Here is a 72,089-nt window from a genome sequence, read left to right as displayed (position 1 = left end):
TAACCCTGACACTAACGCTAACCCTCACCCTAACCCTAACCCTCACAGTAACCCTAACACTAACCCTCACACTTACGCTAAACCTCATCCAAACACTAACACTAACCCTAACCTCACCCTCACCCTCACCCTAAACCTAAACCTAACCCTAACCCTCACCATAACCCTAACCCTAACCCTAATGCTAACCCTAAACTTCACCAGCACCCTAACCCTCCACCTAACCCTTACCCTCACCCTAACCCTAACCCTGACCCTCACACTAAACCTAATCCTAAACCTAACCCTAAACCTACTCCTCAGCCTAACACTCACACTAACCCTAACCCTAACCCTAATCCTCACCCTATCCGTAAGCCTAACTCTAACCTTCACCCTCAACCTAGACCTCACCCTAACCCTAACCCTAACCCTCACCCTCAACCTAACCCTAATCCTAACCATAACCCTCACCCTCAACCTAAACCTAATGCTAACCCTAACCCGCACCCTAACCCTAACCCTCACCATAAACCTCACCCTTACCCTCACCCTCACCCTAACCCTAACCCTTACCCAACCTAACCCTAACCTTAACACTATCCCTCACCCTAAAATTCACCCTCACCCTAACCCTAAACCTAAACCTGACCCTCACCCTCACCCTCACCCTAATCCTTACCCTCACCCAAACCATAACCCTAAACATAAAGCTAACCCGCAACCTACCCCTAACTCTCAACCTAACCCTCAACTGAACCCTAAACCCAACCCCAACCCTCACCCTAAATCTCACCCTCACCCTAACCCTAAACATTACCCTCACTCTAACCCTCAACCCAATCCTTACCCTAACCCTAATTCGAACCCTAACCCTCATCCTCACCCTCACCCTGAACCTCACCCTAAGCTGAACCCTCACACTCACCCTCAACCTCAATATAACCCTAACCCTAACAATAACCCTAAACCTAAGCATAAATCTAAACCTCAACCTAACTTTAACCCTAACACTAAACCTCACCCTCACCCTCACCCTCACCCTAACTCTCACCACAAGCCTTACCCTCAACCTAAACCTAACCCTAACACTAACCCTAACCCTCACACTAACGCTAACACTCACCCTAACCATAACCCTCACCCTAACCCTAACACTATCCCTCACCCTCCCTCTAAACCTAACCCTAAACCTAACCCTCACCCTCACCCTAAACCTAAACCTAACGCTAATCCTCATCATAACCCTAACACTCACCCTCACCCTAACCATAATCCTAAACATAACCCTAACCCTCAACCTAACCCTTACCTCACCCTCACGCTCACCCTAACCCTAACCTTAACCCTCACACTAAACCTAAACCTAAACCTAACCCTAACCCTACCCCTCAGCATAACACTCACACTAACCCTAACCCTAAACCTAATCCTCACCCTATCCCTAACCCTAACCCTCACCCTCACCCTAGCCCTCACCCTAACCCTAACCCTAACCCTCACCTTCACCCTCACCCTAATCCTCAACATAACCCTAACCCTCAACCTAACCCTTACCCTCAGCCTAAACCTCACCATAACCCTCACACTAAACCTAATCCTAAACCTAAACCTAACCCTAACTCTCAGCCTAACCCTCACAATAACCCTAACCCTAACCCTAGTCCTCACCCTATCCCGAAACCTAAACCTAACCCTCACCCTCACCCAAGCCCTCACCCTAACCCTAACCCGCATCCTAACCCTAACCCTCACCATAACCCTCACTGTAACCCTCACCCTCAACCTAACCCTAACCCTCAGCCTAAACCTAACCCTAACCTTAACACTAACTCTCACCCTAAATCTCACACTAGCCCTAACCCTAACCCTAAACCTCAACCACACCCTAACCCACACCCTAACCCTTACCCTCACGCGAACTATATCCCTAACCCTAAACCTAATCCTAACCCTCACCCTCACCCTTAACCGAACCCTAAACCTAAACCCAACCCTCATCCTAAATCTCACCCTAAACCCTAACCCTAAAACTTACCCTCACTCTAACCCTCAACCCAATCCTTACCCTCACCCTAACACTAACCCTAAGAATCACGCTCAGCCTAACCCTAACCCTAATCCTAAAACTTACCCTCACCCTCACCCTAAAACTCACCCTAACCCTAACCCTCAACCTCACATTCAACCTCACTCTAACCCTAACCCTAACCCTAACAATAACCTTAACCCTAAGCCTAACCATAACTCTAAACTTCACCATAACACTAACACTATCCCTAAACCTCACCCTTATCCCAACCCTAACCCTCACCCTCATCCTCCACCTTAACATCAACCTAACCCTAACCCTCACCCTAAGCCTAACCCTGACCCTGACCCTCACCCTCAGCTTAACCCTAAACCTAACCCTATAACTGACCCTCACCCTAACCCTCACCCTAAAACTCAGCCTAACCCTCACCCTAACGATAACCCTAACCCTAACCCTAACCCTAAGCCTCACCCTCAGCCTAACTGTAACCCTAACCCTAATCCTAACGCTAAACCTCACCCTCACACTAACCCTAACCCTCAACCTAACCCTTAACCTCAACCAAACCTTAACCCTAACCCTCACCCTCACCCTAACCCTAACGCTTACCTTACACTAACCCTAACCCACACCCTCACCCTATCCCTAACCCTAACCCTCAACCTAACCCTCACCCTAACACTCACAATAACCCTAAACCTTACTCTCACCCTAACCCTCACCCTAACCCTTACCCTCACCCTAAACCTAACACTCACCTTAACCCTAACCCTAAACCTCAACCTAAACCTAACCCTAAACCTAAACCTCACCCTAACCCTTACCCTAACACTAACCCTAACCTTAACCCTCACCCTCACCCTAAACCTCACCCTAACCCTAACCCTCAGCCTAACCCTACACTTAACCCTAACCTTCACCCGAACCCTCACCCAACCCTCCCCCTAGCCCTAATATTCACACTAACCCTCACCCGCACCCTAACCCTCACCGTCACTCTAACCCTCACCCTAAACCCAACCCTCACCCACACCCTCAGGCTAATCCTAACCCAAACCCTAATCCTAAACCTAACCCTCACCCTCACCCTTACAATAAACCTCACCCTAACCCCAACCCTCACCCTTACCCTCAACCTAACGGTAAACTTAAACCTAATCCTCACCCGCACCCTACCCTAACCCTCACCCTAACCCTAACCCTAACCCTAACCTTCACCAGCACCCTAACACTCACCGTCACCCTCTCACCCTAAACTTAAACCTCACCCACACAGTCTCACCCGAACCCTCAACCTCACCCTAAGACTCACCCTAACCCTAAGCCTAACCCTAACATCACCCTCACCCCAGCTCTCTCCCTAAACCTAATCTTAACCCAAACCTGCACCCTAAACCTAGCCCTCACCCTAACCGTAAACCTAACTCTATCTCGGACCCTAACCCTAACCCTCACCCTCACCCTAAGTCTAACGCTAAACCTAAAACTCACCCTCACGCTAAACCTTACCTCACCCTCACCCTAACCCTCATCCTAACCCTTACCCTCAATCTAACCCTCACCCTAACCCTAACCCTAACCCTCACCCTCCCCCTAACCCTCACATAACCCTAACCCTCACCCTAACCCTAACCCTAACCCTCACCATCCCCCTCACACTGAACCTAACACTACCCCTAACCCTCACCCTCACACTCAACATAGCCCTCCCCCTACCCCTAATCCTAACCCTCACACTCACCACAGCCCTCCCCCTCCCCCTAACCCTCAAACTCAACCTCAACCTAACCCTCACCCTAACCCTAACCTTAACCCTAACCCTCACCCTAAACCTCAGCCTAACCCTACCCTAAACCTAACCCTCACCCAAACCCTCACCCTAACACTAAACCTAACCCTAACCCTAACCCTCAACCTAACCCTCATCCTAACCCTTACCCTCAAACTAACTCTCACCCTCACCCTAACCCTAACACTCACCCTAACATTAACCCTAACCCTAACCCTCACACTAACCCTAAACCTAAACCTAAACCTCACCCTAACCCTAACCCTAACCCTAACCCTAATGCTAACCCTAACCCTAACCTCACCCTAACCCTCACCCTAACCCTAACCCTCACCCAAACCATTACCCTAACCCTAACACTCAACCTATGCCTAACACTCACCCTAACCCTAAACCTCACCCTCAACCTTACCATCACCCTCAGCCTAACCCTAACCCTAACCCTAACCCTAAGCCTAACCCGCACCCTAACCCTCACCCTCACCCTCAACCTCACCCTCAGCCAAACCCTAACCCTAAACCTAACCCTAACCCTTACCCTCACCTTCACCCACCCCCTCACCCTGACCCTAACCCTCACCAGAACTCTCACCCTCACCCTTAGCCTAACGCTCATCCTCACACTAAATATCACCCTAACACTAACCCTCACCCTAACCTTAACCCTAACCCTCACCCTAACCCTAATTCTCACCCTAACCCTCACACTCATCCTGATCCTCACCCTAAACCTAACCCTAACCCTTACCCTAACCCTAACCCTCATCCTCACACTCACCCTCCCCCTAACCCTCACCCGCACACTAACCCTCAACCCAACCCTTACCCTAACCGTAACCCTAAACCTCACCCTCACCCTCACCCTCACCCTAAGCCTAACTCTAAACCTCACCCTAAACCTAACCTCCACCCTAAACTTAACCCTCACCCCAACCCTAACCCTAATCCTCACCCTCACTCTAACCCTCACTTTAACTCTTACCCTCACCGTAACCCTAACACTAATCGTAACCCTAACCTTAACCCTAAACTTCACCCTCACTCTCACCCTCACCCTCATCCTAACCCTAACCCTAATCCTCACCCTAACCCTCACCCTAAGCCTAACCCAAACCTTAACTCTCAACCTAAGCCTCACCATAACCCTAACCCTAAACCTCACCCTCACCCTAACCCTCACCCTAACCCTTAACTTCACCCTAACCTTAAACCTAACCCTAATCCTAACCCTGACAATAACGCTAAACCTTACCCTAACCCTATCCCTACCACTCACCCTAACCCTCACCCTAACCCTAAACTCCAAATCCTATCCGTAAACCTAACCCTCACCTCACCCTCAGTCTAACCCTAAACCTATTCCTAACACTAACCCTCACCCTCACCCTAACACTCACCCTAAATCTAACCCTATCCCTCACCTGACCCCAATCCTAAACCTAACAATAACCCTAACCCTAACCCTAACCCTAAACCTAACCCTCACCCTAACCCTAACCCTAAACCTAACCCTCAGCCTAACCCTAACCCTAAACCTAACCCTCATCCTAACCCTCACCCTAAACCTAACCCTCACCCTAACCCTCACCCTAACACTCATGCTTACCCTAAACCTCACTCTCAAACTAACCCTCACCCTAGCAGTTATGCTCACACTAACCCCTACCCTAACCCTAACCCTCACACTAAACCAAACCCTCACCCTAACCCTAACCCTAATACTCACCGTAACCCTAACCCTCACCCTAAACCTCACCCTAACCCTAACACTAACCTTCACTCTCACCCTAAAAACAATCCTCACCCTAACCCTCATCCTGACTCTAACCCCAACCCTCACCCTAACCCTCACTCTCACCCTAAACCTCACCTTAACCCTAACCCTAACCCTTACCCTCACCCTTACCCTCACCTTAACCCTAACACTTAGCCTAACCCTCATCCTAAACCTGATCCTTACGTACACACTAACCCTAACCCTCACACTAACCCTAACCCTTATCCTCATCCTCAACCTCACTCTAACCCAAAACCTAAACCTAACCCTCACCCTAACCCTAAGCATATAGCTAATGCTAACCCTAACCCTTAACCTCAAACTAACCCTAACGCTAACCCTTACCCTCACACTGACCCTAAGCCTACCCCTCACCCTAACCCTCACCCTAACCCTCACCCTAACCTTCCCTTCACCCTAACCCTCACCCTAACCCTAACTCTCACCCTAACCCTCGCATTCACCCTGATCCTCACCATAACCCTAACCTTTACCCTGACCCTAACCCTAACCCTCATCCTCACCCTACCCTCACCCTAACCCTTACCCTCACCCTAGCCCTCACCCTCACTCTAACGCTAACCCTAAACCACACCCTCACTCTCAACCTCAGCCTAACCCTAACCCTAATCCTAATCCTAACCCTAACCCTCACCTTCAGTCTAACCCTAAACCTAACCCTCACCCTAAACCTAACCCTCAATCTAAACCTCACCCTAAACCCAAATCTCACCCTAACACTTACCCTCACACTAACCCTAACCCTAACCCTCACCCTAACACTAATCCTAACCCTAACCCTGATCCTAAACTTAACCCTTACCCTAACACTAACCATCATCCTCTACCTAACCCTCACCCTAACCCTAAACCTAACCCTCACCCTAAACTTCACCCTCACCCTAAACCTAACCCTAAACCTAACCCTCACAGTAATCCTCTTCCTAACCCTAACCCTAACCCTAACCCTCCCCCTCAACCTAACCCTTACCCTCACCCTCACCCTAACCCTCACATAACCTAAACCTCACAGTAACCCTTAACCTAACCCTCACCCTCATCCTCACCCTCATCCTAAACCTAACCGAACCCTAACCCTAACACTAATCCTCACCCTAAACATCACCCTTATCCTAACCCTCACCATTAACCTCACCCTCACCCAAAGCCTAACCCTAACGCTAACCCTAATCCTAAACCTAACCCTCTCCCTCACATTCACCCTAAGCATCGCCCTAACCCTAATCCTAACCCTAACCCTCACCCTACACCTAACCTTAACCCGAACCCTCACCCTAACACTATTCCTCACCCTCACCCTAAGCCTAACACTCACTCTCACACTAACCCTCACCCTAAAACTTATCTTCACCCTAACCCTAGCCCTCACACTAACCCTACGACTCATCCTAACCCTAACACTACCCCTCACCCTAACCCTCGTCAAGAACCCTAACTATAAACCTAACCCTCACCCTAACCCTAACGCTAACCATCACCCTCACCCAAACACTTACCCTCACCCTCACCCTAACCCTAAACATCACCCTAAACCTAACCCTCACACTAACCCTAACCCTACTCCTCACCCTAAACCTAAACCTCACCCTAAACCTCACCCTCACTCTCATCCTAACACTTACCCTAACCCTTACCCTAACCATAACCCAAACCCTAACCCTCACACTAACCCTAATCCTCACCCGAACCCTAACCCTACCCCTCATCCTAGACCTCAGCCTAACCCTCACCCTAACCCTAAACCTAACCCTCGCTCACACCCTAACTCTAACCCTAATTCTTACCCTGACCCTAATCCTAACCCTAACCCTCACCCTCACCCGAAACCTAACCCTAAACCTACCCCTGTCCCTCACCCTCACACTCACCATAACACTAACAATAACCCTAACCCTAACCCTAACCGTAACTCTAACCCTCACCCTCACCCTCACCCTAACCCTAACCCTAACACTCATCCTAACCCTAACTCTAACCCTAAACCTCAACCTCCCTATCCTAACGCTAACCCTAGGGCGAAACCTCACCCTAAATCTCACCCTAAAACTCACGATAACACTAATCCTCACTCTCACACTAACCCTCACCCTAAACCTTACACTGTCCCAAACACTAGCACTCAACCTAACCCTAACTCTAACCCTAATCCTAACCCTAACCCTCACCCTCACCCTAACCCTAACCCTCGCATTAAACCTAATCCTCTCCATAACCCTAACCCTATGCCTCACCCTCACCCTTGCCCTAACCCTCACCCTAACCCTAAACCAACCACTCAGCCTAACACTCATCTTAACCCCAAACCCAAACCTCACCCTAAACCTAACCCTCACCCTAAACGTAACCCTAACCCTAATCCTAACCCTAACCCTCACCCTCACCCTAACCCTAAACCTAACCCGAACCCTAGCCCTCACCATCACCCTAACCCTCACCCTCACCCTAAACCACCCCTAACCCGCCCCTAACCCCCACCCTAACACTAACCCTAACCCTAACCTTCACCATAAACCTCACCATCATACTAACCCTAACCCTAACCCTAACCCTTAGCCTCACCCTAACCCTCACCCTAACCCTAACTATAATCCTAACCCTCACCCTCACCCTCACCCTCACCCTAACCCTAACCTTCACCCAAAAACTCACCCTAACCCTAGCCCTAACCATAAACCTCACACTAATCCTAACCCTCACCCTAACCCTAACCCTACCCCTCATACTAACCCTCATCCTAACCCTAAAGCTAACCCTCACCCTAACAGTAACCCTAAACCTCACTTGCACCCTAACCTTCAGAGTTACTATAACCCTCATGCTAACCCTAATCCTCACCCTCACGCTCAATCTAACCCTAACCCTAATCCTAACCCTAACCCTCACCATCACCTTCACCTTTACTCTAACCCTAACCCTAACCCTCACCCTCACCCTCACCCTAACCCTAACCCTATCCCTAACCCTCACCCTAATCCTATCCCTCGCCCTAAACCTAACCCAAAGCTTCACCCTCAAGCTAACCATAACCTAACGGAAACCCTAACCCTCACCCTAAACCTAAACCTCACCCTAACTCTCACCCTCACCCTACAAATCACCCTAACCCTAACCCTCAGCCCAACCCAAAACCTAACCCTCATTCTAACCCTCACCCTCACCCTAACCCTCAAATTCACCCTCACCCTCAACCTAACCCTAACCGTAACCCACACACTAAGCCTGAGCCTCACCCTAACCTTAAACCTTACCCTAAACCTCACCCTAAACCTAAACCTCACCCTAACCCTAACCCTAATGTTCACCCTAACTCTAACTCTCACCCTAACCCTAATCATTACCCTATCCTTAACACTAAACCTAAACCTCACCCTCACCCTAGTTCTAAACCTAACCCTCACCCTAACCCTCACCCTAACCCTAATCCTAAACCTAACCCGCACACAACCCTCACCGTAACACTAACTCTAACACTCAACCTCACCCTCACCCTAACCCTAACCTTCACACTAAAGCTAATCCTCACAATCACCCTCACCTTCACCCTCACCCTCACCCTAACCCTAACCTAAACCTAACCCTCACACTAAACCTAATCCTAAACCTAACCCTAACCCTACTCCTCAGCCTAACACTCACACTAACCCTAATCCTCACCCTAACCCTAACCCTAAGCCTAACCCTCACCCTAACCCTCACCCTAACCCAAAACCTAACCCTAACCCAACCCCTCAGCCTAACCCTCATCTTAACCCTAAACCTACACCAAACCCTCCCCCTAACCCCCATCCTAACCCTAACCCTCACCCTAATCCTCACCCTATCCCTAACCCTAAACCTAAACCTCACCCTCACCCTAGTCCTAAACCTAACCCTCACCCTAACCCTCACCCTAACCCTAATCCTAACCCTAACCCGCACACAAACCCTCACCCTAACCCACACTCTGACCCTAACCCTCACCCTAACCCTAACACAATCCCTCATCCTAACCCTCATCATAACCCTAAACCTAACGCAAATCCTCACCCTAACCCCCACCCTAACCCTAACCCTGACACTAAACCTAATCCTCACACTAACCCTCACCCTCACCCTCAATGTAACCCTAACCCTAACCCTAACCCTCAACCTCACCCTCACCTAAGCCTATCCCTAACCCTCACCCTAACCCTAACCCTCACCGTAACCCTAACCCAAACACTCACCCTCACCCTAACCTAACCCTAATCCTGACCCTCAACCTAACCCTCACCCTAACCCTCACCCTAACCCTAACCCAACCCCTCAGACTAACCCTCATCTTAACCCTAAACCAAACCCAAACCCTCACCCTAACCCTCATCCTAACCCTAACCCTCACCCTAACATGAAACCACACCCTCACCCTCACCCTCAACCTAACCCTAAACCTAACCCTAATCCTAACCCTCAACCTCACTCTCAACCTAGCTCTAACCCCAACCCTAACCCTAACCCCCACACTCACCCTCACACTAATCCTATCCCTAAACCTCACCCTATCCCTAACTTAAACCCTCACCCTCACCCTCAACCTGGTCCTTACCCTCACCCTTGCCCTAAACATCACCCTAAACCTAACCCTCACCCAAACCCTAAACCGAACCCTAAACTTCACCCTAACCCTAACCCTAACCCTAATGTTAACCCTAACCCTAACCCTCACCCTAAACCTCACCCTATCCCTCACCCTATACCTCACCCTTACCCTAACTCTAAACCTAACCCTCACTCTAAACCTAACCCTCACCCTCACCGAAACCCTCAGTGACAGCCTAACACTCAGCCTAAACCTAACCTCAACCATACCCTAACCCTCACCCTCACCCTCACCCTAACCCTATCCCTAAACGTAACCCTCACCCTAACCCTCACCCTCACCCTAACCCTCACCCTACCCATTACCCACACCCTAAACTTAAACCTAACCCTAACACTCACCCTAACCCTAACCATCACCTTAATTTTTACCCTCACCCTAATCCTAACCATAATCCTCACACTCACCCTAAACCTACACCTAACCCTAGCCCTGTCCCTCACCCTCACCCTCACCATAACACTAACAATAACCCTTAACCTAACCGTAACCGTAACGCTAACCCTCACCCTAACCTAACCCTAACGGTAACCCTCATCCTAACCCTAACCCAAACCCTAAACCTCCACCTCCTTAATCCTAACCCTAACCCTAAACCTAAAACTCACCCTAATTCTCACCATACAACTCACGATAAACCTAAGCCTCACTGTCACACTAACCCTCACCCTAAACCTTACCCTCACCCAAACCCTAACCCTAACACTAACCCTCACACAAAACCTAACCCTCACGCTAACTCTAACCCTACCAATCACCCTAACCTACACCCTTACCCTATCCCTAACCCTCACCCTCACCCTAGCCCTAACCTTACCCCTTATCCTAACACTCACCCTCACCCTAACCCTTAACCTAACCCTATAACTCACCCTCACCCTAACCCTCACCCTAACCCTAACCCTTACCCTAACCCTCACCCTAACCCTCACCTGAACCCTCACCCTAACCCTAACCCTCACCCTAACCCTCACCCGAACCCTAACCCTAACCCTAACCCTATCACTCACGCTCACTCTAACCCTCAACCTAACCCTAACCCTTACCCTAACCATCACCTTAAACCTCACCCTAAACCTAACCCTAACCCTAACCCTCACCCTAACCCTCACTCTCACCCTAACCCTAACCCTAACCCTAAACGTCACCCAAACCCGAACCCTAACCCTAACCCAACCCCTCACCCTAATCCTCATCTTAAACCTAAACCTAAGCCAAACCCTCACCCTAAACCTCATCCTAACCTTATCCCTCACCCTCACCCTCACCCTCACCGACAACCTAACCTAAACCTAACCCTAATCCTAACCTTAAGGTTCACCCTCAACCTCACCCTTACTCTAACCCTAACCCTAACCCTAACCCTCACCCTCACCCTCACTCTAACCCTACCCCTATCCCTAACTCTCACCCTAACCCTAACCCTCACCCTAAACCAAACCCAAACTTTCACCCTAACCCTAATCCTAACCCTCACCCTAAGCCTAACCGACACCGTGACTCTCACCCTCACCCTACACATCAACCTAACACTTACCCTAACCCTAATCCTAACACTCACCCTCACCCTCACCCTCAACCTCACCCTCACCCTAACAATCACCCTAACTCTAACAGTAACCATAACCCTCACACTAACCCTCACCCTAACCCTAACTCTAACCCTAAATCTCACCCTCACCCTAACCATCACCCTAACACTCAACCTCACCCTAACCCTAATCCTAACCCTAACCCACACTCTAAAACTAACCCTCACCCTAACCCCAACCCAACCCCCCAGCCTAACCCTCATCCTATCCCTAAACCTAACCCAAATCCTCACCCTAACCCTCACCCTGACCCTAACCCTCACCCTAAAACTAATCCTCACACTCACCCTCACCTCACCCTCAAACTAACCCTAACACTAACCCTATACCTCACCCTCACCCTCACCTTCACCCTAACTGTAACCCTAAAACTAACCATAACCCTCACCCTCATGCTAACCCTATCCCTAACACTAACCCTCACGTTAACTCTAACCCAAACACTCACCCTCACCCTAAACCTAATCCTAACCCTCACCCTCATCCTAACTCTCACCGTAACCCTCACCCTAACCCTAACCCTACCCTTCAGCCTAACCCTCAACGTAACCCTAAACATAACCCAAACCCTCACCCTAACCCTCATCCTAACCCTAACTCTCAACCTAACCGAAACCTCAGCCTCACCCTCACCCTCAAATTAACACTTACCCTAACCCTAATCCTAACACTCACCCTCACCGTCACCCTGACTCAAACACCAACCCGAACCCGAACCCGAACCTGAACCCTCACTCTAACCCTATCCCTAACCCTCACCCTAACCCTAACCCTAACCCTCACCCTCACCCTAACCCAAGCCCTCAACCTAAACGTAACCCTAACCCTCACTCTAACACTCACCCTTACCCTAACTCTCACCCTCAGCCTAAACCTCACTGTAACTCTTAACCTCACACTAACCCTAAACATAAACCTAATCCTCACCCTAACCCTAACCCTAACCCTAACCTCCACCATAACCCTAACGCTAACCCTCATCCTAATGCTAACCTTAACCCTCACCCTCACCCTCACCTTAACCATCACTGTCACCCTAACCCTCACCCACACACTAACCCTTACCGTCACCTGAACCCTAACCCGAACCCTAACCCTCACACTCACCCACACCCCCCATCCTAAGCCTAACCCCAATCCTAACCCTAAACCTTATGCTAAACATCACCCTAACCCTAACCCTCACCCTAACCCTAACCCTACCCTCACACCAATCCTCACCCTCAGCATAAGCCTAACCCTAAACCTAATCCTAAACCTAACCCTCTCCCTCACCCTAACCCTATCCCTAACCCTAACACTCACCCTCACCCTAAACCTCACCCTAACCGTTACCCTCAACTTAACCCTAACCCTAACCCTAATCCTAGCCCTAAACTTCATGCTCACCCTCACCCTAAACCTCACCCTAACCCTCAACCTCACATTCACCCTCACCCTCAACCTAACCCTAAACCTAAACCACACCCTATCCCTCACCTTCACCCTAACCCTCATACTAACCCACACCCTATCTCTAACCCTCACCGTAACCCTAAACCTTGCCCTCACCCTCACCCTCAGCCTAACCCTAACCCTAACCCTAATCCTAACCGTAACCCTCACCCTCACCCTAACTCTAAACCTAAAACTACCCTAACCCTCACCCTCACCCTCATTCTAAATCTATTCCTAAACTTCACCTAAACCTAATCCTAACCCTCACCCTAACCCTAACCCAAACCTCAGCCTAAACCTCACCCTAACTCTCACCCTCACCCTCACCCTACCTCTAACCCTAACCCACACCCTATCCCTAATCCTCACCCTAACCCTAAACCTCACCCTCACCCTCAACCTCAGTCTAACCCTAACCCTAACCCTAATCCTAACCCTAACCCTCACTTTCACCCTCAACCTAATCCTAAGCCTAACCCTAATCCTATACCTCACCCTGACACTCTCCCTCAACCTAACCCCAACCCTAACACTCACTGTAACCCTAACACTCACAATAAACCTAACCCTCACCCAAACCCTAACCCTAATCCTCATACTAACCCTAACTCTCACCATATCCCTTACTCTCACCCTAACCCTAAACATAACCCTTATACTAAGCCGAACCCTTAACCTCACACTCACACACATACTCCCACTAACCCTAACCCTCACCCTAAGCCTGACTCTCACCCTAACCCTCACCCTCACCTTGACCCTCACCCTAACCCTAAACCTCACCCTAAACATCACCCTAACCCTAACCCTCACACTAAACCTAACACTCACACTGAACCTAACCCTCACCCTCACCCTAAACCTCACACAAACCCTAACCCTCACCCTAACCCTAACCTTAAACCTCACCCTAATCCTCACATTGACACTAAACTTAAACCAAACCCTAACCCTCAAACTAAACCTCACCATAACCCTAACCATCACCCTCATCCTAAACCTCACCATAAACCTTACTCTCAGCCTAACCCTAACCCTAACCTTCACACTAACCCTAACCCTTACTCTAACCCTAACCCTACACCTCACCCTAACCCTCATCCTAACTCTAACCCTAATCCTAACCCTAACCCTAACCTTAACGCTCACCTTCACTCTCACCCTCACCGTCACCCTCAGCTCAGCCCTAACCCTAATCCTAACCCTAAACTTTACTCTCACCCTTACCCTAACCCTAAACTTAACCATATCCCTCACCCTCACCCTAACCCTAATCCTAAACTCAGCTCACCCTAACGCTAACCCTAACCCTAACCCTAACTATCACCCTCACCCTAACCCTAACCCTATCCTTAACCTAAACCTCACCCTAACCCTCCCACTAAACCTAACCCTCACCTTAACCCTAACCCTAACCCTCACCCTTACCCTAACCATAAACCTAGACCTCACCATACCCTAACCCTAACGCTCACCCTCACCCTAGCCCTCACCCTAACCACAATCCTAACCCTAACCGTAACCCTAACCATAACCCGAACCCTCACTCTAACCCTCACTCTCACCCTAAACGTAACGCTAACCCTAACCCTAACACTAACCCTCACCCTAAACCTAATCCTAACCCTAACAGTCAACCGAACCCGAACCCTAACCCTAACATTAATCTAAACCTCACACTTATCCTAACCCTCACCGTAAAACGAACCCTCACCCTCACCATCAGCCAAATCCTAACACTAACAATAATCCTAACCCTAACCCTCACACTCACCCTAACCACAACCCTAACCTTCACCCTTACCCTCACCCTCACCCTAACCCTCACCCTCACCCTAACCCTAACCATAATTCGAACCCTAACCCTCAACCAAACCCTAACCCTAACCCTAATGCTAATGCTAACCCTCACCCTCAACCAAAACCTCAACCTAACCCTTACCCTCACCCTAACCATAACCCTAACCCTAATCCTAACACTCACACTAAACCTAACCCTCAACATAACCCTAACCCTAACCCTCACCCTAACCCTCACCATAACCCTAAACCTAACCCTACCCCACACCCACACCCTCACCCTCACCCTAGCCCTCACTTTAACACTAAACCTAATCCTAAACCTCATCCTCACCCTCACCTTCAGCCTAACCCTAACCCTAACCTTAATCCTAACTCAAACAATTACCCTTCACCTCAACCTAAACCTTACCCAAACCCTAACCCTATACCTCACCCTCACCCTCACCCTCACTTCACCCTAAATCTAACCCTAAACCTAACTCTTACCATAACCCTAACTCTCACACTAAACCTCAAACTCACCCTATCCCTAACCCAAAACCTCATCCTAATCCTAAATCTCACCATAACCCTTACCCTCACCCTAACCCTAAACCTAATCCTTACACTAACCCTAACCCTAACCTCACCCTCACCCTCAGCTTAACACTAACCCTAACCCTAAACATCACCCTAACCCTAACCCTCACAATAAACCTAACCCTCACCCTGACCCTCACCCTGACCCTCACCCTAACACTCACACTAATCCTAACCCTCACCCTAACCCTAACCTTAACCCTCACCCTAATCCTCACCTTCACCCTAACCCTAACCCAAACACTAATCCTCATCCTAATCCTTACCCTCACCCTAACCCTAACCCTAACCCTCACACTAACCCTAAACTTTACCCTAACCCTAACCCTACCCCTCACCCTAACCCTAATCCTAACCCTAACCCTAATCCTAACACTAACCCTCACCTTCACTCTCACCCTCACCCTCAGCCTCAGCCTAATCCTAATCCTAATCCTAACCCTAACCCTAACCCTCACCCTCACCCTAACACTAACCCTAAACCTAACCCTATCCCTCCCCCTTGCCCTCACCCAGACCCTAACCCTTGCCCTAACAATAACTGTAACCCTAACCGTAACCCTAACCCCAATGCTAACCCTCACTTCACCCTAAATCTAACCCTAACCCTAACCCTCACCCTAACCCTAAAACTAATGCTCAACCTCACCCTAACCCTATACCTAATACTAACCCTAACCCTCACCTGAGCACTCACAGTAACACTTACCCTCACCCTCACCCTTACCCTAACCCTCACACTAAACCTAACCCTCACACTAACCTTAAACCTAACCCTCACCCTCACCCTAACCATAAACCTAAACCTCACCATACCCTAATCCTAAACCTCACCCTCATCCTAGCCCTCATCCTAACCCTTACCCTAACCCTAACCCTAACCCTAACCCTCACCCTAACCCTAACCCTAATACTAATCCTCACCCTAACAATCACACTAACCCTAATCCTAACCCTGACCCTCAACCGAACCCTCACCCTAGCCCTAAGATTAACCCTAAACCTCACCCTCACCCTAACCCTAACTCTAACCCTCACCCTCACCCTCAGCCAAATTCTAAGGCTAACACTAATCCTAACCCTAACCCACACCATCACCCTAACACTAAACCTAACCCTAACCCTCACCCTCACCCTAACTCTCACCCTATTAGCCTCACCCTAAACCTCACCCTAAACCTAGCACTAACCCTAACCCTCACCCTAACCCTAACCTTACCCCTCATCCTAACCCTCATACTAACAATAACCGTAACCCTCACCCTAACCCTAATTTTAACCCTCACCTTAATCCTCACCTTCCCCCTAACCCTAACCCAAACCCTAACCCTCAAACTAAGCCTCACAATAACCCTAACCCTAACCCTAACCCTAATCCTCAGCCTAACCCTAAGCCTAACCTCCAACCTAACCCTAACCCTCAACCTCAACCTCACGCTCACCCACACCCTAACACTCAGTCTCACCCAAACCCGAACCCATACCCTAACCCTCACCCTCACCCTCAACCTCACCCTCAGAATAACCCTAACCCTAACCCTAACCGTAACCCTAACCCTCACCCTCACCCACACCCTCACCCTAACCTTAACCTTCACCCAAACTCTCACCCTCACACTTACCCTAACACTCATCCTCACCATAAACGTCACCCTAACACTAACCCTCACCCTAACCCTAACCCTAATCCTCACCCTAACCCTAACTCTCACCGTAACCCACACACTCACACTGATCCTGACACTAACCCTAACCCTAACCCTTACACTAACCCTAACCGTCATCCTCACCCTCACCCTCACCCTAACCCTCACCCTCACCCTAGCCTTCACCCTAACTCTAACCCTAACCCTAAACTACACCCTCACTCTCACCCGCACCCTAACCCTAACTCTAAACCTCACCCTAACCCTAACCTCCACCCTAAACCTAACCCTCACCCCAACCCTAACCCTAGTCCTCACCCTAACCCTAACTCTCACCCTAACTCTTACCCTCACCCTAACCCTAACCCTAATCCTAACACTAACCCTAACCGTAAACCTCACCCTCACCCTCACCCTCAGCCTAACCCTAATCCTCACCCTAACCCTCAACTTAACCCTAACTGAAACCTTAACTCTCAACCTAACCCTCATCATAACCGTAACCCTAAACCTCACCCTCACCCTAACCTTCACCCTAACCCTTACCCTTCCCCTAAACCTAAACCTAATCCTAATCCTAACCCTCACAATAAACCTAACCCTTACCCTCACCCTATCCCTACTACTCACCCTAACCCTCATCCTAACCTTAACCCAAATCCTAACCATATCCCTAAACCTAACCCTCACCTCACCCTCAGCCTAACCCTAACCCTATTTCTAACACCAACCCTCACCCTCAGCCTAACCCTCACCCTAAATCTAACCCTATCCCTCACCCTCACGCTTATCCTAACCCTAACAATAAACCTAACACTAAACCTAACCCCAACCCTAACCCTAACGCTAAGCCTAACCCTAACCCTAAACCTCACCCTCACCCTAAACCTCACCCTCACCCTAAACCTCAATGAAAAACTAACCCTTACCCTAAGACTCACCGTAACACTCACACTAACCCTAACCCACTTTCTCACCCTAACCCTCACCCTAACACTTACCCTCACCCTAACCCATACCCTAACTCTAACCCTCACACTAAACCAAACCCTCACCCTAACCCTAACCCTAATGCTCACCCTAACCCTAACCCTAACCCTAAACCTCACCCTAACCCTAACCCTAACCCTCACCCTCACCCTAACCCTAACCCTAAACCTAACCCTCACCATAACCCTCACCCTAACACTCACGCTAACCCTAACCCTCAGTCTCACACTAACCCTCAACCTAGCACTTACCCTCACACTAACCCATACCCTAACTCTAACCCTCACACTAAACCAAACCCTCACCCTAACCCAAACCCTAACACTCACCCTAACCCCAAACCTAACCCTAAACCTCACCCTAACCCTAACCCTAACCCTCACACTCACTCTAGCCCTCACCCTAACCACAATCCTAAACCTAACCCTCACCCTAACCCTAACTACAACCCTCACCCTAACTCTCACCCTCACACTAAACCTCACCCTAACACTAACCCTAACCCTTACTCTCACCCTAACCCTCACCTTAACCCTAACCTTAAGAATAACCCTCATCTTGTGAAGGTTCCGGGAAGATGGCGGAGGAGAAGCTGGAATCTGAACAAGCTCTCTCATAGAAAGCAGTTTTAGAGTTCCAGTGAACAGTCCTAAGCCAGAGAATCACACCAAGTGTGCCTTCACAGGACAGAGAGTTAGACAAGAGAGGGGAAGCCAAGGCAAAAAGACACATCTGAGCGCCTGCAAGCTGCCGCGGTGGCGGGGGCGGCAGGGTAGCGGCGCAGTCTGCAGCCCGGGCCATAACTGAGCGCTCACACAGACAGTCCGGGACGAAGGAGCCAGACGCAGCAGGCGAGCGGATTCTACTCAACACCAGCAAGAACCGACAAGGAATGGACATCTTCATCCTGCAGTTCGCAGACCAGAGACAACCCAGGATCCAAGACTCAACGTGAGTAGAAGCCCGACGTCCTCACTCCTTCTCAGGGAGCAGAGGAGGGAAGGCCACCCCTCCCCCCCCCCAGCACTGGTGATCTCCATCTTGGATACCGACAAAGCTCGGAGGAGCTGCCAGCTCCAACCCAGGCCTTGGAATAAAACGAGTCATTTAGCAGGTCACAAGAACTTAACGGCGAAGTGATCTGCCAGACTCGGCTCCATCCAGGGAAAAGTCACCCAGCTCAGGCACCAGCCATTGGAGTGACTTTCCTCACTGGGTAACCAGAGCTAGAGGCTGCCCCTCCCTCTAGCAGCCTCCACAATCAATTGAAAAACAGAAAACCTGAGAACGGCTCCAGGCTGGGCTCTGTGTTAGCCCCAGGAAAAAGCATCTGATTGTTGAAAGGCCTCAACCCTACCCAGAACCTAGCCTCACCACTGCATCCCCCTCTTTTGTGATTCTCAAAGCAGATCACCCTCCCAGTAAACTAATCTGGGAGGGGGATCTCAAAATCTTGGGTAAAGCAGAGCATTTTTCTGCCTGTTCGAACAAACTGACTTAAGAAACCAATCAAGCCACAGGACCTCAAGCTGACCAGAGACTCCAACAAGAGGCTGGTTACAGACAAAAGGGAGATACAGGATTCTTCCCACCCCTCCCAAAAAAAATAAAAAAAAAAATCAAAGAACTTTTTTTTTTCTTCCTCTTCTTTTCTTTTTTTTTCTTTTTTGTTTTTTTTTGGTACCTTATATATATATAATTTTTTTTCCTTTTCTAAAAATTTTATTAATCTTTAATTTTTGCCTTTTTTGAAAAAATAATTGTTTTCCAGAAACTTTTTTTCCTCTTATAATTTTTATTTTAGGAACACATGAATGTGCATTTTCCTTTCATTTCTTCTCTTCTTTCTCTTTTTCTTTCTTTCTTAACTATCTTTATGTTTTTTTGTCTAGCTCTACTGAACTTCTGATCTTTTTTCTCCCTTTCTAATCCTTTTCACCTTTTCTTCTCTTTTGATCTTCTGTATGTGATTTAACTCTTGTCCTGCACATCCTCAAATAAACCCGTAGTTAACTAGTAGACCCTATCCCCCATTGTGTACACACTTAATCCACAAATTTATTACTCAATTCAAAACCTCTGAGACTTAAATTCCTTAATAGCAGTACTACCTCTTTATACCTATATAATATTTTAAGCATTTTGTAAGTTTTTCACTTCTCCTCTATGTCCCTACCCTTCTCTTAATATACTCACATTCCTCTCTAAATAGATGGTCTTTTAATCTCCATAATAATATTAATTTTTACGTTTCTATTTTTTTCTGGTCATTTTCATTTCCCTTTCCCATTCTTCTTTTCGTCTCTCTCTCTACATGCATCCTACCCAACCTATTTCCTGCATTGGGATTAGGACATAGTTAACTCTCCCTGTGCTTCCCCACACCAATCTATTCCTATTTTCTACCCACATCTCTCCCTAACCCTAATAATTTCTGATTTTCCAAATTCTTCTCTGCGGTTCGAAGCCCATTAACATATAGTTGTTTGATGTTGAATAGATGTATCTGTTGAACTAGATTGTATCTGTAGTCTATTGACTGTACAAATGCAAACTTTGATTGATGGTTGCCTTAAGATAGTGTTCTAGCACAAAACTGGTGCTATTTTCATCTCAAATGGCCAGAGTAAGCCGAAAAAACACTAGAAAAATGGCAAATCCGGATATCTCAAGTTCCAATCTTGATAATCAGGGGTCAGAACAGATAATGAATAATCCAGAGGAGAGTTCCCAAATAGCTCTACAAACACTGCTGGCAAACATGATAACTGAGAAGTTTGACAACTTACAAAGGACTCTGTATGAGCGTGAAAGGGAGAGAGAGGAGGCATCCCAAAAGCTTATACAGGAATATCATAAGCGTGAGGAAGCTACTCAAAAACTGATACAGGATTTGCGTGAACAACTTGAGAATACTCAAAGAGAAAGGGAGGAATGGCGTGAGCAGGCTGAGAACACTCAAAGAGAACTGCAGGAATCCCACGAACGAGAGGAAAGAGAACTACAGGAATCCCATGAACGGGAAGAAGCTAATCAAAGAGTAATACAGAAATTGAGAGACCACAAATTAAGGAAGTAAAGAAATTCATACAAGACCTAAAACAGAGCTTCAACAAAGAACTTGAAGCCATCAAAGCTGACCAACTAGAAGGAAAAGAGATAAAAAACAAAGTAGAGAGTCTTGACAGCAGGTTAGACCATGCAGAAGATCGAATCTCAGGGATTGAAGACAGCCTAGATAATATAGAGAAAGAACATACAACCATCCAAGACAAGTCCAAGAAATATGATAGATCTATCCAACACCTGGAAGACACCATGAGAAGGCCTAATCTAAGGATAATGGGTGTAGAGGAGCACCTAGAAACAGAAGTTAATGGTCTAGGAAATTTGTTTAACAGGATCCTAGCAGAGAACTTCCCAAACTTACAAAAAGATAGGCCTATTCAGATACAAGAAGCTTTTAGAACCCCAAATAGACCAGACCAGAATAGGACATCCCACCGTCACATTATAATCCACACAGGATCAACTCAGACCAAGGAAAAGATCCTTAAAGCTGTCAAGGAGAAAAGGGTAATCACCTATAAAGGGAAACCAAGCCAAATAGAATCACCTCAGATTTCTCAGCAGAGACAATCAAAGCAAGAAGAGCGTGGAATGATGTATGCCATGCCCTAAAAACAAACAACTATCAACCAAGAATACTGTAGCCAGCTAAACACTCCTTCATAACTGAAGGCCAAATAAAAACCTTCCATAGCAAAGAAAAATGGAAACAATACATCTCCACCAAACCAGCCCTACAAAAGATTCTTAAAGATGTCCTACACATAGAAAACCAACAAGACCGCAACAAAGGCCAAGAAACTGCACCCAATCTGAGAATCCAAGAACCATAGGAAGAACCCAGTTTTTGCAGTCCCCAAGAAGGTGGATAACATGGCAGGAACTCCCAAATACCTCTCAGTCCTATCTCTTAACGTTAACGGACTGAACTCTCCAATTAAGCGACATAGACTGTCTAGTTGGATTAAAAAACAAGACCCTTCTATCTGCTGCCTGCAGGAGTCACATCTTGCCCATAAAAACAAACACATTTTCAAAGTTAAAGGCTGGAACAAAATCTACCAAGCAAACGGCCCCCATAAACAGGCGGGAGTTGCAATCCTAATATCAGATAAAATAGACTTCAAATTAAAATTCGTGAGAAGAGATAAAGAAGGTCACTACATACTAATTAAAGGATCTCTCCTTCAGGAGGATATTACAATTCTAAATATCTATTCGCCAAACAATGGAGCACCCAAATTTATCAAAGAAACACTACTTTCCCTCAAATCCTATATAGATCCAAAGACATTAATTGTTGGGGATTTTAATACACCACTCTCCTCACTACATATATCAACTCGGCAAAAACTCAACAGAGAAACGGCAGATCTAAACAAATGCATAGATCAACTAGACTTAACAGACATCTACCGAACATTTCACCCAGCAGCATCAGAATACACGTTTTTCTCAGCAGCACATGGAACATTTTCTAAAATAGACCACATTTTAGGCCACAAAGCAAACTTGTCTAAATTCAGAAACATTGAAGTTATACCTTGCATTCTCTCTGACCACAAGGGAATAAAATTAGGACTCAACACCAAAAGCCACCAAAGAAAGTCCAGTATCACATGGAGGCTGAACAACACACTGCTGAACCAAGAGTGGGTCATGGAAGGGATTAGAAAGGAAATTCAAATGTTCATGCTATTCAACAAAAATGAACACACAAATTACCAGCTCCTCTGTGACACAGCAAAGGCAGTACTCAGAGGCAATCTTATAGCTCTGAGCTCATACATCAACAAATTGGAGAGATCTGAAACTAGCAATTTAATGACACATCTAAACCTCCTTGAAAAAGAGCAGCAAGAAAAACCCCAATCCAGTAGATGGAAAGAAATAATCAAAATTAAATCAGAATTAAATGAATTAGAATCCAAAAAAACTATACAAAGAATCAACAAAACAAAGAGTTGGTTCTTCGAAAAACTTAACAAAATTGACAGACCCTTAGCAAATCTTATCAGAAAAAGAAGAGAACACACCCAAATTAATAAACTCAGAGATGAGAATGGAAACATCACCACGGAAACAACCAAGATTTAGAACATTATAAGGGAATACTTCTCAAAACTTTATGCTAATAAGTTTGAGAACTTGACAGAAATGGACCTCTTCCTAGCAAATATTGACATGTCAAAACTAAACCAAGATGAGTTAAACTATCTTAACAGGCCCATATCAAGCACTGAAATAGAAAAAGCAATAAGAGACCTCCCAGCTAAGAAAAGTCCAGGACCAGATGGTTTTACAGCGGAATTTTACAAGGCCTTCAAAGCAGAGCTCACACCAATTCTCCTCCAACTCTTCAATGAAATTGAAAGAGAAAGCTCACTACCGAACACATTCTATGAAGCCATCATAACCCTCATCCCAAAACCAGGCAGGGACTCATCAAAGAAAGAGAACTATAGACCCATTTCTTTGATGAATATTGATGCAAAACTTCTCAACAAAATTTTGGCCAATCGACTTCAACAATTCATCCAAAAAATCATACACCACGATCAAACAGGTTTCATTTCAGGGATGCAAAGCTGGTTCAATATACACAAATCAATTAATATTATTCATCACATCAACAGGAGCAAGAATAAGAACCACATGGTTATCTCAATAGATGCAGAAAAAGCATTCGACAAGATCCAACACCCCTTCATGATGAAGGTTTTGGAAAAATTAGGAATCCATGGAACATTCCTCAATACAATAAAGGCTGTATATGACAAACCTACAGCCAGCATTATACTCAATGGTGAAAAACTAAAGCCATTTCCTCTTAACTCAGGAACAAGACAAGGATGCCCACTCTCTCCACTTCTCTTCAATCTAGTATTAGAATGCCTAGCTACAGCAATAAGACAAGATGCAGACATAAAGGGGATCCAAATAGGGAAAGAAGAAATAAAACTCTCCCTCTTTGCAGATGACATGATCTTGTACTTAAAGAATCCCATAGACTCCACTCCCAAAATACTCAAACTGATTCAAAACTTTGGCAAAGTAGCATGTTATAAAATTAACCCCCAAAAATCAATGGCTTTTCTGTATGCCAACAATGAGAAAAGTGTGGCTGAAATTAGGAAAGCAACTCCATTTGTAATAGCCCCACAAAAAATAAAATACCTAGGAATTAATTTAACTAAAGAAGTGAAGGACCTCTATGATGAAAACTTTAAAATCTTGAAAAAGGAAATCAACACAGTACTAAATAAAATGGCAAAGCCTCCCTTGCTCCTGGATTGGAAAGATTAACATCGTGAAAATGGCAATACTTCCCAAGGCTATCTACAAATTTAACGCAATACCTATCAAAATTCCAACCTCATTCTTCAAGGAAATAGAAGAGGCAATCCAAAAATTCATATGGAACAATAAAAGACCCCGAATAGCAAAAACGCTCCTCAATGGAAAGAACACTGCTGGAGGAATATCAATACCAAATTTCAAACTCTACTATAAAGCCATAGTAATCAAAACAGCTTGGTATTGGCATAAGAACAGACCTCAGGAACAATGGAATAGAATTGAAAACCCAGAAATGAACCTACAGACCTATAGCCATCTAATCTTCGATAAGGGACCTAAAACAATAGAATGGAAGAAAGACAGCCTCTTCAGTAAATGGTGCTGGCAAAATTGTTTAACTACATGTAGAAAACTAAAGCTAGATCCTTATATATCACCCTGCACCAGCATCAACTCCAAATGGATCAAAGACCTTGAAGTCAAAGCAGACACTGTGAAAACATTACAGGATAGAATAGGAGAAACCCTAGGTCTCCTTGGCTCAGGCTAAAATTTTTTGAATAGAGACCTGGAAACACAACAAATCAAAGAAAGGTTGGACAAATGGGATTGCATAAATTTGCAGAGCTTCTGCAGGGCAAATGACATAGCTTGCAAGATCAATAGAAAGCCCACGGATTGGGAGAAGATCTTTACTAGCCATACAACGGACAAGGGTCTCATATCTAAGATATACTTGGAACTCAAAAAATTAAACCCCCCAACAACAAATCCTCAAAGAAACAACTGCCCAATAAATAAGTGGGCAAAAGACTTCAAGAGAAACTTCTCTGAAGAAGAAAGAAGGATGGCCAATAGACACATGAAGAAATGTTCAACATCCCTAGCCATAAAAGAAATGCAAATCAAAACAACATTGAGATATCACCTCACCCCAGTTAGAACGGCAAAAATCAAGAACTCTAACAACAACAGATGCTGGAGGGGATGTGGACAGAAAGGAACCTTACTTCATTGTTGGTGCAATGTAAACTTGTTCAACCACTTTGGAAAGCAGTATGGAGGTTCCTCATAAGACTTCACATAGAACTCCCCTATGACCCAGCAATCCCACTTTTGGGCATTTACCCAAATGTTTACAAACAAGAGCACACTAAAGCTACCAGCACAACAATATTTATGGCAGCATTATTTACCATAGCTAAGATCTAGAACCAACCCAGATGCCCCTCAGTAGATGAATGGATCAAGAAAATGTGGTATATATACACAATGGAATTCTACGCCTCCATCAGAAAGAATGACATTGCCCCACTTTTCAGGAAATTTAAAAACTTGGAAAAAATTATATTAAGTGAAGTAAGCCAGGCCCAAAGAAACATAGGTCCCATGGTTTCCCTTATTTGCAGTATCTAGTATATGCATGAGTCAAGCGGAAAAGGTCAGATAATGTGATGTCAGGAAAATGAACACTTAGATATGTATTTCAATGTTTTATTTCTTTCATGCATGTGTTTCTAACGCATTTATAAGATTATCTCTTTGTTGCTTTGTATGTCCCTCCCCCACAGTATAACCCCTGCTTTCACTATATTTGATGTCAGTATAACTTGAGGAGGAGATGGGAAAAACCAGTTGTTTAAGGATACAGGTGGACCTGTTGCAACGATGAAAAGTACAAGTTGTCATGTCCAAAACGAGCTTTACAACGTCGGTGCGGGGGGAGGGGAATGGGGGGGACGGAGAAGGATTCGGATTGGGGGGGAGGGTGGAGGCTGGGAAGGCACGTGAAGGATAAACAAAAGGAGGAGGCTGCAATGCTTGGTAAGAAATGTACACATTATCCTGCCCATGTAACTGTAACCCCTCTGTACAGTATGTTTACAAATAAAATAAAATTTTTTTTAAAAAAAGAATAACCCTCATCTTAACCCTGATCTTAACCCACACAATAACCCTAACCCTCACACTAACCCGAACCCTAATCCTCACCCTCAACCTCACTCTAACCCAAAACCTAACCCTAACCCTCACCCTAACCCTAACCCTTACACTAACCCTAACCCTCACAATAAACCTAACCCTCAACCTAAACCTAACCCTGCCCCTCAGTCTAACGCTCACACTAACCTTAACCCTAACCCTAATCCTAAACCTAACCCCCACCATCACGTTAACCTTTACTTTAACCCTAACCTTAACCCTCACCCTCACCCTCACCATCACCCTAACCCTACCCCTACCCCTAAACCTCACCCTAACCTATCCCTCACCCTAAATCTAACCCAAACTTTAACCCTCAAGTTAACCCTAACCTAACCCTCACCATAACACTCATCCTAACCCTACACCTCACCCTAACCCTCACACTCATCCTCACCCTCAACCTAACCCTAACCGTAACCCACACCCTAAGCCTAACCCTCACCCTAATCCTAAACCTAACCCTAAACCTCACCCTAACCCTAAACCTCACCCTCACCCTCACCCTAACCCTAAACCTAAACCTCACACTCACCCTAGTCCTAATCATAACACTCACCCTAACCCTAATCCTAACCCTAACCCGCACACTAACCCTCACCCTAACCATAACTCTAACCTTAAACCTCACCCTCACCCTAACCCTCACTCTAATCTTTAAACTCACCCTTACCCTAAACCTAACCCTAACCGACACTCTAAACCTAACCCTAAACCTAACCCAAACCCAACCCTCAGCCTAACCCTCATCCTAACCCTAAACCTAACGAAAATCCTCACCCTAACCCTCACCCTAAACCTAACCCTCACCCTCACCCTCACCCTCACCCTAACTCTAACCATAAACCTAACCCTCACCCTCACCCTCACCCTAACCCTATCCCTAAACCTAAACATCACCCTAACCCTAACCATCACCTTAATCCTCACCCTAAACATTACATTCACCCTAACCCTAAACCTAACCCTAACACTCACCCTAATCCTAACCCTCACCCTAATCCTAAACCTAACCCTCACACTCACCCTAAACCTACACCTAACCCTAAGCCTGTCCCTCACCCTCAAACTCACCATAACGCTAACAATAACCCTAACCCTAACCCTATCTCTAACCCTCACCCTAACCCTAACCCTAACAGTAACCCTCATCCGAACCCTTACCCAAACACTAAACCTCAACCTCCTCAACCCTAACCCTAACCCTAACCCTAAACCTCACCATAACCCTCACCCTAAAATTCAAGATAAACCTAACCCTAACCCTAATCCTATCCCTCACCCTAACCCTCACCCTAACCCTAACTGTAACCCTAACCCTAACGCTAATCCTAAACCTAACCCTCACCATCACCTTCACCTAACACTCATCCTAACCCTAAACCTAATGCAAATCCTCACCCTAACCCTCACCCTAACCCTAACCCTGAACCTCACCCTCAGCCTAACCCTATACCTAACCCTCACCCTAACCCTAACACTCACTGTAACTGTAACCCAAACACTCACCCTCACCCTAAAACTAACCAGAATCCTAACCCTCACCCTAACCCTCACACTAACCCTAACCCAATCCCTCAGCCTAACCCTCAACTTAACCCTAAACCTAACCCAAACGCTCACCCTAACCCACATCCTAAACCTAACCCTCACCCTAATGCGAAACCTCACCCTCAGCCTCACCCTCAACCTAACCGTAAACCTAACCCTAATCCTAACCCTCAATCACACCCTCACCCTAATTCTAACCCCAACCCTAACCCTAACCCTCACCCTCACCCTCACTCTAACCCTATCCCTAACCCTCACCCTAACCCTAACCAAAACCCTCACCCTCACCCTGACCCTCGCCCTAACCCTCACCATCAACCGAAACATCACCCTAACCCTAACCCTCACCCAAACCTTAAACCTAACCCTAAACCTCACCCTAACCCTAACCCTAACCCTAATGTTAACCCTAACCCTCAACCTAACCCTCACCCTACACCTCACCCTATCCCTCACCCTTACCCTAACTCTAAACCTAACCCTCACCCTAACCCTAACACTCACCCTCAACGAAACCCTCATCAACACCCTAACATTCAGCCTAACCCTAACCCTCACCCACACCCTAAACCTCACCCTCACCCTCACCCTAACTCTAACCATAACACTAACCCTAACCCTCACAGTCACCCTAAACCTATCACTCACCCTAACCCTCACCCTAACGATTACCCTCACCCTAACCCTAAAACTAACCCTAACACTCACCCTAATCCTAAACCTCACCCTAATTTTTACCCTCACCATAATCCTAACCGTAACCCTCACACTCACCCTATCTCTAAACCTCACCCTAACCCTAACCCTAAATGTAACCCTCATCCTAACCCTAACCCAAACACTAAACCTCAACCTCCTTACCCCTAACCCTAACCCTAAACCAAACCCTAACCCTCATCAGACAACTCACGATAACCCTAACCCTCACTCTCACACTAAGCCTCACCCTAAACCTTACCCTCAGCCAAAGCATAACCTAACCCTAACCCTCACACTAAACCTAAGCTTCACCCTAACTCTAACCCTACCCCTCACCCTAACCAGCACCCTGATCCTAACACTAACCCTCACACTCACCCTAGCCCTAAACTTACCCCTTATCCTAACACTCACCCTCACACTAACCCTAACACTAACCCGAACCCTAGCACTCACCCTCACCCTAAACCTCACCCTAACACTCACCCTTACCCTAACCCTCACCTTAACCCTCACCCAAAACCTAACCCTAACCCTAAACCTCACCCTAACCCTAACCCTTAACCTTACCCTAACCCTGACCCTAAACCTCACATTAACCCTAACACTAACCCTAACCCTCACACTAACCCTAACCCTCACCCTAACCCTAACCCTAACCATAACCATAACCCTTCCCTCACCCTAACCCTCACCCTAACCATGACCCAACCCCTAAGCCTAACCCTCATCTTAAACCTAAACCTAAGCCAAACCGTTACCCTAAACTTCATCCTAACCCTAACCCTCACCCTCACCCTCAACCTCACCCTCAACCTAACCCTAACCCTAACCCTAATCCTAACCTTAACCCTCACCCTCAACCTCACCCTTACTCTAACCCTAACCCTAACCCTAACCCTCACCCTAAACCTAACCCAAACCTTCACCCTAACCCTAATTCTGACCCTCACCCTAACCCAACCCTCACCGGAAATCGCACCCTCACCCAACACATCACCCTACCCCTAACCCTCAATCTAACCAAAAGCCTAACCCTCACTCTAACCCTCAACCTCACCCTCATCCTCACGCTCAACCTCACCCTCACCCTAACACTCACCCTAACCCTAACCGTAACTCTAACCCTCACATTAACCCTCACCATAACTCTAACTCTAACCATAAACCTAATACTCACACTAACCCTAAACGTAACCCGAACCCTAACATTCACCCTAACCTCCACCCTAACCCTAACGCTAACCCTCACCCTAATGCTAACCCTAACCCTCACCCTCACCCTCACCTTAACGCTCACTGTCACCCTAATCCTCACCCTAATCCTAGCCCTCACACACACCCTCAACCTCATCCTAAGCCTAACCCCAACCATAACCCTAAACCTCACCCTACACATCAACCTAACCCTAACCCTCACCCTAACCCTAACCCTAACCCTCACCCTAATAACCACCCTCACCCTCACCCTCACCCTAAGCCTAACGCTAACCCTAACACTAATCCTAAACCTAACCCTATCCCTCACCCTAAACCTATCCCTGACCCTAACCCTAACCCTCAACCTAACTCTAACCCTAAACCTAATCCTCACCCTAACCCTCACACTAACACTAATCCTCACCCTCACCCTAACCCTAACACTCACCCTCACCGTGACCCTCACCCTAAACCTTATACTCAACCTAACCCTAACACTAACTCTAACCCTAACCCTCACATTAACCCTAACCCTCACCATAACCCTAAACCAATCCCTCACCCTAACACTCATCCTAACCCTAACTCTAAACCAAACCCTCACCTTAAACCTAACCCTAACCCTCACCCTCATCGTAACCCTCACCGACACCCTAACACTCATCCTAAACCTAAATCTCACGCACACCCTAACCCTGACCCTCACCCACACCCTTGCCCTAACCCTCACCCTCACCCTAAACATCACCCTAACCCTAACCCTCACCCTAACCTTAACCCTAACCCTCACCCTAAACCTAAACCTCACACTAACCCTCACCCTCACCCTAACCTCACCCTAACCCTAATCGTTACCAGACTGAAAACCTCACCCTCAACTTCACCATCACACTAACCCTAACCCTCACCCTCACCCTAGCCCTCACCCTAACCCTAACCTAAAACTAACCCTCACCCTCACCCTCATCCTCAACCTCAGCCTAACCATAACCCTTACCCTAATCCTAACCCTAACTCTCACCCTCATCCTAACCCTCACCCTAAACATTACCCTCACCTTAACCCTAACCCTAAACCTAATCCTATCCCTAACCCTCATGCTCACCCTCACCCTAAAGCTAACCCTAACTCTCATATTAACACTCACCCTCACCCTCAACCTAACCCTAACCCTAACCCACACCCTATCCCTCACCTTCACCCTAACCCTCACACTAACCCACACCCTATCCCTAACCCTCACCCTAACCCTAAACTTCACCCTCACCCTCACCCTCAGCCTAAGCCTAACCCTAACCCTATTCCGAACCCTAACCCTCACCCTCACCCTAAATCTAACCCTAACCCTATCCCTAACCCTCACCCTCAACCTCACTCTAACCCTATTCCTAAACTTGACCCTAACCCTCACCCTAACCCTAACCCAAACCATCACCCAAAACCTCACCCTAACTCTCACCCTCACCCTCACCCTACCCCTAACCCTAAACAAACCCTATCCCTAACCCTCACCCTAACCCTAAACCTCACCCTCACCCTCACCCTCAGCCTAACCCTAACCCTAACCCTAATTCTAACCCTAACCCTCACCTTCACCCTCAAACTAATCCTTACCCTAACCCTAATCCTATACCTCACCCTCACTCTCAACCTCACCATCACCCTAACCCTAACCCTAACCCTTACCCTAACCCTAACCCTCACACTAAACCTAACCATCACCCAAACCCTAACCCTAATGCTCATCTTAACCCTAACTCTCCCCATATAACTTACCCTCACCCTAACCTTAAACATAACCTTTACACTAACCCTAAACCTAAACCTCACCCTCACACTCATACTCCCACTAACCCTAACCCTCACCCTAAACCTGACCCTAACTCTAACCCTAACCCTAACACTCACCCTCAACCCGATCCTCACCCTAACCCAAACCCTAACCCTAAACATCACCCTAACCCTAACCCTCACAATAAACCTAACACTCACACTGACCCTAACTCTCACCCTCACCCTAACCCTCACAGAAACCCTAACCCTCACTCTAACCCTAACCTTAAACCTCACATTAATCCTCACATTCACACTAAACTTAAAACAGAACTTAACCCTCAAACTAAACCTCACCATAACCCTAACCCTCACTCTCACCCTAAACCTCACCCTAACCCTTACCCTCAGCCTGACCCTAACCCTAACCCTAACCCTATCCCTAAGCCTCACACTAAACCTAACCCTTATCCTAACCCTACCCCTACACCTCACCCTAACCCTCATCCTAACCCTAACCCTAATCCAAACCCTAACCCTAACCTTAACCCTCACCTTCACTCTCTCCCTCACCCTCACCCTCAGCCTAACATTAATCTTAATCCTAACCCTAACCATAACTCTCATCCTAACCCTAACCCTAAATCTAAACCCATCCCTCACCCTCACCCTCATCCGCACCGTAACCCTAACAATACCCTAACACTCAGCTCACCCTAATGCTAACCCTAAGCCTAACCCTAACTCTCACCCTCACCCTAACCCTATCCCTAACCTAACCCTCACCCTAACCCTTACCCTAATACTTACCCTCACCCTAACCCTTAACCTAACCCTCACACTAAACCTAACCCTCACCCTAAACCTAACCCTAACCCTCACCCTAACCCTAAGCCTCATCCTAACCCTCAACCTAACCCTAACCCTAACACTCACCCTAACACTCACGCTAACACTAACCTTAATCCTAACCCTCACCCTCACCCTAACGCTAACCCTAACCCTAACCCTAACCCTCACCCTAACCCTAACCATCATTGTCATCCTCACCCTCACACTCAGCCTAACCCTAAACCTAACCCTAAACCTCAGGTTGAACCAAACCCGAAACCTCACCCTCACCCTAAACATCACCCTAACCATCACTCTAACAGTAACCCTCACCCTCACCCACAAACTAACCCTCAGTCTCACCCTCACACTCATCCTCACCATAACCCTCACTTTCACACTAACCATCACCCTAAACCTAACACTCACCCTCACCCTCACCCTAACCCTAACCCTAACCCTCACCATAACCCTAACCCTCACCCTCACCCTTATTCTCAGCCTAACCCTAACACTAACCTAATCCTAACCCTTACCCTCACCCTCACCCTCACCCTAACCCTAACCCTAACACTCACCCTCACCCTAAACCTCAACCTCACCCTAAACATCACCCTAACACTAACCCTCACCCTAACCCTAACAATAACCCTCACCCTAACCCTAAATCTCACCCTAACCCTCATCCTCACCCTGATCCTCACCCTAATCCTAACCCTAAATTACCCTAACCCTAACCCTCACCCTAACCCTCACCCTCACCCTAGTCCTCACCTTAACCCTAAACCTAATCCTAAACCTCACCCTCACCCTCACTTTCAGCCTAACCCTAACCTTAACCCTAATCCTAACCGAAAAACTCACCTTCACCATTAACCTAATCCTTACCCTAACCCTAACCCTATACCTCACCCTCACCCTCACCCTAACCCTAACCCTAACCCTTACCATAACCCTAACCCTCACACTAAATCTAACCCTCACCCTAACCCTAACCCTAAACCTCATCCTAACTCTAACTCTCACCATAACCCTTACCCTCACCCTAACCCTTATCCTCACCCTAACCCTAACACTAAACCCCACCCTAACCCTAACTCTAAACCTAATCCTCACCCTATCCCTAACCCTAACCCTCACCCTCACCGTAACCCTCACTGACACACTAAAACTCACCCTAAACCTAACCCTCAACCACATCCTAACCCTCAACTTCACCCTCATCCTCACCCCTGCCCTAACCCTCACCCTCACCCTAAACATCACCCTAACCCTAACCCTCACCCTAATGCGAACCCTAACACTCACCTTAACCCTAACCCTCACCCTATCCCTCACCCTCACGCTAATCCTCACCCTAACCCTAATCCTTACCTAACTGAAAACCTCACCCTCAACCTCACCTTCACCCAAACCCTAACCCTCACCCTCACCCTCAGCCTAACCCTAACCCTAATCCTAACCCTAACCCTCAACCTCACCCTCACCCTAAACCTCACCCTAACCCTCAACCTCACCCTTACCCTAAACCTCACCCTAACCCTCATACTCATCCTCCCCCTCCCCGTCAACCTAAACCTAAACCGAACCCACACCGTAAACCTAACCCTCACCCTAACACTAACCCTAACCCTAACCCTCACCCTCACCCTAACCCTAACCCTAAATCTAACCCTAAACCTCACCCTAACTCTAACCCTAACTCTAATGCTAACCCTAACCCTAACCCTCACCCACACCCTAATTCTCACCCTCACCCTCAGCCTCAGCCTCAGCCTAACCCTAATCCTCAGCCTAACACTAACACTAACCATAACCCTAACCTTAATCCTAACACTAACCCTCACCATCACCCTCACCCTAACTCTAACCTTAACGCTAACCCTCACTCTCACCCTCACCCTAACCCTATCCCTAACCCTCACTGTAACCCCAAACCTAAACCTCACCCTAACCCTAACCCAAACCCTATACCTCACCATAACCCTAAACCTAAACCTAACCCTCACCCTAAAACTCACCCTAAATCTAACCCTCACCCTAACTCTCACCTTCACCCTAAAGCTCACCCTAACTCTAACCCTAACACTAACCCACACCCTAACCGAAACACTCACAGACACACTAACACTCACCCTAACCCTAAACTTAACCCTAACCCTAACTCTCACCCTCACCCTAACCCTCACCCTAATTCTTACCCTCACACTAATCCAACCCTAACCTTCACACTCACCCTAAACCTACCCCTAACTCTAACCCTGTCCCTCCACATCACCCTCATCATAACACTAACAATAACCCTAACCCTAACCCTATCCCTAACCCTAACCCTAAATTTAACACTCACCCAAACCATAACCCTGACCCTAACCCTCATTCTAACCCTAACCCTAACCCTAAACCTCAACCTCCTCAACCATAACCCTAACCCTAACCCTAAACCTCACCCTAACCCTCCCCCTTAAACTCATGATAACCCTAACCCTCACTCTCACACTAACCCTCACCCTAAACCTAACCCTCACCCAAACTCTAACCCTAGCCCTCACCCTAATCGTCACCCTTACCCTAACCCTAACCCTGACCCTCACCCTAGCCCTAATTTACCCGTACTCCTAACACTCACCCTCAGCCTAACCCTAACCCTAACCCTAGTACTCACCCTCACAGTAACCCTCATCCTAACCCTAACCCTTACACTAACCCTCACCCTAACCTCACCCTAAACTTAACCCTAACCCTCACCCTAACCCTAAGCATCATTCTAACCCTTAGCCTCACCCTAACCCTGACCCTAAACCTAACCCTAACCCTTAGCTTCACCCTCAGCCTAACGCTAACAATCACCCTAACCCTCACCCTAAACCTAACCCTAACCCTAAAACTCACACTAAGCCTACCTCTCTCCCTAATCCTTACCCTCACCCTACCCGTAAACCTAACCCTCACACTAAACCTAACCTTTACCCTAACCCTAACGCTACCCCTCACCTTAACCCACATCCTAACCCTAAACCTAATCCTAACCCTAACCCTTACCTTCACACTCGCCCTCAGCCTCAGCCTCAGCCTAAACCTAACCCTAATCCTAACCCTAACCCTCACCCTCACCCTAACCCTAACTTTAAACCTAACCCTATCCTTCCCCTTCCCCCTCCCCGTCACCCTCACCCTAACCCTAACCATAACCCTAACCCCAATCCTAACCCTCACCTCACCCTAAATCTAACCCTAACCCTAACCCTCACCCTAACCCTAACCCTAATGCTCAACCTCACCCTAAAAATAAACTTTTCCCTAACCCTAACCCTCACCCTAACAGTCACACTAACACTTACCCTCACCCTAACCCTTACCCTAAACCTCACACTAAACCTAACACTCACCCTAAACCTAATCCTAACCCTCACCCTAAACCTCACCATACCCTAACCCTAAACCTCACCCTCACCCTAGCCCTCATCCTAACCCTCACCCTAACCCTAACCTAACCCTAAAGCTCACCCTAACGCTAACCTTAATCCTAACCCTCACCCTTAACCCTCACACTAACCCTAATCCTAACCCTAACCTTCAACCTAACCCTCACCCTAACCCTAACATTAACCCTAAACCTCACCCTCACCCTAACCCTCACGCTAACCCTAACCCTGACACTCACCCTCACCCTCAGCCAAATTCTAAGGCTAACACTAATCCTAACCCTAACCTTCACCCTCACCCTAACACTAACCCTAACCCTAACCCTCACCCTCACCCTAACACTCACCCTAACCCTAAACTTACCCCTCATCCAAAACCTCATCCTAACCCTATCCCTAACCCTCACCCTAACCCTAACCCTCACGCTAAATCTAACCCAAACCCTCAGCCTCACTCTAAACCTAACCCTAACTCTAAACCTAACACTCAGCCTAAACCTCACCCTAACCCTCACCCTCACCCTAACTCTAATCTTCACCATAAACATCACCCTAAAACTAACCCTCAGCCTAACCCTCATCCTAACCCTAAACCTAACCCAAAACCTCAACCTAATCCTCACCCTAACCCTAACCCTCACCCTCATCCTCACCCTCACACTAAACCTCACCTTATCCCTAACCTTACCCTAACCCTCAGCCAAACCCTCACCCTAACCCTAACCCTGACCTTCACCCTAACCCTCACCCTCACCATAACACTCACCCTAACACTTAGCCTCACCCTAACCCTCACCCTAACCCTAACCCTAACCCTCACCCTCACCCTCACCCTCATCCTAACCATAACCATTACCCTAACCCTTACCCTAACCCTAACCCTCACACTAACTCTAACTCTGGCCCTACCCTAACCCTACCATTCATCGTAGACCTAATCCTAAACCTCACCCTAAGCATAATCCTAACCCTCACCCTAACACAAACCTTCACTGTCACCCTAACCCTCACCCTAAACCGAACCCTCACCCACCCCTAACCCTCAGTCTTACCCTCAACCTCACCCTCAACCTATCTCTCACCCTCACCCTAAACATCACCCTAACCCTAACGCTCATCATAACCCTAAGCCTAAATTTCACCCTCACCCTAACCCTCACCCTCACCCTAAACCTAAACATCACCCTAAGCCTACCCTCTCCCTAACCCTAACCCTAACCCTATCCCTCACCCTCACACTAATCCTCACCCTAACCCTAATCCTTACCTAACTGAAAACCTCACCCTCACCCTCACCTTCACCCAAACCCTAACCCTCACCCTCACCCTCGCCCTCACCTTCAGCCTAACCCTAAATCTAACCCTAAACTTCACCCTAACTCTAATGCTAACCCTAAACCTTAACCTCACCCTAACCCTCACCCTAACACTAACCCTTACACTAATACTCACCCTATCCCTTACTAAAACCCTAACCCTCACCCTAACCCTCACCCTAACCCTAACTCTAACTCTAACCCTCACCCTCACCCTAACCCTAAACCTATCCCTAAACCTAAATCTAACCCTAATCCTCACCCTAACCCTAAACCAACACCTCAGCCTAACCCTCATCCCAACCCTAAACCTAAGCCAAACCCTCACCCTAACCCTAATACTCACCCTAACCCTAACCCTCACTATCAACCTCACCCTCACCCTCAACCTAACCGTAACCCTAACCTTAATCCTAACCCTAACCCTCACCCTCACCCTCAACCTAACCCTATCCCTAACCCTCACTGTAACCCTAACCCTAACCCTCACCCTAACACTAACCCAAACCCTCACCCTCACCCTAAACCTAACCTTAAACCTAACCCTCACCCTAAAACTCACCCTAAATCTAACTCTCACCCTAACTCTCACCTTCACCCTACACCTCACCCTAACTCTAACCCTAAACCTAACTCTCACCCTCACCGAAACACTCACCGAAACACTAACACTCACCCTAACCCTAAACCTAACCCTCACCCTAACCCTCACCCTCACCCTAAACCTCACCCTAACCATTACCCTCACCCTAATCCTAAACCTAACACTCACACTCACCTTCACCGTCACACTCACCCTCAGCCTATCCCTAACCCTAACCCTCACCCTGACCCTCACCCTAACCTTCACCCTAATTCTTACCCTCCCCTTATCCAACCCTAACCCTCACACTCACCCTAAACCTACCCCTAACTCTAACCCTGTTCCTCCACATAAACCTCACCATAACACTAACAGTAACCCTAACCACAACATTAACCCTAACCCTCATCCTAACCTTAACCCTAACCCTAAACCTCAACCTCCTTAACCATAAACCTAACCCTAACCCTAAACCTCACCCTAACCCTCCCCCTAAAACTCACAATAACCCTCACCCTCATCCTCACCCTAACCCTAAACCTAACCCTAAACCTCAATCTAACCTTAACAATAACTCTAATGCTAACCCCAAACCTAACCCTCACCCTAACCCTCACCCTAAACATAACCGTAACACTAATCCTCACCCTATCCCTATCCCGAACCCTAACCTTTACCTTCACGCTATTCCTCACACTAACGCTCACACTAAACCTCACCCTAACCCTAACCCTAACCCTAAACCTCACCCGCACCCTCACCCTAACCCTAAATCTAACCCTAACCCTCACCCTCACCCTAAACCTCACCCTCTCCCTAACTGTAAACCTCACCCTAACCCTCACCCTAAGCCTAACCCAACCCCTTAGCCTTACCCTCATCTTAGCCCTAAACCTAACCCAAACCCTCACCCTAACCCTCATCCTAACCCTAACCCTCACCCTAACCCTAACCCTCACTCTCAACCACACCATCAACCTAACCCTAACCCTAACCCTAATCCTAACCCTCACCCTCACCCTAACTCTATGTCTAATACTAACAATAATCCGAACCCTCACCCTCACCCCCACTCTAACCTTATCCTAACCCTCACCCTCACCCTAACCCTAACTCTAAACCTCACAATAAACCTAACCCTAACCCTCACCTTAACTGTCACCCTCACACTAAACCTAACCCTAACCCTTACCCTCACCCTAAGCCTGAACCTAAACCTAATCCTCAAACTAACCCTAAACCTAACCCTAACCCTAACCCTCACCCTAACCCTTATACTAGTGCTAACCCTAACCCTCACCCTAATGCTAACTCTAACCCTAACACTCACCCTCACCTTAACCCTCACCGTCACCCTAACACTCACCCTAACCCTCACTCTCACCCACACACAAACCCTCTCCGTCACCCGAACATTAATCCTAACCCTAACTCTAACCCTCACCCTCACCCTCATCTTAAGCCTAACCCTAACCCTAACCCTCACCCTAATCCTCACCTTCACCCTCAACCTCACCCTAAGCATAACGCTAACCCTAACCCTAATTCTAAAAAAAACCCTCTCCCTCACCCTCACCCTAACCCTATCCCTTACCCTAACCATAACCCTCACCCTCACCCTAAACCTCACCCTCACTCTAATCCTAACCCTTACCCTAACCGTAACCCTAACCCTAACACTCACACTAACCCTAACACTAACCCTAACCCTAAGCCTCACCCTAGCCCTCACCCTCACCATAAACCTAACCCTAACCCTCACCCTAAACCTAACCTTCACCCTAACCCTCACCCTAACACTAACCCTAAATATAACCCTCACCCTCATCCTCACCCTAACCCTTAGCCTCACCCTATCCCTCACACTAACCCTATTCCTAACCCTGACCCTCACCCTAACCCTAAACCTGGCCTTCAACCTTACCCTCACCCTAAACCTAGCCCTAACCCTAAACCTCACACTAACGCTAACACTAACCCAAACCCTACCCCTCATACTAACCCTCATCCTAAACCTGAACCTAACCCTCACTCTAACACTAACCCTAACCCTCACCGGGACCCTAACCTTCACTGTTACCATAACCCTCACTCTAAACCTAACCCTCACCCTAACCCTATCCCTCACCCTCACCCTCACCCTCACCCTCAAACTAACCCTAACCCTAATCCTAACTCTAACCGTCACCCTTACTCTAACCCTAACCCTAAACCTAACCCTGACCATCACCCTCAACCTAAACCTAACCCTATCCCTAACCCCCACCCTAACCTAACACTCACCCTAAACCTAACCAAAAGCCTCACCCTAACCCTAACTCTAAACCTCACCCTAACCCTAACCCTCACCCTAACTCTCACCCTCACCCTACACATCAACCTAACCCTAACCCAAAGCCTAACCCTCAACCTAACCTCACCCTCACCCTCAACGTCACACTAACCCTCACCCTGAACCTAACACTAACCCTAACCCACATCCTGAGAATAAACCTCACCCTGATCCTAACCCTAACCCTAATGTTAAACCTAACCCTAACCCTCACTCTAACCCTAACCCTAACCATAATGCAAACCCTAACCCTAACCCTCAACCTAACGCTAACCCTTACCCTAATACTCACCCTATCCCTAACCCTAACCCTAACCCTCAACCTCACACTAACCTTTGACCTAACTCTCACCCTAACCCTAATTCTAACTCTAACCCTAACCCTCACCCTAACCCTCATCCTAACCCTTAAACTCATCCTAATCCTAAAACTAACCCTAAACCTCACACTAACCCTAACCCTCACCCTAACCCTAACCCTACCCCTCATCCTAGACCTCATCCTAACCCTCACACTAACCCTAACTCTAACCCTTATCCTCACACTAACCTTAACCCTAACCCTAACCCTAACCCTCCCCCTAACATTCACCCTAATGCTAAACCTAACCCAACCCCTCACCCTCACCTTAACCCTCACCGTAACACTAACCCTCACCCGAACCCTAACACTCACCCACACACTAACCCTCACCCTCACCCGAAATCTCACCCTCACCCTAACCCTCACCCTCACCCTCACCCTCATCCTAAACCTAACCCTAACCATAACCCTAACCCAAACCCTCACTCTAAACCTCACCCTAAACCTAAACCTCACCTTAACACTCACGCTCACCCTAAACCTCACCCTAACTCTTATCCTCACCTTAACCCTAACCCTAAACCTAATCCACATAATAACCCTAACCCTAACCCTAACCCTCACCCTAACCCTCACCCTAACCCTACCCTAACGCTCACCCTAATGCTAAGCCAAACCCTAAACCTCACCCTCAACATAACCATCACCGTCACCCTAACAATAACCCTAACCCTAACCATCACCCACACACTAACCCTCACACTAATCCGAACCCTAACCCGAACCCTAAACCTCAACCTCACCCTCACCCAAATCCTAAGCCTAACCCTAACGCTAACCCTAATCCTAAAACTAACCTCTCCTTCACCCTCACCCAAACCCTGGCTTTAACCCTAACCCTAAACCTCACCCTCACCCTCACCCTAAACCTAACTCTAACCCTCACCCTCACCTAACACTAATCATCACCCTCACCCTAACCCTAACACTCACCCTTACCCTAACCCTCACCCTAACCCATATCCTCACCCTAACCCTAACACTAACCCTAACCCGAACCCTCAGATTAAACCTAACCCTAACCATAATCCTAACCCTAACCCTAATGTTAACCCTAACCCTAACCCTGACCCTAACCCTAATCCTAACCCTAATCCTCATCCTCACCCTAACTCTAACCCTAATCCTAACCCTCACCCTCACCCTTGCTCTAACCATATCCTAACCCTCAAACTAAACCTAACCCTAACCCTAACCCTCACCATAACCCGAACCCGAACCCGAACCCTAAACCTAACCCTAACCCTCACACTAACCCTCAGCCTAACCCTAACCCTCACCTTAACTCTCACCCTCATTCTAAACCTCACCCTAACCCTTACCCTCACCCTAACCCTAAACCAAAACCTAATCCTCACCCTAACCCTCACCCTCACCCACACACAAACCCTCTTCAACACCCGAACATTAACCATCCCCCTAAAGCTCATCATCACCCTCACTCTCATCTTAACCCTAAACCTAACCCTAACCCTAACCCTCACAAAAAACATCACCCTAAAACCAAACATCACCCTAACCCTAACCCTAACCCTCACCATAATCCTCACCCTCACACTCACCTTCACCCTAAGCCTAACCCTAACCCTAACCGTAATCCTAAACCTAACCCTCTCCCTCACCCTCACCCTAACCCTATCCCTAACACTAACCCTAACCCTCACTCAGACCCTAAACCTCATCCTCACTCTAATCCAAACCTTACCCTAACCCTAACCCTAATGCTCACACTAACCATAACACTAACCCTAACCCTAACGCTCACCCTAGCACTCACCCTCACCCAAAACCTAACCCTAAACCGCACCCTAACACTCACCCTAACCCTAATCCTCACCCTAACCCTAACCCTCACCCTAACCCTCACCCTAACACTAAACCTAACCCTCACCCTCACCCTAACCCTTAGCCTCACCCTAACCCTCACACTAACCCTAACCCTAACCATGACATTCACCCTCACCCGCACCCTAACTCTAAACCTAAACTTCCCCCTAACCTTCACCCTAACCCTAGCCCTAACCCTAACCATCACACTAACCCTAACACTCACCCTAACTCTACCCCTCATACTAACCCTCATCCTAACCCTGAACCTAACTGTCACCCTAACGCTAACCCTAACCCTCACCGGCACCCTAACCTTCACCATTACCATAACCCTCAATCTAAACCTAACTCTTACCCTAACCCGATCCCTCACCCTCACCATCACCTTCACCCTCAAACAAACCCTAACCCTAACCCTAATCCTAACCCTAACCCTCAACCTCAACCTCAACCTTACTCTAACCCTAACCCTAAACCTAACCCTGACTGACACTCACCCTCACCATAACCCAAACCCTATCCCTAACCCTCACCCTAATCCTAACCCTCACCCTAAACCTAACCCAAACCCTCACCCTAACCATCACCCTAAACCTCACACTAACCCTAATGCTCACCCTAACTCTCACCCTCATCCTACACATCACCCTAAACCTAACCCTCACCCTAACCCAAAGCCTAACCCTCATCCTAACCTCACCTTCACCCTCACCTTCACACTTACCCTCACCCTCAACCTAACCCTAACCCTAACCCACATGCTAAGCCTAACGCTCACCCTAACACTAACCCTAAACCTAATGTTAACCCTAACCCTAACCCTGACCCTAACCCTAATCCTAACCCTAATCCTCACCCTATCCCTAACCCTAAACCTAAACCTCACCCTTACCCTAGTACTCACCCTAACCCTCACAATAACCCTCACCCTAACTCTAAACCTCACCCTCACCCTAAACCTCATCCTAACCCTTAACCTCACCCTAACCCTAAACCTAACCATAACCGACACACTAACCCTAATCCTCACCCTAACCCTAACCCACCCACACAGCCTAACCCTCATCCTGAAACTAAACCTAACCCAAATCCTCACCCTAACCCTCAACCTAAACCTCACCCTCACCCTAAACCTATTCCTCACCCTCACCCTCACCCTCAACCTAAACCTAACCTAACCCTAACCCTCACCCTAACTCTAACCCTAAACCTAACACTAACCATAACCCTCACAGTAACCCTAACCCAAACCCTCACCCTCACCCTAACCGTAACCCTAACCGTAAACCTCACCCTAACCCTCACCCTAACCCGCACTCTCACCCTAATCCTCACCCTAAACCTAATCCTTACCTAACTGAAAACTTCACCCTCAACCTCACCGTCACCCAACTCTAACCCTCACCCTCATCCTAGACCTCACCCTAACCCTAACCTAAAACTAACCCTCACCCTCACCCTCAACCTAACCAGAACCCTAACCCTAATCCTAACCTTAACCCTCACCCTCACCCTCACACTAACCCTCACCCTAACCATTACCCTCACCTTAACCCGAACCCTAACCCTCCCCCTCCCACTCCCCCTCAACATAACCCTAACCCTAACACACATCCTAACCCTAACCCTCACCCTCATCCTCACCCTAACCCTAATCCTAACCCTAAACCTCACTCTCACCCTAACAATAACCCTTATGCTAACCGCAACCCTAACCCTCACCCTCACAATCACCTTCAACCTAACCCTAAACCTTACAACACCCTAACCCTAAGCCTCACCCAAACCCTAACCCTAACCCTAAACCTCACGCTCACCCTAACCTTAACCCTAAATGTAACCTTAAACCTCACCCTAACTCTAACCCTAACTCTAATGCTAACCCTAACCCTAACCCTCACCCTAACTCTCACCCTAACGCTAACCCTTACCCTAATACACATCCTATCCCTAACCCTAACCCTTACCCTCACCCTAACACTCACCCTAACCCTAACCCTAACCCTAACTCTAACTCTAACTCTAACCCTCACCCTCACCCTAACCCTCACCCTACCCCTTACCCTCACCCTAATCTTAACTTATCCCTAAACCTAAATCTAACCCTAATCCTAACCCTAACCCTAACCCAACACCTCAGCCTAACCCTCATCCTAACCCTAAACCTAACCCAAACCCTCAACCTAACCCTCACCTAACCCTAACACTCACCCTAAACCTAACCCTCAACCTAACGGTAATCCTAAACTTAATCCTAACCCTAACCTTCATCCTCACCCTCAACCTAACTCTAACCTTAACCCTAACCCTCACCCTCAACTTCACCCTAAACCTATCCCTAACCCTCACCCTAACCGTAAACTGAACCCTCACCCTAAAACTCACCCTAAATCTAAACCTCACCCTAACTCTCACCTTGACCATAAACCTCATCCTAACCCTAACCCTAACCCTAAACCTCACCCTCATTGAAACTCTCACCGAAACCCTAACACTCACCCTAAGTTTAAACCTAACCCTCGCCCTAACCCTCACCCTCACCCAATCCCTCACCCTATCCCTCACCCTAACCATTACCCTCACCCTAACCCTAACCCTAACACTCACCTTCACCATCACCCTCACCCTCAGCCTAACCCTAACCCTAACCCTCACCCTCAACCTAACCCTCACCCTAATTCTTAACCTCACCCTAATCCTAATCCTAACCCTCACACTCACCCTAAACCTACCCCTAACCCTAACCCTGTCCCTCCACCTCAACCTCACAATAACACTAACAATAACCCTAACCCTAACCCTAACCCTAACCCTAACTCTAACAATAACCCTCATCCTAACCCTAACCCTAACCCTAAACCTCAACCTCCTTAACCATAACCCTAACCCTAACCCAAAACCTCAGCCTAACCCTCCCCCTAAATTTCACGATAACCTTAACCCTCACTCTCACACTAACCCTCACCCTAAACCTTACCCTCACACAAACGCTAACCCATACCCTAACCCTCACACTAAACCTAACCCTCACCCAAACTCTAACCCTAGCACTCACCCTAACCGTCACCTTACCCTAACCCTAAACCTCACCCTCACCCTAGCCCTAATGTACCCCTAATCCTAACATTCACCCTCACCCTAATCCGAACCCTAACCCTAGCACTCACCCTCACCCTAACCCTCACCCTAACCGAACCCTTACCCTAACCCTCACCCTAAACCTAACCCTAAACTTCACCCTTAACCTACCCCTCACTCTAACCATGAAGCCTCACCCTAACCCTGACCCTAAACCTAACCCTAACCCTAACCCTTAGCCTCACCCTAACCCTCACCCTAACCCGCACCCTCACCCTAATCCTCACCCTAACCCTAAACCTTACCTAACTGAAAACCTCATCCTCAACCTCACCATCACCCTAACCCTAACCCTAACCCTAACCCTCACCCTAACCCTAACACTTAGCCTCACCTTAACCCTGACAATAACCCTAAACCTAACCCTACTATTAAACCTAACCCTTAGCCTCACCCTCACCCTCAACCTAACGCTAACCCTTACCCTAACCCTAACCCTAACCCTAACCGTAACCCTCACACTAACCCTAGCCCTCAACCTAACCCTAACCCTACCCCTCATCCTAGCCCTCATCCATACTTCACCCTAACCCTAACCCTAACCCTCACCCGCATCCTAAACTTCACCGTCACCCTAACCCTCACCCTAAAGCTAACCCTCACCCTCACCCTAAACATCACCCTAATCATAACCCTCAACCTAACCCTAAGCCTAAACCTCACCATAACCCTAACCGTCAACTGCACCCTCACGCTCAACATAACCCTAACCCTAACCCACATCCTAACCCTAACCTTCACCCTTACGGTAAACCTATCCCTAACCCTCACTCTCATCCTCACCCTAACCCTAATCATAACCATAAACTTTACTCTAACCCTAACAATAACCCTAATGCTAACCGCAACCTTAACCCTCACCCTAACCCTCACCCTAAATCTAACCCTAACCCTAAACCTCATCCTAACCCTCACCCTTACCCTAACTCTAACCCTAACCTTCACCCTCACCCTAACCCTCACCCTAAACCTAACCCTAAACCTAACCCTCACCCTAACCCTAAACCAACCCCTCAGCCTAACCGTCATCTTAAACCTAAACCTAAACCAAACCCTCACCCTCACCCTGATCCTAACCCTAATCCTCACCCTCACCCACACCCTCAACCAAACCCTAACCATAACCCTAACCCAGCCCTCAACCTCACCCTGACTCTAACCCTAATCCTAACCCTAATCCTAACCTTCACCCTCACCCTCACTCTAACCATATCCTATCCCTCACACTAACCCTAAACCTAACCCACACCCTAACCCTAACCCGAACTCGAACCCTAAACCTCACCCTAACCCTCACACTAACCCTCAGCCTAACCCTAACCCTCAACTTAACTCTCACCCTCACCCTAAACCTCACCCTAACCCTTACCCTCACCCTAACCCTAAACCTAAACCTAATCCTCACACTAAACCTAACCTAAACCTTAACCCTAACCCTAACCCTAACCCTTGCCCTAATGCTAACCCTAACCCTCACCCTAATGCTAACCCTAACCCTAACCCTCACCCTCACCTTAACCCTCACCGTCACCCTAAACCTCACCCTAACCCTCACCCTCACCCACACACAAACCCTCTTCCTCACCCGAACATTAACCCTCACCCTAAACCTCACCCACACACTCACTCTTATGCTAAGCCTAACCCTAACCCTAACCCTAACCCTCACACTAAATGTCACCCTAACCCTAACCCTAACCCTCACCCTAATCCTCACCCTCACCATAAGCCTAACCCTAACCCTAACCCTAATTCTAAACTTAACCCTCTCTCTCACCCTCATCCTAACCCTATCCCTTACCCTAACCCTAACCCTCACCCTCACCCGAAACCACACCCTCACTCTAACCCTAACCCTAACCATAACCCTAACCCTAACCCTAACGCTCACACTAACCATAACACTAACCCTAACCCTAATGCTGACCCTAGCCCTCACCCTCACCCTAAACGTAACACTAACCCGCACCCTAACACTCACCCTAACCCTAACCCTCACCCTAACCCTCACCCTAACACTAACCCTAACCCTAACCCTCACCCTCAGCCTCACCCTAACCCTTAGCCTCACCCTAAACCTCACACTGTCCCTAAACCTAACCATGAACTTAACCCTCACCCTCACCCAAACCGTAACCTTAACCTTCCCCCTCACCCTCACCCTAACCCTTAGCCTCACCCTAAACCTCACACTGTCCCTAAACCTAACCATGAACTTCACCCTCACCCTCACCCAAACCGTAACCTTAACCTTCCCCCGAACCGTCACCCTAACCCTAGCCCTAACCCTAACCATCACACTAACTCTAACACTCACCCTAACTATCACCCTCAACCTACACATCACCGTAACCCTAACCCTCACCCTAAAAATAAGCCTAACACTCACCCTAACCTCACCCTCACCCTCACCCTCACACTTATCCTCACCCTCAACCTATCCCTAACTCCAACCGACATCCTAAGCCTAACCCTCACCCTCACCATAACCCTAACCCTAATGTTAACCCTAACCCTAACCCTGACCCTAACCCTATTCCTAACCCTAATCCTCACCCTATCCCTAACCCTAACCCTAAACCTCAACCTCACCCTAGAACTCACCCTAACCCTCACAATAACCCTCACCCTAACCCTAACCTAAGCCTCACACTAACCCTCACCCTAACCCTAACTCTAACCCTAAACCTCACGCTTACCCTAAACCTCACCCTAACCCTTAAACTCACCCTAACCCTAAACCTAACCATAACCGACAATCTAACCCTAACCCTCACCCTAAACCTATCCCAACCACTCAGCCTAACCCTCATCTAACCCTGAACCTAACCCAAATCCTCACCCTAACCCTGAACTTAAACCTAACCCTCGCCCTAAACCTATTCCTCACCCTCAACCTCACCCTCAACCTAACCATAACACTAAACCTAACCCTCACCCTAACTCTAACCCTAAACCTAACCCTAACCCTAACCCTCACCGTAACCATAACCCAAACCCTCACCCTCACACTAACCATAACCCTAACCCTAACCCTCAACCTAACCCTTACCCTAACCCTCAACCTAAACCACACCCTCACCCTAATCCTCACCCTAACCCTAATCCTTACCTAACTGAAAACCTCACGCTCATCATCACAGTCACCCTAACCCTAACCCTCACCCTCACCCTAGACCTCACCCTAAACCTAACCTAAATCTAACCCTCACACTCACCCTCACACTCACCCTCAGCCTAACCAGAACCCTAACCCTAATCATAACCTTAATCCTCACCCTCACCCTAACCCTCACCCTAACCATTACCCTCACCTTTACGCTAACCCTAACCCTAATCCTAACACTAACCCTCACCCTCACCCTCACCCTCAACATAACCCTAACCCTAATCCACATCCTAAGCCTAACCCTCACCCTTTCCCTAACCCTATACCTAACCCTCACTCTCATCCTCTCCCTAACCCTAATCCTAACCCTAAAACTCATTCTAACCGAAAAAATAACCCTAATGCTAAACAAAACCATAAACCTAACACAAACCCTAACCCTAACCCTAAACCTCACCCTAATCCTCAACCTTACCGTAACTCGAACCCTAACCCTCACCCTCACTCTCACCCTCACCCTCAAACCAACCCTAACCCTAACCCACACCCTATCCCTAACCCTCACTCCAACCCTAAACCAAACCCTAACCCTCACCCTCACTCTAACCCTAGCTCTAAAGCTAACCCTAACTCTAACCCTAACCCTAATGCTAACACTTACCCTAACCCTCACCCTAACGTTAACCCTTACCCTAATACTCACCCTATCCCTAACCCTAACCCTAACCCTCACCCTCACCCTAACCTTCAGCCTAACCCTAATTCTAACTCTAAGCCTAACCCTCACCATAACCCTCGCCCTAACACTTAAAATCACTTTAATCCTAAACCTCAACCTAACCCTCACTCTAACCCAAATCCTCAACATTACACTAACCCAACCCCTCAGCCTAAACCTCATCGTAACTCTAAACCTAACCCAAAACTTCACCCTAACCCTCACCCTCACCCTAACCCTCACCCTAAACCTAACCCTCACCATCACCATAACCCTCACCCTCAATCTAACCCTAACCCTAACCCTAAACCTACCCTCAACCTCACCCTACACATCACCCTAACCCTAACCCTCATTCTAACCCTAAACCTAACCCTAAGCCTAACAATAACCCTAACCCTAACCCTAACCCTAACCCTCATCCTAGACCTGACCCTAACCCTCACACTCACCCTAACCCTAACCCTAACACTTATCCTCATACTAACCTTAACCCTAACCCTAACCTTAACCCTCCCCCTAACCCTTACCCTAATGCTAAGCCTAACCCTACCCCTCACCCTTAACCCTCACCGTAACACTAACCATCAACCGAACCCTAACACTCACCCACACACTAACCCTCACCCTCACCCGAAACCACACCCTCACCCTAACCCTCACCCTCACGCTCACCCTCATCCTAAACCTAACCCTAACTCTAACACTAACCCTCACACTAAACATGACACTAACCCTAACCCTCTCACTAAACCTCACCCTAAACCTCACAATTTCCCTCACCCTTACCCTCACCCTCACCCTAAGTCTAACCCTAAACCTAACCCTCATCCTAAACCTAACCCTCACCCTCACCCCCACGCTACAACTAACCCTAACCCTAACCCTCACTCTAACACTAATCCTCACCCTCACCCAAATGCTAACACTCACCTTCACCCTAACACTCACCCTAACCCTTATCCTCACCCTAACCCTAACCCTAACCCTAATCCTAACACTCAAACTAACCCTAACCCTCATCCAAACCCTAACCCTCACCCTAACCATTACCCTAACACTAACCCTAAACCTAACCCTCCCACTAACCCTAACCCTCACCCTAAGCCTAACCCTAACCCTCACCATCAACCTAACCCTCACCCTAAATATAACCCTCACCCACAGCCTAACCCTCAGTCTCACCCGAAACCTCACCCTCACCCTAACCATCACCCTCACCATAACCATCACCCTAACCCTAACGCTCACCCTAACCCTCACCCTAAACCTAACCCTAACCCTAACCCTCACCCTAATCCTCACCCTAAACCTAACCCTCACAGTTACCCTCACACTAACCCTTACCCTCAACCTAAACCTAACCCTAACCCTCACACTAATCCTAAACCTCACGCTACCCCTACCCCTACCCCTACCCCTAAGCCTAACCCTCATCCTAACCCTAAACCTAACGCAAAACCTCACGTTACGCTCACCCTCACCCTAACCCTCACCCTCACCCTAACCCGAACCCTAAAGCTCACCCTCACCCTCACCCTCAGCATAGCCCTAAACCTAACCCTAATACTAACCCTCACCCTCATCCTCACCCTCACCCTAACCCTCTCCCTCACTCCAACCTTCACCCAAACACTTCCCCTCACCCTAATCCTAACACTAATCCTCACCCTCAGCCTAACCCTAACCATAACCCTAATCCTAACCCTAACCCTCACCCTCACCCTAAACCTAACCCTAACCCTAACCCTCTCCCTCACCCTCACCCTCACCCTCACCCTCGCCCTAAACCTCACCCTCACCCTAAACATCACCCTAACCCAAACCCTTACCCTAACCCTAACCCTCATCCTCACCCTAACCCTAATCCTCACCCTAACCCTCACCCTCACCCTAATCCTAATCCTTACCTAAATGAAAACCTCACCGTCAACCTCAACATCACCCTAACCCTAACCCTCACCCTCACCCTAGCCCTCAACCTAACCCTAACCTAAAACTAACGCTCACCCTCACCCTCACCCTCACCCTCAGCCTAAACATAAACCTAACCCTAATCCTAACACTAACCCTCAACTTACCCTAACCATCAACCTAAAAATTACCCTCACCTTAACCCTAACTCTAACCCTAATCCTAACCCTAACTCTCACGCTCACCCTCACCCTAAAACTCACCCTAATACTTCCCCTTCCCCTCCCCCTCACACTCACCCTCAACCTAACCTTAACCCTAACACACACCCTATCCGTAAGCCTCACCCTAACCCTAAACCAAACCCTAACCATCAATTTCAGCCTAACCCTAAACCTAAACCTAACCCTAAACCTCACCCTAACTCTAACCCTAAACCTAATGCTAACCCTAATACTAACCCTCACCCTAAAACTAACCCTTACCCTACTACTCACCATATCCCTAAATCTAACTCCAAACATCACCCTCACCCTAACCTTCACCCTAACCCTCACCCTAACCCTAACTCTAACTCTAACTCTAACCCTAACCCTCACCCTCACCCTAAACCTCACCCTAACCCTTACCCTCACCCTAACCCTAAACCTAACCCTAAACCTAACTCTAACCCTAATGCTCACCCTAATCCTAACCCCACACCTCAGCCTAACCCTCATCCTAACCCTAAACCTCACCCTAAACCTAACCCTAACCGTAGCCCTAAACTTCACCCTAACCCTCATCCTCACCCTAACCCTCATCCTAACCCTAACCCTAACCCTCACCCAAACCCTCACCCAAACACTCACCCTAACCCTAAGACTAACCCTAATCCTAACCCTCATCCTATCCCTCACCCTAACCCTAACCCTCACCCTAACTCTCACCTTCACCCTAAACCTCAACCTAGCCCTTACCCTCCCCCTAACCCTATCCCTAACCCAAATCCTCACACTAACCCTAACTCTAACACTAACCCTAACCCTCACCCTAACCCTCACCCTAACCCTAACCCTAACCCTAACCCTAACCCTAACCCTAACCCTAACCCTAACCCTAACCCTAACCCTATCCATCACCGTAAACCTAAACCTAACCCTAACCCTAAACTTCACCCGAACCCTAATCCTAACCCTCACCCTCACCCTAGCCCTCATCCTAACCCTAATCCTAACTATAAAACTTACCCTCACCCTCACCCTAACCCAAACGCTAATCCGAACCCTAACCCTCACCCTAACCATAACCCTCAGCCTAACCCTCAACCTAACCCTAAACGTAACCCTAACCCTCACCCTAACCCTCACCCTAAGCCTAACCCTAACCTTCGGCCTAACCCTAACCCTCACCCTAACTCTCATCTTCACCGTAAACCTCACCCTAACCCTTACTCTCACCCTAACCCTAAGCCTATCCCTAAACCTACCCCTAACCCTCACCTTCACCCTCATCCGAACCATCACCCTAACCCTAAGCCTCACGCTAACTCTCACCTGCACCCTAAACCTCACCCGAATTCTTACCCTCACCCTAACCCTATCCCTAACCCTATTCCTCACACTGACCCTAACTCTAACCCTAACCCTAACTCTCACCCTAACCCTCACCCGAACCCTAACCTTAACCCTCACCCTAACCCTAACCCTAACCCTAACCCTCATGGTCACCTTAACCCTCACCGTCACCCTAACCCTCACCCTAACCCTAACCCTCACCCAAACACTAACCCTCACACGAACTCGAACCCTTACCCTCACCATAACCCTCACCCTCACCCTCACCCTCACCCTAAGCCTAACCCTAACCCTAACCCTAACCCTAACCATCACCCTGTACATCACCCTAACACTAAGCCTCATTCTAACCCTAAACCTCATCGTCACCCTAAGCCTCACCCTCACCTCACCCTAACCCTAAGCCTAACCCTATCCCTACCCCTAATCCTAAACCTAACCCTCTCCCTCACCCTCACCCTAACAATGTTCCTTACCCTAACCCTAACCCTCACCCTCACCCTCAGCCTAACCCTAACCCTCACCCTAATCCTAACCCTCACCCTCACTGTAACCCTCACCGATACCCTGACACTCATCCTAAACCTAACCCTTACCCACACACTAACTCTCACCCTCATCCTCACCCACACCCTCACCCTAACCCTCACCCTCACCCTAACAATCCCCCTAATTCTAAACCTCATCCTAACCCTAACCCAAAATCTCACCCTAGCCTAACCCTCACCCTAACCCTCACCCTCACCCTAATCCTCACCCTAATCCTAATCCTTACCTAAGCAAAACCCTCACCCTAACCCTAATCCTAACCCTCAACTTAACTTTAACCCCAACCCTAACCCTTACCCTCACCTCAGCCCTCATCCTACACCTTATCCTACCACACACACTCTCCCTAAACCTAACCCTCACCTTAACCCTCAAACTAATCCTAAGGCTAACACTAACCCTCACCCTAAACCTTACCTTCACCTTAACACTTACCTTAACCCTAACCCTCACAATAAACCTAACCCACACCCTATCCCTAACCCTACCCCTCACCCTAAACATCACCCTAACCCTAACGCTCACCCGAACCCTAAACCTCACCCGCACCCTAAAACTTACCATCAACATAACCCTAACCCTAACCCTAACCCTCACCCTAACCCTAACACTAAACCTAACCCTAACCCTCACCCTAACCATAACCATCACCCTAACCCTCACACTAAGCCTTACCCTCACCCTCAACCTAACCCTAACCCTAACCCTCACACTAACCCTAACCTTCACCCTACCCCTACCCCTACCCCTAAGCGTAACCCTCATCCTAACCCTAATCCTAGCCCAAAACCTCACCCTCACTCTACCCCTAAAAATAACCCTCACATTCACCCTAAACCTAACACCAAATCTAACCCTAACCCACACCCTAACCCTCACACTAAACGTAAGACTAACCCTAAACCTCACTCTCACCCCAAACATCACCCTATCAGTTACCCTCAACCTAACCCTAACCCTAACCCTCACACTAAACCCAACCCTCACCCTAAACGTAAACCTATCCCTCACCCGAACCCTCACCCTAACCCTAACCTTAACCCTCACCCTAACCTTAACACTAACCCTAAACCTCACCATCACCCTAGCAATCACCGTCACCCTAACCCTAACCCTCACACTAACCCTAAGGCTAACCCTAACCTATACTCTCACCCTAACCCTAACCCTACCCATCACCGTAAACCTAAACCTAACCCTATCCCTAAACATCGCCCAAACCCTAAACCTAACCCTCACCCTCACCCTAGAACTCACCCTAACCCTAATCCTAACTCTAACACTCACCCTCACCCTCACCCTAACCCAGACCCTAATCCTCACCCTAACCCTAACCCTAACCATAACCCTCGGCCTAACCCTCAACTTATCCTTAACCCTAACCCTCAGCATCACCCTCACCCTCACACTAACCCTCACCCTAACCCTAACCCTACCCCTAAACCGAACCATAACCATCACCCTATCCCTCACCATAAACCTAACCCTAACCCTCACCCTAAACCTAAACCTAACCATAACCATCACACTAACCCTCACCATAACCCTAAACCTAACCTTGACCCTAACCCTCAGCCTAAATCTAATATTAACCCTAACCCTAACCCTGACCCTCACCCTCAGCGAACTCCTAACCCTAACACTAATACTAAACCAAACCCTCACTCTCAACCTCACCGTAACCATAACACTAACCCTAACCCTCACCCTTACGCTCACCCTCACCCTAACCCTCAACGACACCCTCAACCTAACCCTAACCCTAACCCACAGCCTAAACCTAACCCTCACTCTAACCCTAAACCTAAACCTCATCTTCACCCTCACCCTAAACCTAAACCTAATCCTAACCTTCACCCTAACCCTATCCCTAACTCTAACGCTAACCCTAAACTTCACCATCACCCTAACCCTAAACCTAACCCTTACACTCAACCTAACCGTAATCCTAACCCTAACTCTAACCCTCACACTAAACCTAACCCTCAACCTAACTCTAACCCTACCCTCAGCCTAACACTCACAATAACCCTAACCCTAACCCTAATCCTCACCCTATCCCTAACCCTAACCCTAATCCTCACCCTATCCCTAACCCTAACCCTAATCCTCAACCTCACCCTAGCCCTCAACCTAAGCCTATCCCTACCCCTCACTTTGACCCTAAACCCAATGCTAATCCTAATCCTCATTCTCACCCTAACCCTAACCCTAATCCTAAACCTCACACTAACCCTCAACCTAACCATAACAGTAACTCTAACCCTAACCTTCACACTAACCCTAAATGTCATCCTAACCCTAACCCTCATCCTAACTATTACTCTCACCCTAAACCTAACCCTAACCTTAAAACTCACACTAACCCTAACCCTCACCCTAACCCTAACCCTCACCATAACCCTAACCCTAACACTCACATTAACCCTCACCCTAACCTCACCCTAAACCTAATCCTAAACATAACTATAACCATCACCCTAACACTCACACTAACCCTAAGGCTAACCCTAAACCTCACTCTCACCCTAACCCTCACCCTAACCCTTACCTTCACCCAGCACTTACCCTAACCCTAAACCTCACACTAAAACTAACCCTCACCCTAATCCTAACCCTACCCCTCACCCTAACCCCAACAGTAACCCTAAACCTTACCCTAACCCTAAACCTAACCCTCACCCTCACCCTAGCCCTGAACTTAACCCCATTTAACACTAACCCTCACCCTAACCATAACGCTTACCCTCACCCTAACCCTCACGATCACACTAAACCTCACCCTAACCCTTACCCTAACCCTAACCCTAACCCTAAACCTAAACCTAACACAAACCCTCACCCACAACCTAACCTTCACCCTCACCCTAGCCCTCAACCTAACCCTAACCCTAACCCTAAATCTCACCCTCACACTCACCCTAACACTCAGCCTATCCCTCACCCTTACCCTAACCCTCACACAAACCCTTACCCTCAACCTAACCCTAACACTAACCCTCATCCTCAGCCTAACCCTAACCCTAACCCTAATCCTAACCCGACTATAAAACTCACCCTAACCCTAACCCAAACCCGAACCCTAACCCTCAACATAACCCTCACCCTAAAACTCACGATAACCCTAACCCTCACTTTCACCCTAACCCTCAACCTGAACCATACCCTCACCCAAACCCTAACCCTCACCCTAACTCTCGCACGAAACCTAAACCTCACTCTAACTCTAACCCTACCCCTCACCCTAACCCTCACCCTTACCCTAACCCTAACCCTCACCCTCACCCTAGCCCTAACCTTACCCCTAATCCTAACACTCACCCTCACCCTAAGCCTAACCCTAACCCTAATACTAACCCTAACCCTCAACCTCACCGTTACACTCACCCTAACCCTAACCCTAAACCTCACACTAAACCTAACCCTCAAATTAACCCTACCCCTACCCCTCAGCCTAAAGCTCAGACTAACCCTAAGCCTAAACCTAATCCTCACCCTATCCCTAAACCTAACCCTAACCCTCACGCTAATATTAATGCTAATTCTAACCCTCACCCCCACCAGAACACTAACCCTAACCCTAACGCTAACCCAAACCCTCACCCTAACAATAAGCCTAACCCTAACCTTCACCCCAAACCTCACCCTAAACCTAATGCTAACCCTAACCCACACCCTCACCCTAACCCTTACCCTAAACCTTACCCTCAACCTAAACCTAACCCTAACCCTCACACTAACCTTAACCCTCAACGTAACCCTAAACTTACCCCTCAGCTTAACCCTCATCCTAACCCTAAACCTAACACACACTCTCACCCTCACCCTAACCTTCACCCTCACCCTAGTCCTCAACCTAAACCTAACCCTAACCCTAAAACAAACCCTCACACTCACCCTAACACTCAGCCTATCCCTCACCCTTACCCTAACCCTCACCTAAAACCTTACCCTCAACCTAACCCTAACACTAACCCTCATCCTCAGCCTAACCCTAACCCTAACCCTAATCCTAACACGACTATAAAACTCACCCTAACCCGAACCCGAACCCAAACCCTAACCCTCAACTTAACCCTCACCCTAAAACTCACGATAACCCTAACCCTCACATTCACCCTAACCCTCAACCTGAACTATACCCTCACCCAAACCTTAACACTCACCCTAACTCTCACACTGAACCTAAACCTCACCATAACTCTAACCTTACCCCTCACCCTAACCCTCACCCTTACCCTAACCCTAACCCTCACCCTCACCCTAGGCCTAACCTTTCCCCTAATCCTAACACTCACCCTCACCCTAAGCCTAACCCTAACCCTAAACATACCACTCACCATCACCCTTACCCTCATCCTCACCCTAACATTAAACCTTACCCTAACCCTCAACCTATCCCTAAACCTAACCCTAACCCTCACCCTAACCCTCACCCTAAGCCTAACCCTAACCGTCACCCTAACCCTCACCCTAACCTTAACCATAGCCCTAACCGTCACATTAATCCTAACCCTCAGCCTAAAACTCACACTAACCCTAACCCTAACCCTAATCCTCACCCTATTCATAAGCCTAATCCTAACCCTCACCCTCACCCTAGCCCTCAACCTAAACCTCATCCTAACCCTAATCCAAACTCTCACCCTAAACCTCACCTTAACCCTAACCATAACCTTCACCCTCAACCTAACCCTAACCTAACCCACACCCTAAATCTAACCCGCACCCTACCCCTAACCCTAACCCTCTCCCTCACCCTCACCCTCACCCTAACCCTAAATCTAAACCTAAGCCTCACCCTAACCCTAACCCTAACCCTAACCCTCACCCTCAGCCTAACCCTAACCCTACCCCTAATCCTAACCCTAACCATCACCCTCACCCTAAACCTTAGCCTAAACCTAACCCTCTCCCTCACCCTCACCTTCACCATAACCCTAACAATAAACCAAACCCTAACCCTAAACCTAACCCTAACTCTCACCCTCACCCTAACACTAACCCTAAGCCTAACGCTAAACCTCACCCTAACCCTAACCCTAACCCTAAACCTCAACCTCACCCTCTCCTTAACCCAAAACCTAACCCTAACCCTAACCCTCACCCTAAAACTCACGATAACCCTAACCCTCACTCTCAACGTAACACTCAACGTAACACTTGCCCTGACCCAATCCCTAACCCTAACCCTAACGCTCAAACTAAACCTAACCCTCACCATAACTCTAACCCTAATCCTCACGCTAACCCTCACACTAAACCTAAACTTCAACCTAAACCTAACCCTAAGCCTCAGCCTATTGCTCACACTAACCCTAACCCTAATCCTAACACTCACCCTAACCCTAACCCTAAGCCTAATCCTCACCCTCAACCTCACACTAAACATAACCCTAATCCTCACCCTCACCCTCAACGTCACAATCACTCTAACTCTAACAATAAACCTACCCTAACCAGAACCCTAACCCTAACCCTCAACCTAACCCTCACTATAACACTCAGGGTAACCCTAACCCTCACTCTCACCCTAACCCTCACCCTAACCCTTACCCTCACCCTAAGCCTAACCCTAACCCTCACTCTAAACCTAAACCTAACCCTAACCCTAACGCTACCCCTCATGCTATCCTAACCCTAACCCCTACACTCACCCTAACCCTATCCCTAAACCTAACCCTCACCCTCACCCTAGCCCTCACCCTACCATAAATCCTAACCCTCACCATCACCCTAACCCTAACACTCAACCTAACCCTAACCCTCACTCTCAACCTAACCCTCACCCTAACCCTAAACCTAACCCTAACCCTCACATTAAACCTCAACCTACCCCTCAACCTAAACCTAACCCTAACCCTACCCTCACCTTAACCCTCACCCTAACACTAACCCTAACCCTAACCCTAACCCTCATCCTAACCCTAACCCTAACCCTCACACAAACCCTAACACTAACTCTAACACTCACCCGCACCCTAACCCTGACTGTCACCCTAACCCTCACCCTAGACATAACCCCCACCCTCACCCTAATGCTCAGTCTCACCCGAACCATCACCTTCAACCTAACAGTCACCCTCACCCTAAACATCAGCCTAAACTCTCACCCTAACCCTAAGCCTAACCCTCCCCTTAACCCTAACACTCAACCTCACCCTCACCCTCAGCCTAACTCTAAACTTAACCCTAACCCTCACCTGCACCCTCACTCTAACCCCACCCTAATCCTAACACTAACCCTAAGCCTCAACCGCACCCTAACCCTCACTGTAACCCTAAACCTCACCCTAAACCTAACCCTCACCCACACACTAACCCTCAGGCTCTCCCTCACCCTCACACTCACCCTAAACCTCAAACTAACCCTATGCCTAACCCTAACACTCAGCCTCACCCCAGCTCTCACCCTAACCCTAATCCTAACCCTAATCCTCACGATCACCCTAGCTTTCACCCTAACCCTAATCCTAACCCTAACCCTGACTCTAAACCTAAACCTCACCCTCACCCTAACTCTAACCCTAACCCTCAGCCTAACTCTAAACCTATACCAAAACCTCACCCTCACCCTAAACCTTCCCCTCACCCTCACCCTTACCTTCACATAACCCTAACCCTCACCCTAACCCTAACCTAACCTTAACCTTAAACCTCACCCTAATCCTCAAACTAACCCTCACCTAAACGTAACTCTAACCCTATCAACCCAACCCTCACCCTAACACTAACCCTAACCCTAACCCTCACCCTTACCCTAACCCTCACCCTAACCTTAACCCTAACCCTATTCCTAACCCTCACCCTAAACCTAACCCTAACACGAACCCTTACTCTAACCCTCACCCTAACCCTAACCCTCACTCTAACCCTAACAAACACCCTATCCCTAACCCTACACATCATCCTAACCCTCATCCTAACCCTAACCTAACCTAACCCTAATCCTAACCCTAACTCTTACATACCTCACCCTCACTCTAACCCTCACCCTCACCCTCACGCTAACCCTCACACTCACCCTAACCCTCACCCTAAACCTAACCCTGACCCACACCCTAACCCTCAGTCTCACCCAAACCGTAACCTTCACCCTAGCCCTCACCCTCACCCTAAACATCACCCTACACCCTCACCCTCACCCGAACCCTAAGACTAACCCTCACCATAACCCTAACCCTGAACCTCAGCCTAACCCTCACCCTCAGCCTAACCCTAACCATGACCATAACCCTAACCCTAACCCTAACCCTCACCCTAACCCTAACCCTCACACTCAACCTCAACCTCAACCTAACACTAACCCTAACCCTAATTCTAACCCTAACCCTCACCCTCAACCTCACCCTAAACCTAACCCTAACCCTCACTCTCATCCACACCCTCACCTTTACCCTAACCCTCACCCGAACTCTCACACTCACCCTTACCCTAACACTCATCCTCACCCTAAACATCACCCTAACACTAACCCTCACCCTAACCCTAACTCTAACCCTCACCCTAACCCTAATTCTCACCCTAACCTTCACCCTCACCCTGATCCTCACCCTATCCCTAACCCTAACCCTAAACCTCATCTTCACTCTAGTCGTCACCCTAAACCTAACCCTAACCCTCACCCTAATGCTAACCCTAACACTCAACCTCACCCTGAACTGAACCCTAACCCTAACGCTAATCCTAAACCTAACCCTAACCCTCACTCTAACCCTCACCCTCACCTAACCCTAAACATACCCCTCAGACGTACCCTCATTCTAAACCTAAACCTAACCCAAACCCTCACACTAACCCGAATCCTAACCCTAACCATCACCCGAAGACTAACCCTCACCCTCACACTCACCCTCACCCTAACTCTAACCTTTACTCTAACCCTCACCCTCACCCTCACCCTAACCTAAACCCTATCCCTGAACCTCACTCTAACCCTAACCCTCACCCTAACTCTAACTCAAAACTTCACCCTCACCCTAACCTAACCCTAACACTAACCCTCAACCTAACCCACACTCTAACCCTAACCCTCACCCTAACAGTCACCCTCAGCCTAAACCTCACCCTCACCCTAACTCGCACTCTAACCCTAGGCCTAACCCTAAACCTCACCCTCACTCCAGCTCTCACCCAACCCTAATCCTAACCCTCAAACCCTAGCTCTCACTGTAACCCTAAATCAAACCCTAACCCTGACCCTAACCCTAACCCTCACCCTCACCATAACCTTAACCCTAACCCTAACCCTCACCCTTACCCTAACCCATACTCTCATGCTCACCCTAACCCTCACATACACCTAACCCTCACTCTAACACTAACCATAACCTCATTCTAACCCTAAACCTAACCCTCCCCCTCCCCTCCCCCTAAACCTAACCCTAACCCTAACCCTCACCCAAACCCTAAACCTAACTCTAACCCTAACCCTCACGCTAACCCTCACCCTGACACTCACGGTAACCCTAACCCTAACAATAACTCTAACCCATCCCTAACCCTAAACCTAACCCTAAACCTATGTCTAACCCTTACCCTAACCCTGACCCTATCCCTAACCCTAACCCTCACCCTCAGCATAGCCCTCACCCTAACCATAATCCTATCCCTATCACTCATCTTAAGCCTAACCCTCACCCTAACCCTAAACCTAACACTCACCCTAACCCTAACTCTAAACCTAACCCTCACCCTAACCCTATCCCTCCCACTCAACCTAACCCTCATCCTAAAACTACCCCTCACCTTCACGCTAAATCTCACCCTAACCCTAAAGCTCATCCTCACCCTCACCCAAACCCTCACCCTAAACCTTACCCTCACCCTAACCCTAACCCTATAACCCTCACCCTCACCCTAACCCTCAAACTAACCCTAACCCTTACCGTCTCCATAACCCAACCACTCATCATAACCATCAACATCACCCTAACCCTAACCCTAACAATAACCCTAAACCTAACCAGAACCCTAACCCTAACACTAAACCTCACCCTAACCCTAACCCTCACCCTAACCCTAACCCTCACACTCACCCTAACCCTAACCCTAAACCTAACCCTAACCATCACACTAAGCCTCACCCTAACAGTCACGATAACCCTAACCATCACTCTCACCGTAACCCTCACCCTTATCCTTACCCTAACCCCAAACCTAACCCTAATCCTTACCCTCACACTAACCCTAACCCTAACCCTCATATTAACCCTAATCCTAACCCTAACCCTGACCCTAAGCCTACAGCTCACCCTCACCCTAACCCTCACCCTAACAGTAAACATAACCCTCACCCTAACTTTCACCCTCAACCTAACACTTACCCTCACCCTCACCCTAACCTTCACATAACCCTAAACCTCAAAGTAACCCTAAACCTAACACTCACCCTCACCCTCACCCTAAACCTAACCCTAACCTTCACCCTCACCCTCAACCTCATGGTCACCTTAATCTTAACACTAACCCTAACCCTAACCAGAACCCTAACAATAACTCTAAACCTCACCCTAACCCTAACACTAACCCTAACACTCACTCTAAACCTAACCTTCACCCTCAACCTCACCCTAACCCTAACCCTCACCCTAAACCTAAACCTTACCCTAACCATCACCCTCACCCTAAACCTTATCCTCACCCTCACCCTAACCCTCACATAACCCCAACCCTCACCCTAACCCTAACCCTAACCCTAAACCTAACCCTCACCCTCACCCTCACCCTAAACCTAACCCTAACCCTAACCCTCATCCTCACCCTCACCCTAACACTAAAACTAAAACTAACCCTCACCCTAACCGTAAGCCTAACCCTAATGCTAACCGCAACTCTCAACCTCACCCTAACCTAAACCTAACCCTAACCCTAAAGCTCATCCTCACCCTCACCATATCCCTCACCCTAACCCTTACCCTCACCCTAACCCTAACCCTCACTCTAAACCTAACCCTCACCCTAGCCCTACCCCTAACCCTCACCCTAACCTTCACCCTAACCCTAACCCTAACCCTAACCCCCACCCTCACCATAGCCCTCACACTACCCCTAATCCTAACACTCACCCTCACCCTAATCCTAACCCTCGACCTAACCCTAAAGCTAACCATAACCCTAAACCTCACCGTTACCTTCACTCTTACCCTAACCCTAACCCTAACCCTCACACTAACCCTAACCCTTACCCTATCCCTAACCCTACCCCTCATCCTAACCCTAACACTAACCCTCATCCTAACCCTAACACTAACCCTACCCCTCATCCACACCCTCAACCTCACCGTCACCCTAACCCTCACCCTAAACCTCACCCTCACCCATACCATAACCCTGTCTCACCCGAACACAAACCCTCACCCTAAACATCAACCTCACCCTAAATATCACCCTAACTCTAACACTCACCCTAACCATAAGCCTAACACTCAGCCTAACCCTCACCCTCACCCTCAACCTCAGCCTAACCCTAAACTTAACTCTAACCCTCACCAGCACCCTAAAACTCACCGTCACCCTAACCGTCACCCTAAACTTAACCCTCACCCACACCCTAAAACTCAGTTGAACCCTCACCCTCACCCTCACCCTAACCCTAAGCCTAACCCTCACTCTACCTCTATCCCTCACGCTCACCCTCAACCTCACCCTAACCCTAATTGTAACCCTCACCCTCACCCTCACCCTCACCCTAACCCTAACCCTCATCCTCACCCACACCCTAACACTAATCTTAACCCTAACCCTCACAGTCACCCTCACCCTAACCCTAACCCTAACCCTCACCCTCACCCTAACACTCACCCTCACCCTAAACATCACCCTAACACTAACCCACACCCTAACCCTAACCCTAAACCTCACCCTAACCCTAACTCTCACCCTAACCCTCACCCTCACACTAAACCTTACCCTAATCCTAACCCTAACCCTTACCCTAAACTTAAACCTCACCCTCAACCTCACCCTAACCCTCACCCTCACCCTATCTCTCACCCTAACTCTAACCCTAACCCTAAACCTCAACCTCACCCTCACCCTAACCCTCACCCTAACCCTAGCCCTCACCTCACCCTAACCCTAACCCTAACCCTAACCCACACCCTAACCCTCAACCTATCCCTAAACCTAATCCTAATCCTCACCTTAACACTCACCCTAAGCCTAAGCCTAACCCTCACCCTCACCCTCACCCTAACCGTAACCCTAGCCCTAACCGTCACATTAACTATAACCCTTACCATACCCCTAACCCTACCCCTCATCCTACCTCTCATCTTAACGGAAACCTAACCCTCACTCTAACCCTAACCGTAACATTCACCCGCACCCTAACCTTCAGCGTCACCTTAACCCTCACCCTCACCCTCACCCTAACCCTAACCCTAACCCTTACCCCTACCCTCACCGTAATCCTCACCTTCACCCTAACTCTAAACCTAGCCCTAACTGTCACATTAACCCTAATCCTCACCCTACCCCTAAACCTACCCCTCATCCTACCCCTCATCTTAACCCTAAAGCTAACCATCACCCAAACCCTAACCCACACTAAACTTCAGCGTCACCCTAACCCTCACACTAACCCTAAGCCTCACCCTAACCCTCAACCTAACCCTAACCCTAACCCTCACCCTAAACCTCACCCTAACCCTCACCCGCAACCTAACCTTCAGCGTCACACTAACCCTCACCCTAATCCTTACCCTCAACATAACAGTAATCCTAACCCTCACCCTCTGCCTAACCCTAACACTAACACTAATCCTAACCCTAACCCTCACTCTCACCCTCACCCTAAACCTCACCCTAACCCTAACCCTCACCCTCACCCTCAACCTCACCCTGACCCTAACTCTAACAATAACCTTAACCCTAAACCTAACCCTAACACTAAGCCTCACCCTCACCCTAAACCTAACCCTCACCCAACCTCTAACCCTAACCCTCACCCTAAAGCTAACCTTAAGCCTAACCCTCACCCTAACCCTCACCCTAACCCTCACTATAACCCTAACACTCACCCTCACCCTAATCCTTCCCCTCACACTAACCATAACCCTAAACCTAACCCTCACACTAAACCTAACCACCAACCTAACCCCAAACCTACACCTCAGCCTAAAGCTCACACTAACCGTAACCCAGCCCTAAACCTAACTCTCACCCAAACCCTCACCCTAACCCTCACACTAACCCTAAAACTAACCCTAGCACTCACTCTCACCCTAACCCTCATCCTAACCCTTTCCTTCAGCCTAACCCTAATCCTCACACTAAACCTAACCCTCAACCTAAACATAAAGCTACACCTCAGCCTAAAGCTCAAACTAACCCTATCCCTAAACCTAATCCTCAACCTCACCCTAGCCCTCACCCTAACCCTAACCCTACTCCTCATTCTCACCCTAACCCTAATGTTAACTCTAAACCTCACCCTCACAGTAACCCCAAACCTAACGCTAACCCTCACCCTACCCCTAACCCTACCCCTAACCCTCACCCTAATCCTCACCCTCACCCAAATCCTAAACCTAACCCTAACCCTCACACTAACTCTAACCCTCAACTTAATCCTAAACCTATCCCTCAGCCTAACCCTCATCCTAAGCCCAAACCTAACCCAAACCCTCACCCTCACCCTAACCCTCACCCTCACCCTAGCACTCACCCTAAACCTAACCCTAACCCTAAATCTCGCCCTCAACCTGCCCCTCACTCAAACCCTCAGCCTAACCCTCACCTTCACCCTAACCCAAACCCTAACCCTTACCCTCACCCTAACTCTAACCCTAACCCTCACCCTCAGCCTAACCCTAAACCTAACACTAATCCTAACACTAACCCTCACCCTCACCCTAAACCTAAACCTAATGCTAACCCTCTCCCTCACCCTCACCCTCACCCTCACCATAACCCTAACAATAAACCTAACACTAAACCTAACCCTAACTGTAACCATCACCCTAACCCTAACCTTAACCCTACCCCTCACCCTAACAGTAACCCTAACCCTAACCCTAAAACTCAACCTCACCCTCAACCTAACCCAAACCTTAACCCTAACCTTAACCCTCAACCTAACCCTCACCCTAAAACTCACAAAAACCCTAAACCTCACTCTCACCCTAACCCTCAACCTAACCCTTACCCTCACCCAAACCCTAATCCTACCCCTCAAACTAAACCTAAACCTCCCCCTAACCTAACCTTACCCCTCACCCTAACCCTCATACTAAACCTAACCCTCATCACATACCTAACCCTAAGCCTCAGCCTATCGTTCACACTAACCCAAATCCTAACCCTGATCCTCACCCTAACACTAACCATAACCCAAAACCTCACCCTCACCCTAGTTCTCAACCTAACCCTAACCCTAACGCTCACCCTCACCCTAACCCTAATGCTAACTCTAACACTCACTCTCACCCTAACCCTAACCCTAATCCTAACCCTAATCCTCACCCTCACCCTCACCCTAACTGTAACCCTAATGCTAGCCCTAACCCTCACCCTCACCCCAACCCTAAACCTATCCCTGACCCTCACCCTAACCCTAACCCTCACCCTAACCCTAATTCAAAACCTCACCCTCACCCTCATGCTAACCCTAACACTAACCCTCACCCTTACCATAACAGTAACCCTAACCCTCCCCCTCACCCTAAACTTTACCCTCACCCTCAACCTAACCATCACATGACCCTAAAAATCACCCTAACCCTAACTCTAACCCTCCCCCTCCCCCTCACCATAACCCTAACAATAAACCTAACACTAAACCTAACCCTAACCCTAACTCTAACCCTCACCCTAACCCTAACTCTAAACCTACCCCTCACCCTAACCCTAACCCTAACCCTCACCCTAAACCTAACCCTAACGCTAACCCTAACTCTAACCCTAACCGTCAACCTAACCCTCAACCTAAACCTAACCCTAACCCTAACCATCATACTAATGTTAACCCTCATCCTAACCTTAACCCTAACCCTCACCCTAACCCTAACCCTAACCCACACCCGCACACCAACCTTCACAGTCACCCTAAACCTCACCCTAACCCTAACCCTAAGCTTAACACTAAACCTCACCCTAACCCTAACCCTCAACCTAACCCTAATCCTAAACCTAACCCTCACCCTCTGTCTAACCCTAACCCTAAACCTAATCCTAACCCTAACCCTCACCCTCACCCTCACCCTAAACATCGCCCTAAAACTAACCGTCCCCCTCACCCTCAACCTCACCCTCAGCCTAACCATAACAATAACCCTAACCCTAACCCTAACCCTAAATCTAACCCTCACCCTAACCCTAACTCTCACCCTCACCCTAAGCCTCATCCTATCCCTTAACCTCACCCTAACCCTAACCTTAACCCTAACCCTAACACTCACACTAAATCTAACTCTCAACCTAACCCTAAACATACCCCTCAGCCAAAAGCTCGCACTAACCCTAAACCTAACCCTAATCCTCACCTTATCCCTAAGCCTAACCCTAAACCTCACTCTCACCCTAGCCCTCACCCTCACCCTAACCCTAATGCTCACCCTCACCCTAACCCTAATGCTAAGTCTAACCCTCACCCTCACGGTAACCCTAAACCTCACCCTAACCCTAGCCCTAACCCTAAGCCTCACCCTAAAGGTAACACTAACCCTCACCCTAAACCTTACCCTAACCGTAACCCTAACCCTAACCTTCACCTCAAACTAACCCTAACCTAACCCACACCCTAACCCTAATCCTAAACCTAACCTTCACCCTCACCCTCACTGTAAACTTAACCCTAAAGCTAACTCTCTCCCTCAAGCTCACCCTCACCATAACCTAACAATAACCCTAACCCTAACCCTAACCCTAACCCTGTCCCTCACCCTCACCCTCACTATAAACCTAACAATAAACCTAAACCTCACCCTACCCTAACCCTAACCCTAACCCTCACCCTAACACTAACCCTCACACTCACATTCACCCTCACCCTCAACCTAACCCTAACCCTAACCCTAAACCTCACCCTAATCCTCACTCTAACCCTAATCCTTACCTAACCTAAACCCTCACCCTCAGCCTCACCCTAACCCTTAGCCTAACCCTAACCCTAATCCTCACACTCACCCTAAACCTAATGCTAACTCTAACCATCACCCTCACCGTAACCCTAACCCTTACCCTAACCCTAACCCTAAACCTCAACCTAACCCTAATCCTCACCCTAAAACTTATCCTCACCCTAACCCTAATCCTAACTCTGTCCCTCACCCTCACCCTCACCATAACCCTAACAAAAACCCTAACCCTCACCCTAACCCTAACCCTAACCCTAAACCTCACCATAACCCTAACCCTAAATATAAACCTCAACCTCACCATCACCCTAATCCCAACCCTAACCCTAACCCTCACTCTAACCCTAACCCTCACCTTAACCCTAACCATACCCCTCAACCGAACACTAATCCTAAACCTAAACCTAAACAAAACCCTCACACTAACCCTAACTCTAACCCTAAACCTCACCCTAAAACTAACTCTCACCCTCACCCTCAACCTAACCCAAACCCTAACCATCATCCTAACCCTAACTCAAAATCTCACCCTCACCCTTACCCTAACCCTAACCCTAACCCTAATCTTAACACTCACCCTAACCCTAACCCTCACCCTGACCCTCACCCTCACCCTCAGCCTAACGCTAAACCTAAGCCTAACCCTCACCTTCACCCTCACCCTAACCCTCAATCTAAACCTAATCCTAACCCTAACCCTAACTCGCACCCTAACACTCACCGTCACCCTAATCCTCACCCTAACCCTGATCCACACCCTAAACTTCAGTTTGACCCAAACCCTCACACTCAACCTCATCCTAACCCTCACCATAACCCTAAGCCTAACCCTCACTCTAACCCTATCCCTCACCCTCACCCTCACCCACACTGTAACCCTCAGTTTCCCCCTAACCGGAACCCTCACCGTAACGCTCACTTTCACCCTAAATATCACACTAACCCTAAACCTCACCCTCACTCTAACCCTAACCCTAACTCTCACCCTAACCCTATCCCTCACCCTCACACTTACCCTCAGCCTAACCCTAACCCTAATCCTAACCCGAACCCTCACCCTCACCCTCACCCTACCCCTAACCCTAACACTAACCTTCACCCTCACCCTAAACCTAACCCTAACCCTAACCCTCACCTGAACTCTCACCCTCATCCTCACCCTAACCCTCACTCTAACCCTCACCCTTACCCTAAAAATCATCCTAACACTATTTCTCAGCCTGACCTAACCCTAATCCTCGCCCTAACCCCAACTCTCACCCTAACCCTCACCCTCACCCTGATACTCACCCTAACCCTAATCCTAAACCTCACCCACACCCTCACCCTCACCCTCAGCCTAATCCTAACCCTAACCCTAATCCTAACAATAACCCACAACTTCACCCTCAACCTAATCCTTACCCTAAACCTAACCCTAACCCTAACCCTCACCCTAACCCTAACCCTGACACTAAACCTAACACTCACTCTAACCCTAACCCTAATCCTCATCCTAACACTAACCCTCACCATAACCCTTACCCTCACCTAACTGTAACACTTACCCTAACCCTAACCCTCAACCTCACCCTCACCCTAACCCTCACCCTCGCCCTGACCCTCACATTAAACCTAACCCGGAACCTAAACCTCACCCTAAGCCTAACCCTCACACTAAACCTAACCCTCACCCTAACCCTAACTCTCACACTCACCCTAACCCTCAACCTTTCCCTAACCCTCACCCTAAACCTAACCCTCACCATAACCCTAACTCTAACCCTGACCCTCACCCTAAACCTTACCCTCACCCTAAACCTAACCCTAACACTTACCCTCACCCTAACCCTTACCTTAACCCTAACCCTCACACTAAACGTAACCCTCACCCTAACCCTAACCCTAAACCTCACCCTAACCCCATCCGTAACCCTAACCCTAAACCTCACCATACCCTAACCCTAACCCACACTTTCACCCTAGCCCTCACCCTAACCACAATCCTAACCCTAACTGTCCCCCTAACCCTAACCCTCACCCTCACCCTAACCCTCACCCTCACCCTAAACGTAACCCTAACCCTAACACTAACACTAACCCTCACCCTAAACCTAATCCTAACCCTAACCCTCAACCTTACCCTCACCCTAACCCTAACTCTCACCCTCACCCTCAACCTCACCCTCAGCGAAATCCTAAGGCTAACACGAATCCTAACCCTAATCCTCACCCTCAACCTAACCCTAACCCTAACTCACACCCTTACCCTCCCACTCACCCTACCCCTCACCCTCACCCTCACCTTTACCCTAAACCTAAACCTAACTCTCACCCTAACCCTAAGCCTAACCCTAATGCTAACCCTAACCCTCACCCTCACCTGAACCCTTACCCTCACCCTAACCCTAACCCTAATCCTAACCCTCACACTAAACCTAACCCGCAACCTAAAACTAAACCTACCCCTCAGCCTAAACACACACTATCCCTAACACTAACCCTAAACCTCACCCTCACCATAACCCTAACCTTAATCCTTACCCTCACCCTAACCCTAATGCTAACCCTAACACTCACCCTCACCCTAACCTTAACCCTAAACCTAACCCTATCCCTAACTCTAACCCTCATCCTAACCCTCACCCTAACCCTAACACTCACCCTAACCCTAACCATACCCCTCAGCATAACTCTCATCCTAACCCTAAACCTAACACAAATCCTCACCCTAACCCTTACCTCAACCTAACCCTAACCCTAACACTAAACCTAACCCTCACTCTAACCCTAATCCTCACCCTAACCCTAACCATACCCCTTAGCCTAACTCTCATCCTAACTCTGAACCTAACACAAATTCTCACCCTAACCCTAACCCTAACCCTAACCCTCACCCTAACACTAAACCTCACCCTCAACCTCACCCTGACCCTCAACCTAACCCTAACACTAACCCTAATCCTAACCCTAACCCTCACTGTCAACCTCACCCTAATTGTAACCCTAACCCTAAACCTAACCCTCATCCTCACACTCACCCTAACCCTAACCCTATCCCTAAACCTCACCCTAACCATAACCCTAACCCTAACGCTCACCCTAACTCTCACTGTAACCTTAACCCTCACCATAACCCTCACTATCAACCTAACCTCACCCTAACGCTTTCCTCACCCTAACCCTAGGAATAGGGTTAGGGTTATGTTTAGGGGGGGATTAGGTGAGGGTGAGTGTTAGGGTTATCATTAGGGTTAGGGTTAGGGTTAGGGTGAGGGATAGGTTTAGGTTTAGGTTTAGGTTGTGGGTAAGGGTGAGTGTTAGCCTTAGGGTTAGGGTGAGGGTTAGGGTTAGGGTGAGGGTTAGGATAAGTGTTAGGGTTAGGCTGAGGGTGAGGGTGAGTGTTAGGGTGAGAGCTAGGATGAGGGTGAGGGTTTCGGTTAGGGTTAGGATTAGGGTGAGTGTAATGTTCAGGGTGAGGGTTAGGGTGAGTGTGAGGATTAGGGTTAAAGTGAGTGTTAGGA

Source organism: Dipodomys merriami, unplaced genomic scaffold (assembly GCF_024711535.1).
Source record: "Dipodomys merriami isolate MVZ:Mamm:240054 unplaced genomic scaffold, mDipMer1.0.p SCAF_57, whole genome shotgun sequence".
NCBI lineage: Eukaryota > Metazoa > Chordata > Mammalia > Rodentia > Heteromyidae > Dipodomys > Dipodomys merriami.
Note: the sequence above shows the minus strand (reverse complement) of the source record.